The sequence below is a fragment of the Thermobia domestica genome, chromosome 10, assembly GCF_964235325.1.
Source record: "Thermobia domestica chromosome 10, izTheDome1.hap1.1, whole genome shotgun sequence".
NCBI classification, from domain to species: Eukaryota; Metazoa; Arthropoda; class Insecta; order Zygentoma; family Lepismatidae; genus Thermobia; species Thermobia domestica.
Window position 1 is genome coordinate 92,310,903 of NC_137463.1, and position 72,089 is coordinate 92,382,991.

At 35.7% G+C, this 72,089-nt stretch overlaps 1 protein-coding gene across 1 annotated transcript; it reads left to right on the forward strand.

The window, feature by feature from the left end:
- Positions 1-724: 724 nt before the first annotated feature.
- On the forward strand, positions 725-27,567 carry LOC145662567 (enhancer of rudimentary homolog). The gene is made up of 4 exons (XM_081728253.1): positions 725-868; positions 15,101-15,188; positions 22,093-22,213; positions 26,802-27,567. Exons 1-4 carry the CDS (start codon positions 866-868, stop codon positions 26,899-26,901), a joined length of 312 nt encoding a protein of 103 aa, XP_081584379.1. The 5' UTR covers positions 725-865; the 3' UTR covers positions 26,902-27,567.
- The last annotated feature ends 44,522 nt before the right edge of the window (positions 27,568-72,089 follow it).

A 72,089-nucleotide genomic window follows, 5' to 3' on the forward strand; every position in this document is an offset into this window, starting at 1 on the left:
TATGTAGTAAATTACAGACACTTAAGTTTGATTCTGCATGCAAGCAAAAAAGGGATTTTACTATGTAACGTTAATTCAGTATAGAACTTCTCACGCGAAGACCCTCTTCCTTATTCTTAAGTGGGAAAAAAGCAGACGACAATTTTTTTGCGAGTTTCACGGGTCTATAACTGACGTCATTCCGGGACAGCCTATGGCCGTGCAGCATGGTTAAGAGGCAACCTGTTCTCTAGTAACCTTGCTTCATAAGTGAATACAATATTCCGGGGATCGTGTAGATTATTGGGCCCAAGTCATAAAATTATTTTACGTTTAATTATCTTGATCTAAATACTACTTCAATAAATCCTAGACTGTTAGTTTTTTGATGCATGTCCAAATAATTGTCTACAGTTCAATAATATGCAGATAAATTGTTATTCCAAAAATCGCAACGGGCGTAAATTAAGAGATAAATTTTGCAAGACAATGTGATCGCAAAGGTTCGGAAGAATTATATTTAATCAGTCTTGTTGTCTGTCGTAAATTCATAGCAAAGAAGCTTTGCGATCACATAAGTCAATGTATATTCGGTTCGAATGACATTCAAAATTTGCGATGATCAGCAGAGCAGTTCTTGTGATTTTTTTTTTTTTTTTTTTTTCGTTTCTTGGTGCCCACTGGTATGGAATGAACTTCCTAGTTCTGTATTTATAAAGGGTTTTCTAACTTTGTGAGGAACTAAACTTGCGTAACGTAGGTCTGGCAACACTTCTTGCAGCTGTGTTTTTGTTTATCGTTCTAGAACTTTGCACAAACAGTTGTCGAAGTGAACAAATCTTTGTGAGATTTGGTTTGATTATTTGGGAAGATAGATCTTTCAGATATGGTAATTTGTATGATAGAAATAATATCCTTTCTTTTTCTTAAGTATCAGTTTTATTGGTCTATTTTAATGTTATGGTTATAAACAAGGAAACAGACAGTGCATCGAACAGTTTAAAACTCTCCATCAAACTTGATTTAAATTGAACGAAATATTTTTACGTCGATATATCTAATTGTATAATCAAATATTACAATATAATCTTATTTTATGAAAGTGCAGTAGCGGAGCTTCGTGTCAGTAAATTGTAATGGTGCAGGAATTTTCCTGTGATATTTTACTATGGTATTAACAAGGAACAACCTATAATTCAGTCAAATCGAAGGGTAAGGGGAAAAAACAAGTAATGTCCATATGTGTCCTTTATCGGGTGCGTTGTCCTATCTGTTGGTGACCCTTGGTACTATTTGACTATATACTATCCATGGGTAGATGTCGAAATGTCCATGTAAAAAGGAGCAAAAGATTTGACTACCGTATTCTTTTTTACGCGGTTTAAAACAGGGTTGGCTGGTTTAAACCAGCCTTTTTTTTTTTTTCAAAAAAACCAACTGGTTTAAACCAAAAAACGAAATATGTTCGTAAAAGTGTAACTATTCGCAAAATCTTCATGAACACACATTTGTGGGTTATCACGTTTCACTCCCATATATTATTCGTACTATATTCAGACCCAAATTCCCCATTCTTTACTCAAAGAGATTATATTACAGAAGCAACTTTTTTTATGTAACTTTATGGATGTTTCTTTTGTAATTTTTTTATAGTTTGTTATTATTGTTATGCAACCAAAGGAAAATTCTAAACATTGTTTCGTTTTAATAATGTTTACTATTGATAAAATACATTGAAATGCCGTACTTTTTTTGGGAGGGGGTCATACAAACTCCACGAGAGGCAACTGATGAGGCAAGAATCTTTGGTAACTACTCAAATTATTTAACCCTGGTTGAGAGCCAAAGCGGACTCAAATAATTCGTATCTTTATTCACTTTTCTTACTGATATGCAAAGTAAGTCGTTATGTTTCTTTAACTTGGACTAATAAAAGTCGTAGTGAACTGACTTAGACTAAATTAGTTCTTCTGTACTCTGTAGTACTTTGAAATTGTCCATATGTAATTCTGTTTCTACTTGTGCAATTGTTTATCTTTTTGTCCTTTTGTCCTAATGGGCAAATTTTTACTTTGACTCCAACTGTGACTTCAACCGATTCATGTGATCCGGTTGCCGGAGCAGTTTAGGAATCATTCCTAAACTGCTCCCGGAACCGGATCACATGAATCGATTACAATTACTAACACAGTGAAAGTAATGTACGATGTTAAGAATTATACTATAAGTACAAGGGCCACAATGTTACTATACGATGTTAAGAATTATACTATAAGTACAAGGGCCACAATGTTACTATACGAAGTTAAGAATTATACTATAAGTACAAGGGCCACAATGTTACTAAACATCAATTCAGGTGAAGCGGTGACTATGAATTTTGAGATCTAAATGGGAGGCTACCGCCCCCCAACCCCCAGCTCAAGTACCATAAAAACATCCAAAATAATAATAAATAATCACACCACTACTATAAAGCTAAGATAAGAAGGGAAAAATTAAAAAAAAAGGCAAATTTTTACTTTGACTCCAACTGTGACTTCAACCGATTCATGTGATCCGGTTCCCGGAGCAGTTTAGGAATCATTCCTAAACTGCTCCCGGAACCGGATCACATGAATCGATTACAATTACTAACACAGTGAAAGTAATGTACGATGTTAAGAATTATACTATAAGTACAAGGGCCACAATGTTACTATACGATGTTAAGAATTATACTATAAGTACAAGGGCCACAATTTTACTATACGAAGTTAAGAATTATACTATAAGTACAAGGGCCACAATGTTACTAAACATCAATTCAGGTGAAGCGGTGACTATGAATTTTAAGATCTAAATGGGGGGCGGTCCCCCCGCTCAAGTACCATAAAAACATCCAAAATAATAATAAATAATCACACCACTACTATAAAGCTAAGATAAGAAGGGAAAAATTAAAAAAAAAAAAAAAACACTCGTCTCTAATCATAAATCAGTGCATGACAAAGAAAAAAAAAATTACATCTCAACAAGACAATAGGACAAGCAGCAGCAAACCAAATACTTTGCCTAATACTCAAATGCAAAACAAATCAAGAATAAAAATAATATGAATTAAAAAAAGAAAACACTCACCATTTCGCCATAGGAGAAATCTCATGAATAATGAACTCATAACTGCTGATTCCACACACGAAAAAATAAGATACCAAGAACACATGCACAATACTCAACGTTACTGAAAAATGTTCCTTTCCGCACACACGTCGTTTTATTAAACCGAGCACACTTGCTATTATTACAAACAAGAAAGCAATAAACGTCCACTTTTAGAATACGTCGAAAATATCTTCAGTTTAGACCACAACTATGATAGGTTTTCTCTAACTCAATTCAACCAATTCAATTACGCGCTCCCGCATGCCACAAACAGCAGCACACACATACATGCACACAGAACATGTGACTACTAACCAACTACCATATGACTACACAGACACCTAGTGGGAAAAATATGAACTAAGCCGTCACACCAAAGGCACGAACAGTTCTAACAAGTGACTCACGCACAAACAGTTCCGGGAAGTAACTCAACCTATAAGAACCGATTAAAGTCACAGTTGGAGTCAAAGTAAAGACTTACCAAAAAAAAAAAAAAAAAAAAAAAACACTCGTCTCTAATCATAAATCAGTGCATGACAAAGAAAAAAAAATTACATCTCAACAAGACAATAGGACAAGCAGCAGCAAACCAAATACTTTGCCTAATACTCAAATGCAAAACAAATCAAGAATAAAAATAATATGAATTAACAGTGAAAGAAAACACTCACCATTTCGCCATAGGAGAAATCTCATGAATAATGAACTCATAACTGCTGATTCCACACACGAAAAAATAAGATACCAAGAACACATGCACAATACTCAACATTACTGAAAAATGTTCCTTTCCGCACACACGTCGTTTTATTAAACCGAGCACACTTGCTATTATTACAAACAAGAAACCAATAAACGTCCACTTTTAGAATACGTCGAAAATATCTTCAGTTTAGACCACAACTATGATAGGTTTTCTCTAACTCAATTCAACCAATTCAATTACGCGCTTCTCGAATGCCACAAACAGCAGCACACATACATGCACACAGAACATGTGACTACTAACCAACTACCATATGACTACACAGACACCTAGTGGGAAAAATATGAACTAAGACGTCACACCAAAGGCATGAACAGTTCTAACAAGTGACTCACGCACAAACAGTTCCAGGAAGTAACTGAACCTATAAGAACCGATTAAAGTCACAGTTGGAGTCAAAGTAAAGACTTACCGTCCTAATGACTCTTGACGATTATATTAACAAATAGGGTTAAGTTCCAAAGTTGGGCGTCCTTTTCCAGCAAAATTTTAAATATTTACAGGAAAGATATGGATAATTTGATCGTTTGTGTGCTTGATAATATATAAGAGTCTCGAAAAATCTGTTTATGTGTTACATATAAGCGGTTATAAACATGGGACTATACGGCGAGCGGAGGGAACTACTTGGCGCAAGGTAACCGAACATTTTCATTGTGGGAAAGAAACGAGCATTTATTTTATCAACATGGCGAATGTACAAGAGCAATGAAGTAACCATTTTAACATTTGTGAAGCAATACGTTGATAACGAGCAAAAACTTTTTAAAGTTTGTGAAGAGCACGGATTAATGAACCTAATAACAAATTGCAGAAAGTGTGCAAAGGAGATAACAGAAGAAAAAAAAAAGTGGGGAAAGCGGACGCCCAACTTCGGAATAAATGCCAACAAATATGTAAAGATCAGTCAACGTATTTTTATCAGGAGTCCTTCGTGAGTGAGTTGACAGACGTATCGCATTTGTGGCCAATTAGTTCCGGTTTCGAGTTCAAATGGAAGACAATTTCTCTTGGATTACGATTTAAGCTTATGTGACCCCTTCCAGCATAACCCGGTTGTTACATACTAACACCAAGGCGAAACAAGCTTATTTCTGTCCATATGTGATATAAATACATAGAGCAAATTATTTAAACCAAAAAAAACTGTTTTTTTTTTTTTTTTTTTTTTTCAATTAAAACCATGGTTTTTACCAACCCTGGTTTAAAATATAAAAACGTCTTTTTCTCGAAAATGCAGTTTTGTGACATTCCTCCTCCCCCCTAACCTTCAATTGTGTTTTTACCAGGAAAGTTGTGGGGTAGTTTTGATTTTTTTTTCATTCTATGTTTTTTTGGTGTGCTGAATCCGAATCAGGTTTGCTGACAAAATTTCGTAACGCAACATCGAAAAAATGCAAAAACAAGTGGAAAATATCAGTTTTGGCGGTTACCAAAACCTCCCTATTAAAACTGAAAGTACATAAAATTTCCTACAAATTATACTATTTTGTTTTTCTTTTACCGTTGACATTATTTAGATCGTATATGTGTGAATGTACAGAGTATTTTATTAAAAATTATGATTATTATATATTGTAAAAAATACAGTTACATATTATTCAACTTATTAAATGAGCTCCAAAATTGTTGAAATTCAGTTACAAAAAAGTTGAAATTCCAGCGAAAAATTATTACATATTGTTATTTTACACATGATTATAACTAACTAACTAACTCTATGGCCTATGGAACCCGGAGGTTCAGTGCCGCGTTCACAAAAGCTCTCCACTGACTTCTATCCTTAGCTAATTGGAACCAGTTTCTACTTTGTATTCCTATCTCTGCGAGATCCATCTTAATATTGTCCTCCCATCTGCGCCTAGGTCTTCCTAATGGTCGTTTTCCTATGGGTCTACCAGTCAAGACTTTGAAAGCGTTTCTACTTTCTTCCATTCTAGCTACATGACCTGCCCACCTAAGCCTCCTAGACTTGACGACCCTAACAATGTTGGGTAAACCGTATAAACTATGTACTTCCTCGTTATGAAGCTTCCGCCATTCCCCATTCTCGTTCCTCTTGGGTCCGAATATTCTTCTCAGGATCCTGTTCTCAAATACTTTCAGTCTATGTTCTTCCCTCAGAGTAAGTGACCATGTTTCACAGCCATACAGAACAACAGGCATAATTATCGTTTTGTATATTTTAAGCTTCAAATTCCTCGACAGAATTCGCGACGACAAGAGATTTTGAACCGAATAGTAACACGAATTCCCTGCTTTTAGTCGACATTTAATTTCTTCGTGAATATGATTTTCGTCTGTTAATATTGATCCTAAATATTTGAAAGTATCCACTTTATCAAAAGTATTATTTAATATTTTAACGCCTCCACAATTTGCCGTATTACGGTCCCGACGCACTTCCATGTATTTAGTTTTCTCTGCATTTACTTCTAAACCCATGTCCCTGCAAGCGTTTAATAATATCTCTGCATTTATTTCTACTGTTCTCCTATCATCCCCTATTAAATTTACATCATCAGCATATGCCATAACCTGGTGAATACCGTTCAACTCTAGGCCCTGGTTGCTATCTTTGATTTTCCTTATGGCGTATTCCAGCACAAAGTTAAATAATAATGGCGACAACGCATCTCCTTGTTTCAGGCCATTTTCGACGTGGAAGCTCGTGGACAAAAATTTTCCTACCCGGACTTTACTTTGGGATTCACTTAAACATATCTTAATTAATCTAATTAGCTTTCTCGGTGTTCCAAGCTCTGTAAGAACGTTGTATAATGTTTCTCTCCTAACCGAGTCGTAAGCCTTTCTAAAATTTTACACATGATTATACATTACATTATTATATGAACAGAAATTATGAGCCTGGCTTAGATTCTTCGAAGGTGGCTGGTCTTGGCACACGTTCAGGTTCTGTAGTCAGCGTCTGGGCTGCTTCGTTTGGAAAATGAAAGAGGTATTGAGTCTATTCTCGGTCTCTTCTTTGTCTATGTCAATGCTGCCTTCTGGGTGCTCGACGTTTTCACACAGCCCTTCGCACGATGTGCAAATTGGGGAGCAATGGAGGCCTGATTTCCTGCAAGTATAATTGCGTTGGCATCCTTTTTTTACATTACAAGAAATGTGCCGGAGTATCGAGTCCGGTGCAGAGTTCAAAGTGATTAGCACTGGCACGAGACCACGTCTTGTCTTTTTCCACCCCCATTTGTTCGGGTCTCTGTTGCTCATCGAATGTGGTTTGACCGGATAACCACTGCTGCACCTAAAATGTACTCTGAATAAATGTTGTCGTGCAGCAGCTTCGGTGGGGGTGGGGGGTAGTGAGGCAATGTCGGCCTTTTGTACGATGAAGATACGTATTGCCTGTATCTCAATTCGTTCAGGCTAGTCTCGTGTATTTTCCCATACAAAGCCATGAGAAACACGTTTCCCGCTTCGGCAATCTCGTCTTGATGTGCATGAGGGTCTTTGAAAATATCAATGACTGGTTGCAAGTTATTTTTCTTCTTCAAGACCTTGAGAAACTTCAGTTTCTCCTGATTGTAGAAAGCAGAAGTGGTGTCACAACTACTCATCGCGTGCAGGAACAATATGTAGTCTGATACGGTTTTGTCAGCGGCAAGATGAGAATTGTAGAGGGTTTCGGGCGCCTTTCCTTTTCCTGGTTTCAAAAAGAAAAACATTCTTTACATCAGGGCTACCCAAGCCAATCAAAATCACCAAAAGGTGCCCAAAATAAATAAATAAAAGATGATGTAATCATGCATCTGACTTGGTATTGTATGACGTTCACTTCCCTTGATTGAAGTGTGCCCAAATGCATTGCTAGTTTAACCAGTCACAAACCTGTTTGGGCCCCCACAGAAGTGCACCTGGCAACCCACAAAACATTCGTGCACTCCACTATCATGTGGGAACGCTAAACTCAAACGGGGTTGTGTGTGAAAAATTCTTCATAATTCTGCGCAACGACCGAAAGAAAAAAATAAATAAATAAATATAAAGAATTTGGAAAGGTTATGTCTACTTTTGGGTTCTTCTCAAACGCTATCTGCACCGTTTCACTTTCTGTTGATCTTTTTCTCTGTAATTATTACAAACCATTGTTACTGAAACTACCCTTGTACCACTTTTGTGTAAACGTATGTAGATTTCCCTAAATTATTGGGTTTTCTCTGTATTTATTTGAAATAAAAATTAGGTTTCAAATTTTATCTAATTAATTGGTATCTCAAGAAAGAAAATGAAATAATAATAATAATACAATGTAATGTGAACATTATGCTACATTTCTCTAGTTATTCTGCACAGCATGTCACCTTCTCTATCTGCGTTACATTTACTGCATTGAACATTACTACGTATTCTTTTACCGCAGAAAATCAAAATATTCATTCCACAAAAGTTCGCTTAAAATCTTACAAATCAATCTTGCCATTACATCGTCCCTGTTACTTATGTTAAATAGGAATCATTATGCATCATCAACAAGCTTTCAGTTTTATATATTTATAATGCAGGGAATTAAACATCCTGCACCTTCATGTTTTGTGTGCTATATTACTTATTTTACACAAATTATTATTATTCATTACCAATTAATTGAGCAGGAATATTCAACTGCTATGCAAATATTTATTACATATCCGCACACATCAGCATTACATCCTTACCCTAACTTAACCTACACACAAATACATACATAAACAAAACACAAAATATCACATTATATGTATCGGCACATATTAAGCGTAGGGACGTGTAAGAAAGCGAAACGGGTATCTTTACATTAGTCTGTCTTCCATCACTTTTCTCTAATGTAGCGTTAAAAAAAAAAAAAAAAAAAAAAAAAAAAAAAAAAAAAAAAAAAAAAAAAAAAAAAAAACTTCCAAGGTGAATAGCAAAACTTTGATTTAAAAAAAAATATCGAACACGGGATACGAACTCCGTACCATCAGTGACGTGGTGCAACTGTACACACAAATATGTATATTTTCCATTTCTTTTGAAAATGTATAAAATAATAATAAACTATAGGTATTTCAGAACGCGTCACTACCGAATTCTCATTTTTTTTTACTTTGTATGTATCATTACGGTACTACCTAGTTAATTTGGTACATGTTCATATTTAAAAAGAAAAAACAAATGTTATGCAAGCCTAAAGAGAGATATCGAAATTCCTATATGGGTGATTCCACGAAAAAGGGAAATTTTCACTTGGAAAATTTTTGTTCCGTTGATGGTCGCCTATTTCGATAAAAATATCACATGCACTTACTACTACTAAGTACATGTTAATTAGGTGTTCAGCAGAGCTGAATCGTTATTGGTGTAGTAAATAAAAAATAATAAACTTTTCAGCACCCACGGAGTTGAGACCATGGGTCACGGAGTTGAGATTAGTTAACACGGAGTTGAAAATTGCTGTGGAGTTGAGAAACGTGATACATCTGGGTGATAAGTTTTGGTTTATAAGTGATTAAGCTTATAATTTACATAAAAATTGAAATAATTTTCCAATAGTTTTTGTAAGTTAGAATTATTCTCCTTACGTTGAATAAAATTCTAACAAACTAGATGACACGTAATTTGTTATACAAAAATACTCCAGAAAATACTGAAAAACATATGAAAATATATCTAATGAAGGTTCCAAAATTGAGTATATATATATATATATGAATATGTGACGTAAATAAGAAAAAAAGAAATACACATACACTTATCGAATATTGAAAAATTATTGCGCTTTCAATATGTTGACTATCATATGGAGAGGACAAACTTTTCACATAAGCTTACGAAACAGATGAAGTAGTCACTAAACCTGTCTATTGTCTACTTCATTTGTTTTCTGAGATTATGTAAACCGTCTGTCTTCTCTGTGTGATCAAGTCAATATGTCGAAAGTGCAATACTTTTTCAACATTTGGTAAGTGTATTTGTATATTTGCTATATATACAAGGTGTTTCAAAACAATACACACATCGTTTGGGAGCTGATTCCTGACATCAAGATAAGACGAAAAGTATAGACAACTGGGTGCACAAATGCTTTCTTTCGGAGTTATAGGCTGCCGAAAACATGAAAAAAAAATGAACTTTAAAGGTCCATAGCTCCAAAACTATGAGACCTGCCGTAGTCGGGCCACGACTTCACTTAGGAACTAATATGTGCAATATCCAAAAATATGTTTCAGAATCCTGAGGTACTCACGAAGCAATTTTTATAGAGGGAGAAGTACTCACCAACTACTTCTATAAAAGTTGTTGTGGAAGTACCGCAAGATTCTGAAACATGGATATTTGGATAGCGCACATACTAATTCCTAAGTGAAGTCTGACCCGACTACGGTAGGTCCCATAGTTTTATGCTATGGACCTTTAAAGATCATTTTTTCATGTTTTCGGCAGCCTATAACTGCGAAAGGAAGCATTTGTGCACCCAGATTGGTCTATACTTTTTATCTTATCTTGGTGTTAGGAATCAACCCCCAAACGTTGTCGGTATTGTTTCGAAACGCCCTGTATAATGCACAATAAATGACAGTGTAAGGCACTCATCATTTCTGTTTTCTTTGAATAATTTGATGTTCTTTGTTAAGTAGCCCTCATTTTCCACTCCAATGAAGGAAATGTCTTGAGGAAACAGGGAAGGGCTGTTCTAGTCTACACAGAATGACAACTGCCAACGCTTTTTAAACGTCAGGTTTAGTAGGCCAGGAGAAATTCCTCCCGATCCGCGTCATAAAATTGACTGTCCGTATGTTACCCTCAGACTCTTCGACAATCCCTGAAAAGAAAACAATTAGTTGATCATAAGATTGAGACTTCAATAGGTTAAAAACAGATATCATCCATCTTGACTTGACTGAAGTTTTACCTCCGGCTACCTGACAGCCCCAAATCTGAACTTCCGCGAAACACTCCCTAAATGGGCTAGGACCCACCAGCCGGCCTTTGAGTGTGAATGACACGTGGTCAGCGTGTCGGCTCCTACGACTGTTGCGATGTTCTGCGCGATCAGGTTTCAGTACATCTCTACTCAAATGAGTTTTTCAATTGCCTCACTGTGCGAAGTAAACACCATTAATTTTTGAGCTTCCACCGGGAAACAAACCCAGAACCACGCACGAAAGGCGAGCATACTAGTCACTAGATTATAAATGAGCTTTATTTCTATCAATATATTGACAGAACAAATATTTGGAAGAGCATGAGCATAACAAATACTATAGGATTATCAACTCCGTGAACTTGTCTCAACACCGTGGATTCCTTAGTTTTCAAATGGACATGGAGTTGAGAACCATGGAGTTGAGAAAATCGAATATAATTTATCTTTACCGGCCCACTTTTTAACCAGTACATGTGAGTAATTGTGTACGAATTTTCTACGTTAAGGCGTAGGTTCCTCAAGGGAAAGAAGGTATATACCATACAAATACATTCAGTAATAAATACCATGGTGTTGAGAATCAATTAATATACGCACCTGCTTTCCACACACAAAAATATTTTTCCTATAGCTTTTAACACATGCACACAACTTTTTCTGTTCTTCAGTCAAACATGTCTGCCTTGTCTTCTTGTGGGTGTTGCCAATGTGGACGACCATGCTATCTGTTGAGAGCAATGATAATTTTTTCTATTGCCATGGAGTTGAGACGAAATAGAGGTGACAGAAACGAAGCATAGTCAAGCTTTCGAAAATAATCGTTATAAAGGTTTACTTTCCACAAAACCGAAACATTGAAGTGTTCTCTTCCATTTAATTACCATTACATGATGTTTGATTTGCGACTTCAGTTGTAATTTATTCATTAAAATCAGTCAACTGTAGTCTGTGACAGCCCACGGTGTTGAGAAATTGGGTAATAGTTAATTTTTTACGTATGTTTCGTGTTATATTTGCAAACTGTTATACATGGCATACCTACTTTGTGACGGTTACTACCAAACAAAATAAAAATGAGGTGATTCTTTCTAGTAGTAGTTTGAAGAAATGCCCGTGACAGAAAATTTCCCTTTTTCGTGGAATCACCCATATGTATTTATTTACCTTCTACATTTCATACTGAAATAAGAGACACTGTACAGGATATGTAAATTTGGATAAAGCCCCCTTTTTCAAAGAGAAACTGTTGGTTTACATGCAAATGCTCGAAAAGTAGCTCTACAGGGAACGAGGTTATTACTCACACATCGTGCAAATGGTTGCTATCACTAACATAATCATTACTTGATCGTCAAACTGTACTATGGAGTAGAATGATTTTGGTTTACTAACCTGGTTTTCTGTTTTACACTTTCAAAACAATCACTATACTCACGACCTTGAATAAAAGATTTCGGGACCAATTGCACACCAAAAGGAAGGTCTAGGTTCCATTCTTTCCGCCGGACATCGAACCTAGAAAATAGGACTACTGGGCTTCACTTCCACTTACAGGCATTAACATTTTTTCTCCACCATATTTCTGCATTCCACGCACGGTTCCTTCTTTAGATACTTGAATATATGTATATATATAAAACTTATTCGTTCTCTACTGTTCGCTTCATCACGAACGAATATAGTAGTCTCAAAATAAAATTTATAACCGAGGATACTAATGTTATCACAACGAAATTATTCCACCATCATGCCTACAGCATCGAAGCACCAACTTTCTTATTTTGTCCTCGTTTCGTTCCGTCACTCGGTCTTTTCATGTTTTTTTATGACCACTTTTACCCATTATATCCTAGGAGTAATAACGATAGCAGAAAATATGGACTTAGTGTTCTATTTCCTTTTCTTCTTTGTTTTGTGTAAATCATACTCTACTCGTAGCCAAGCAGATTATGTATCGTTTTAGTAGTTATATCAGGTGAAATGGTAAAGTTATTATTTACGTTAAAAATGTCAAGTGAACATAAACAAGGGATCGTTTAGGAATATAAAAAGGTATTTCCTTAGATTTTACACTCCCGAGGTAGGTAGTGTGGAAAAGGAATCAGATAATAGACTTTTTTGTTAAAATACACATTTGCCGTCTCAGTTAAAACGTGAAAAGATTTAATATTAATTTTGATTAGGGTTTTGGAGATTCAGTGTTCTCATCCGTGTAAAAACTAAGCGTCTTGTATTTAAAATGGAAGATAAAACTTAGTTTTCTTACGATGTGAAGTTCCTTTCTAAATTTGTTAAATTTTTCACCTATCTTTGTATTTACAAAACTACCGTAATAAAAATATTAGATTGGTGCGAATGAATTGTCCGCTTGTGAGAAACTCATCTCAGCAACAAGGCACAGGGATGGACTGTCGCACGTCTAACGTCACAAACTCTGTACAGGCTGGGATACTCAGTCAGGAGGCAGTGCATTGTTGAATAGGTCGTATGAAAGTGTATTATGGAAAACAGACAATTGCAAGTGATTTTTCTTTACGAAAACAAACTGTTACGTTTTCCACATAAAGCTGAAAGAAACATTAACAGTGCATTTGAACCAGGAATGGCAAATGAACGCACCATTCGCCGTGGTTTGTCAAATTCTGTTCCGGCGACAGCATTGTAAAATGTGCTCCGTGGCCACCAACCAGCATCATGTTCGGATGAGTCCCTCAGGAACACCGTGAAAACTGAACCTCTAAAAAGTGTTTGTGTCGTTGCAAGAAGTGAGACTTACACCATATCACTGTCGTTCGACGGCTGAGTGCAGTCGGTAAGATAAAGCAAAAAATTGAACACACAGGTGCCACGTGAGCTGACACCGGCCAAGAACAATCGCCATCTAGACATGTGCAGTTCTCTGGATATAAGGAAATAACAACAGAGTTTCGTACCTTAGTTATCATTTCAGATGAAAAATGGATTATGATTTGACAATTATAGATGGTCAGGACAATGCTTGGATCTTGATGAAAGTTCAGGACAGTTCCCGAAACCTCCTCTCCACCCGCAGAAGGTTTTGTTGCTAGTATGGTAGTCTATGGTAAGTGATACATCATGTCTTTCTCAGCCGAGGTGAAATTTCAATGCAGATAGTTCTGTTGCTGAACAACATGAAATTGCAGACTTGTTTGCAAGCATGTAGAAATGGTCAACAAATATGACATTCTTATGTTACACGTAAATGCCTACATGTCACGCAAAGAACGGCGCAGGTTCACCTTGCAGTATGATCCTTCCTCACCCACCATATTCCCCGATAAATATCCTACTGACTAACAACTCTTCTGGTCCCTCGATCACTTCTTGAGAGAGTAGATCTTCCTTGATGATCTGGGATGAAAGGTGCGGTTGAGGACTTCATTTTCCAGCTTGCAGACTTATTTCGCCAGGGAATTCAGTCGTTGGGAGAACAATAGCAAACTCGTATACTTGCACAGAACAACTATTTTGATTAACCAGATATTGTATTTCTTTTTAGGATAGGGCTGTCATTCGTCCCGGAAAGTCCGGGACCGTCACAGAATCAAGATTCCGTCCCGAAAATATTTCTCGGAACGCTGAAATATCCTGGATTTCAGCGAAGAAGAAAGGAAGGGAATATTGTAGTTTGCTTTTTTCACAGGATTAGGTATATAATTATTCTCTTAACAGAAATAAAGTAAAAATTCAACGAAAGAAGTTCTTTGATGATAACAAATGCCGCCAGAACATATTGCCAATGAATTAACTGTTCTTTAAAAAAGGATACGGCACAGACAGACATAACGTCTGAAAGGAAACATCATACCTTGAATGAACTAAAACAGACTCGGAAAGCCACGAAACAACAGATCCTGAGAAAAAAATGCTTACCAGAGGAGAGGAGGTAAATCATTTGCTTACGTTTGCTTAACTAGGGAGGAGAAGGTCTACCAAAATGACTAAAAATGTGATTACGTAATACTTGAATAACTCTATCTAATGGAAGAATGTAAATTAGTATAAACACTTCTTTTCATTTTAAGTATTTCAAAGATTCTTGTAATTTAGTAGTGTCCCGGATTTTCATTTTTGAAATATGGCAATTCTGTTTTAGGATCAAGGGGGGATCAGTTACACCCCTGAGGCAAACATGTAATTTGCACCAACCATTCATATTTGAAACAGGTGTTACTGAAATGCATAGCAGTAAACAACATATAACTTACCGGCGGTTGTTTAAGAATGTTATGTTGCTAGAACTGTTGACTAGTGTTAATACTTTTTTTTCTTGCTATTTACAGTCACACACCATCCTGCTTTTTCAACCAGGACAGAGACCAGAAACTCGGACCTATTCTGATTATGATTCGGTGAATGAGTGTATGGAAGGTAAGAGGTTTCAGTAGAATTCTGAATTATGTGGGTAATATACGGGGTGAGTCAAAAATGACTTTACAACTTTGAAAGCATATAAAAATGTATTGAAATAACTTAGAGAATCGATATAGGTGTTAATTTGTAGCAAAACACTTCAAGTTTGTCTCGCATAGTGCCGTAGTACTACATACCGTCATCGCGAGTGCCACTGTAGTGCATTCTCAAAATGGCGACTTTCACTGGTGCGGATCGTGCTCGGTGCGTGTTGTTATTTCATGAAACGAACTCTGCAACAACTGTTCAGCGTCGATTTCGTACGGAACAAGGTAAGAAACCTCCAGTCAGGTCTACAATTTACAGTTCACACAAGAACTTCGTTGAGACTGGTCGTTCTATTTGTTATGTAAAATCAGTAGGTCGCCCGTCCTTGCTGGTACTGCTGTTGTCAAATAGGTTAAGGAAAGCTTTGCCCGTAGTCCGAAAAATCAACGCGGCGTGCGTCTCGCGAGACAGGCATTCCGCAGGAAAAAAAAAAAGTTTAGCGAGTGCTATGTGAACGTTTACACTTGAAACCATACAGATTTACAATGGTATAACAAATTACTGACGTAGATAAAAATGCTCGTGGGGAATTCTGTGTGGAAATGTTGGATTGAATAGAGGAAGGCGAGACATTCCTTAACACAGTTATCTTCAGCGATGAGAATATATTTCATAGTGGCATGGTGAACATCCACAACTGTAGAATATGGGACAGCGAAAACCCATGTCCGTGACAGTCCGAAGGTAAATGTGTTTTGTGCACTTAGCTAATTACAGTGTGCGGTCCTTTTTTCTTCATGAAGAATATTGTCACTAGCAAGGATGTTATAAAATAAAGGATCTGCCCATATGTATCTTCATCCTATTAACTCACTGAAGCCAAAAAACAACCAACCATCAGTCAGAGCACCGAATCTGATTGGGTACTCTCGTTTCCGCTATGAATGTTGCTTCAGAACATTGCTATCGTATTGGGCGGAGCGGGCAGAGTAGGGGTGGCGAAACTGACGTATGGAAAAATGAAATCTTTAAGTTTTACGTCCCACGGTTATGCCGGTTAGGCTAAAGGAGACTGTGATGATGAGAGATGAGCAAAATGGTGGAATGAAGAAAGTGGGAGGAAACGGGAGAACCCCGAGAAAACCCACGAGCACGATGTTTGTCCACCACATAGTTCACTTGGCGGGGCTGGGATCGAACCCGGGACCCCAAGCATCAGAGGTGAACGCTCTACCACTGAGCCACCGCGCCCCCTGAAACTGATGTATGGCTTCACGATTTTGTTGTATAGGCAGATCCTCTATTTTATAACATCCGTGGTCACTGGCATCTTGTATGTTGATATGTTGCAAAATTTTTAATTCCTCAGATAGATGAAGAGAAACGACAAGACGTGACCCATTACTACCAGCAAGACGACGCACCTCCGCATTTCCTCAAGGAAGTTCGAGATTTCCTTGATATTCGTTTCCCACGTCAGTGGATTGGCCGTGTATGGCCACCTCGCTCCCCAGAATTTGCATCTATGGATTTCTTCCTGTGGGGTTGTGTTAAAGATTGAGTTTGTTCCAGCCCTCCCAGACAGTCTTGCAGACCCGAGAAATCGCATCTACGTTGCTGTTGTAGAAGTTACGCCGGAGCAGCTGGAACGAGTGTGGGTAGAAATTGAGTTCCGGTGGGATGTTTGTCGCGTCACCAACGGCAGTCACATCGAACCAAAATGAGACTTGACATCTTGACATCTCTTTCGTTCCCGTAAGTAATCTCAATAAATTTCCGTATGCTTTCAAAGTTACAAAGTCCTTTTTGACTCACCGGGTGTATACAGGGCGGATCAGGCTCTTGTTAGTTTTAAACTAACAGAACGAAAACGTCTGACATACTCTGCAGTACTACCAGATTAACAGTGTTTGCCAACCCAACTATTATTCAGTGTTGTAAATTAAAGACGTTACAGTATGTTGATCATACAAATTATGGAGTCCTCTACAACAGTTGATAGCAAAGGTGAAACGGACGTAGCAATCCATATGGAAAGTACAGTGTTGCCCACATAAAAGTAGCATGACCGGGTAATACCAGAAGTGGGCAAATAATTGTGTATAATTCTCTGAGTAATTCTGGCTGTTACTGATGTGCTGCTGAATGCACAGTTCTTTAACATGAAAATAAGCTAGTATTTACATTTTCCTACTCTTTCGTCCGGTGTAAACACACCGAACTACTTTTATGTGACTACTCTCTACCTTTAATTAATGGGAACATCTTAACAAGGGATTAAAGATTTTTTTCCAAAATGTTTTATTTTGAGTAAATGCGTAGTTAAGTATCAAATCAACCACGATAGATAGTTTTCAGTTAACGTAAAGATCATAATACAGTTTACATCAATTGAATATCTTAAACCGTTTTAAAGATATGATATATATTGTAGAAGCTTGCAACACAGCTTAGAATTATGTAATTTTGATAACTTGTTACAACCACAACCAACTATAGCTGTAATGTTATGGAATCAAAGGAAAACAATAATAATTTTTAAAAAATCCCAAAAATACGCAAGTTTAAGTAGTGTAGTAATCTGTGCCCATGTTTTTCATATCTCGTAATGGTTTAAGATATCAAATTGATGCACGCGACGTTATAATTTTTACACAATTGAAAACCATCTATGTAATTGAAAGTGGTATAAAGCCCTTTGGAAAAATCAAATTTTCAATCCTCCTCTAACTTTTTTCGCATTTATTCGAATCATGTTGAATCATGGCCGTAGTATTCGACAATAAGATACTTCGGATGTGCATTACCCCGTCTTTTTTAAAAGTTCGAAGCTAACTTTAAAAATTAATATATCATTTCGTCTTTTTTTTTTTTTTTTAATTTTATTTGAGTTTAGCATCCCTTTTAGCAACAAGCCTATGTGAGACGTTGAACTGCTTAACGTGGGATCCGAACCGCATGAGCTCCCGCTGGGAATCGAATCCGGGTCTCCCGTGCCAGCATTGCGTTTGTGATGCAAATGCCAGTACTAATGGAAAGTAATCGAAATAGTCTTCTGATGAATACTAACTATGACATGTTCGATTCCTTGTTGGGATTGTCTTTTTTTGACTAATCCCTTGTTCTACTTTATGGATCCTATTGTCTAATTTCGTGACTCCTTCTGGGCATTTTTTCTAAATCTCTCTATTGTTCTTATCTTGTTCCGTAATCTCTGCATCGTTAAAATTTTCTTGTTGCAATTCTCAATATTCTGATTTATTTTTTGTTCTAGCTTAGAATTCCCTTTTTTTGGATTACTTTTAGTCCTTGTTTATTTCTTCTCGCATTAACTAAATTTCTCGGTTTTTATTTTAATTATTTGTGCCAAATAAGTACGCAAATCTAGTTTGAGTGCGGCCATTTTGAAATATCAAATTAATATGCTGGTTAATATACAGTATTGTATTGTATATGCAACTTACAATTATTTTTAAAATAACTGTAGGACAATTTATAAATTGACAGCTCAAAACTGGATTTTTTTTCTTTTTTTCTTTCAAGCCAACTGGAACAATGTTATTTCACAACTTTAACTTACATTCAAACAACAATTCTATGTAACTTTCAAATCATGGCAAATTGTTAAAATAAATAAATACATAAAAATTAAACAAAACGGATTAGTTAATATATCATATCCAGCGATACAGTGGTTTGTATTCTGTTTTGTTCGGTGACGCCATTTATCTTTGCTAGAGATGTAGCCAAGTCCCTACACGTGGCAGAAATGATTCCGTACTCACCTGTTGCTGTGAATGACTAAGTATATTGTTAACAAGCAATAAGATAATGTAGCTTCAAAACTGATGTAAACACTGAATGGCCTTCAAGTAACAGATTATTATAGATCTAGTTTAGGGTACTGTCTATTCGGGGGCTTTCAGTATTAAAATAACAAATTATTAAAACATGTCGTGAGTGGTTTGGAAATCAAATATTTTCGAAGCTATGACACACTGAAGATTAATATATAATAAACATACAGATGTGGAGAGGGTAAAACTCGACTTCCCTCCATAAAATAATTCATATGCGTTACGCGGTAAAATGTTGAATATCAACATCAAAACAAAACAGAAATACCACCTGTATATGGTGTTTCTTGAATAGTTAAAAAAAAAAAAAAAAAAAAAAGGTAACTATGTAAACACAAAAATAACATCACGTTCCACATGCGATGTATGCACTCATAAACGGCGTGATAACTTGATGGCTTTCTCTTACTTCACTATTAAAAATACACAACATTATATTTCACTGGGGAGAAGTGGAGAACAAGCAATTAAGATTATCGTATGGTGTGTTGCTTCAACAAAGATGATATTTCAGTACTAGAAATGCCAATAATAGATTCTAGTAATGTTGTTGATCGCTCCATGCAGAGATAAGTAATTGGTGCCTTATGCTATGCATAACTACAATTAATTACGTAGCACAAGAGAAAATGTCTGTATCGATTTCACATCCCACTTTATTTTTAAAAATCTTCAATCCATTGCTTTAGCGCTTTCTTGCTTTAGAAACTATATTCATTGTAAAACATCCTTCTAATAATATACACTATTAAAACGTAGAAAACAGCATGTTCCGAAGCGCGAGTAACTAGAACGAGTTACTTCAACCTAGTACAGATATGCACTCCACCAAGAACTAAATATATTCTCAGCGTTGATATGACTTTACTGGCAAAAATGTGAATGTCTCGGATCGTTAAAGGAATTGCCAGCCAGTTCATGAAATGGCATTATAAATTTAGATGAATATTCATGTATATCAATATAAGACAATTGCATCCGGTTAACTTAAAATCATACCAGCATCAATTGAAATAATTATTCAGTCTTTCTTGGGATAACTTGAATAGCATAGTCACAGGGTCTAAAATAAAAGTTTTAAACCAAATGTACTATAAAGCAAAACAAATTATTTTAAGTCCATATGTTCGTGTAAGAAAGAAAACAGTCTTTATCTATCTATCTTCACACTATAAAAGCGTTATTTGCTCTCTTATCAGGTTCGGTCTGTGGAACGCCTGCGACGTTCCCAAATGATAATCGAGCAGTTTGTAAAAATAAAATTCACTCTCTTTAATCTTCTTGAGTTTTAGTCTTTATTTAATAAAGAAAAATTACTAAAAGTAAATGTTCACTAAAGTGTTCTGTGCACTCGTGATAAAAAATATCGTAGAGCCAAGAATTAGTTATAGTGTATATCTTGTGTCTCGTTTGTGGTTTGTAGTCTGGCAATAAATCAGTAAGCACAGAAACTTCCCGATTTTTCCTCGTACCTTTTTTATAGCTCTCGAAGCAGTTGCTTATGAAAAAGACACACGTCTCTGTATACATCTTCCAGCACTATATACGGTACGTTTCTGTATTTTTTTTTCCTTAAAGAATTACTAGGTGTTTCATATTGACATTTTCCAGTTGAATCATTCGTGTACATTGTTTGCTTGGTGCGCTGGTAACCAATCACTGTTGACCTTATGTAGATGAAATTTTAGAGTTAAAAGGACAAAAGACCACTGATGGATTGCCTGTCCTACTTCTTCTTATTCAGTCACATTCAGTCTTTCATTAAGGCATATACCTTATTGAATAGAATTTCATTTAAGTAAATAAAATACATCTTAATGTTTCATTTCGTACTCCTTTAGTCTAAAGTATACGATGAGCTCAAATGAGTTGTAACTAACTAATTGATTGAATGATAAAAAGGAAAGAATCGCGGGATTCATGCCCTATTTTCAATTCACAAAGTTCATTTAAAGCATGTTACGATGGAATACTGTGGTAAGTTAGTCAGGAAGATGAGTGTACTTTCGAAGCAATTTATTTTATAAACTTCAAGTCACCTTTTTTCAGTATAAGCACTCACCTGTTCGTCTAGTATATTTTGTTCCAGTTTCTTGCAAGCATTTTATGACTTAAATATCTATGATAGAGTATAACCAATGACGCAATGTATTTGAACTTTCGGCTCCTTAGTTCAAGTAGACAAATAGATTAAAAATAAGCATAAATTTAATGCATTGACTTTCAACATGTTAATTTAAACTAGAATTTTTTCAAGTGTTGTTCTTCGATTGATCATTTAAGGTATCTTTTCCCTGAACTTCGGCAATCATTTCTGAAAATTTTCACTGTTTACATATTTTTTTTTCTTTTTTGGTAATTTGTCTCCATATTTTGCAAACATTGTATGATAATCTGTATGTAGTTCAACTCTTTCTGATCGTAAAGATCGAATGACAACTCGCGGTTCAGTTAGATGCAATCTGAAATCGATCCCGCTACTTTGAAAGATAAAAGTTGGCAACATTGCTGCCATTCGTTTATGGAACTATACTTAAGAGAACTGTGTGATATGCGATAACTCGAGTATATGATAGTGGTTACATAAGTTGGTATAAAAAATTGTAGAAATGCATTCACTTTATTGTTGGCTTTTTCTCATTGCATTGTATTATGCAAGATCAAATCAGTCTGTTACAGCTTTAATATTTATTTTATATAATAAATGAATTCAGCATAGGTTTGCATTTTAAAGAATATTAAATATTAATGGGAGTTGAATTATAACTGGTGCAAAATAAAATGCTGCAAGAATACATAAACGTTGTTGACTTCAAACATTAAGATATCAATAAATGTGATGAACATACAACTGATACAAATTTTGAATTCTAAAGAATATGAGGACACGATAAGAAATGCACCAAAGAACAGGATAAACATGACAATATTTTGTATTTAATATTATAAGTATAATAAAATAATTGTATAGGTTGTTTATAATATTACAACTTACACATTGTTTTCTGTTTCCACAGGAGTGTGTAGAACTTACGAAGAGCATCTGAAACGTCAGAATCCAAATACGCCAAATATTACATATGACATCAGTCAGTTGTTTGATTTCATAGATGAGTTAGCTGATCTATCTTGTTTGGTGTAAGTTTTTATTACATTCCATTTCTAGTAGTCTTTGTTTTTCGTATATATTTGTAAACATAATTCCGGATAGAGTATTGAAGGCATTTTACAGTGGAGACAATAATCGGAAAAAAAGTTTGCCAGGACCTGTATTTAACGGTTCAACCCAGTATTCTCCGAGACAGTTGAGGAAAAACACTTAGAAAGCATTAGGATGACTGCCTGCGGACTTGAACCTGGATCTCTTGATTATGAATTGAGAACAGTAGCTTTGATTTACACCCACTTGTGTTTTTTTTTATTATTTTTTTTATTTTATATTTTAATTTAAACATTTTAAAATTTGTATGAAATGCAGAACTCACGAAAATTGTACGAAAGTTATAGACTTTCATATACAAGAATGGCGAAACATATTTTATTATTTAATTTTAGTAATGGTTGTAATGTTTCGTAGATAATACGCATAAATCTAGAAAATAGTTTCTTGTTGAAGAAAAGAAATGGGATTACAATTAGTATTCAAATTATTACATCTTAAAAATTGGTTTTAATCAATCCATCTAGTCAGTTAACAAACCGCTAAGAGATTAATGCGTCACGTCTTACTAGTTGTATTTCAGAGTAGATATCTTAGCCCATTTCTATCAAATGTAGTTACTTTTGTGTGATCTTCCAAACATAGGATGTATAGCGCTTCAAAACTAAGCTCGTGCAGAAGTTCAAATTGTCTTGATACATGTGATGGGGTTGGGTGCTGCAATACTTTGCTGAATATAGACCTTCACCTCCTACAACCTCCGTTATAAAATAGGAACAAATCGGAAATTACTTGCTTTTTTAAAAATCTTCCTTGCGTTGTGGTAGGTAAAATAATTTTATAGTTACATGTTCTTTTACATTTTTTGCGGATTCACAGCACTACAATATGTGCATAAAAAACTCTTCTTAATTATTTAGTAGTTTTCTAATGATAGGGATAGTTACTCAAGTTTTGTTTTTATCTTCCTTGTAACAGTTCTTATACTTGTCTGGTTTAAGTATTGAAACTCTTAACTTAGTTTATTTATATATACACACAGATATTGAATTTTCTTTTGTTTAATAAATATATAGCCTTCAATCTGAGATAATTTAATCAAAGGAGAGAGGATGCACTTGAGATATAAATATCTTGAAATTTCCATAAGGTTTGGGTATTATGTGTGATTTGTGTTTTGAATTCTAGAGTTGACCCGAGTTCCGTTAATGCATAATCCTCATCATTTAAATCGAAGAATTACTGAATCTTTGAAGTGGTGTCTGAATTTTGAGATGAATTTTCCAGACGCAGATTAACTATGGGAGACCCCTTATTCCCATTTTTAGCAAGTAGAGTGCTGTATTATTGTGAAAACAAAATTTCAAAATCTTCACAATTACAATACAGAAGGAGCTGGCTATACATAGGAAACAAATTCCACACCAAAGTATTCCACAAACATACAGCAGGCACCCAATTCTGTATTCTACTTCATAATTGAGTAACTGAAATCAATTTTTATTAGGCATCGGAAAGAAAAATGGCTACAATATTGATACTTTGAGATGATTATATCAGGTTGTAACAATGTTTAAAACGGAGGACACCAGGACTCAGTGGTAGAGCGCTTACCTCTGGTATGTGGGATCCCTGACTCTATCCCCAACCAAGTAAGTTTGTGAAAAAATGAAATGAAATGAAATCTTTAAGTTTAACGTCTCACGGTTATGCCGATTAGGCTAAAGGAGACGGTGATAATGAGAAATGAGTGAAATGGTAGAATGAAGAAAGTGGGAGGAAACGGGAGAACCCCGAGAAAACCCACGAGCACGGTGTTTGTCCACCACAAAGTCCACACGGCGCGAGCTGGGATCGAACCAGGGACCACAAGCACCGGAGGTGAACGCTCTACCACTAAGCCACCGCGCCCCCGTAAGTAAGTTTGTGGTGGAGAACATCATGTTCGTAGGTTTGCTCGGGTATTCCCATTTCCTCCCACATTTACATTCCACTGATTCTTATCTCATCATTCACTTGCCTTAATTATTCGTCTCCCTTAGCTTAAAGAGCAGAATCGTTAGACATTAAACAGAAATATTTCTTTTCATTTCTTGCTCTAAACGGATACTATCAAAACTGAGGAAGATATTAAAAATAGACTTTTCTTTCGCTTTTCTTTCTTTCGGTTCCAAACAATTTAACAGTTCTCAGAAAGCATAAATTAACATAAAAGTGTCTTCAATGAATATAGAGAAAAGTTTCAAGATACAAAAAATTTCTTTGCTAATCCACTGGATTTCGCATGTGTCTATCAAGTCTCATTAATATGTTGACATACATACATACAGTGTATATATATATATATATATATATATATATATATATATATATATATATATATATATATATATATATAACAAGGAGACTACATACGCCAGGCTGAAAGAATGTATTTGTGATGATAAATACAACGATGCTCCTGTATCACGTCTTCATAAAATCGAAAAGATACGAAACAAAATCGAAAAGATACGAAACACGACATTAATAAAGGGTAACTGGACAAAATACTTATCATTCATAGAAAACAAGCATACGAAATCTGTTTCATTCGAGAAAAGAAATCAAAATTAAATTCTAAGTTTGGCGCTCTCGAAAAAAAAAAAAAAAAAAAAAAAAAAAACTTTTTGGCTCTTTACCGTCGTCACTAACCAAAAAGAACAATGACTTAGATTAATGCACTGTAAAAACCTGCAGTAGAAATCTCAAGATGTTTGTGTTTAAAGTGTTAAATATATATATATATTATTACTTATGTAATTAAATAATTCCCATAATCCAATCCACACTAAACTCTTCTTTTCTAGCAGTCAGCGAAAATTCGAAGGATGAGTTCATAATCCTAACCCGTAGTCTGGAAAATTATTTTATAGCGTATGGCCATTAGTCAATACTTTAGAAGATATTTGTGGAGAATCATATAAAATGCTTTAATCTCAGATTTACCTATATACTTTCCGCTTGACTTTACAGTTCTGGTCAAACCTTGGCCTCCTCAACCAGCATTCTCCACTCTTTTCTATTGTTGACGTATTTTAGCCAAATCTGCAGATATTTCTTCCATCCATTGATTCCGTGATCTTCCTTTCGTTCTTGGAGCGCAATCAGTATTTTTTTTTCTCAAATGTTCATGCATTCTTTCTACATTCCTCATCCAGCTTATTCTACGTGCTCTAATGAATCTATGTTTTCTATCCCTATCATCTTTTAAATTTCGTGATTAGTCTCCAATTCCCGTTTCCTATGACTGGACCATACATTTTTCTTATTAATTTCTTTTCAGACACTACTGAGTGTTTCTTCGTCCTTAGTTATAAGGGTCCACGTTTCTGCGCCATGTGTTACGATTAGTGTTAAGTGTCCTATATTATCACGTCTTCGAATTTCGTAATGTAAGTCTTCTCTTGAGTAAGACATTCTCTTTGATATGTTTTATTTCGAACTTGGATCCTTTCCTCTATGCATGTCTTTCCTCCTTTCCTGTTTTCGTTGTCTATTAAAATTTCCAAAATACTCAAAGGAAGATACTCCTTCGAGTGTTTAATCTCCTACCTCTGAATTTCATGTCTTCCTTTGCATCTGATATTGAAATTTACATATATTTGGTTGTTCCTTCGTTTATTTTCAGTCCAATTTTCGTTACGAGCTCTTTCAACTCTTCATATATTTATTTGGTTTTTGTTGTATAATGATACATTTCATCGGCTATTTCTTTCATTTTCCCAGTTCTAACATAGTTCTCACGTTCCATGTCGCCATCATTATATCCTTTCTATTTGCCCTTCTACATTGCGGTATTGGTTCTCAGTTATCTCTAGCTGTTATCTGGGGTTACTGGTTGGCTTCGCGGTGAAATAAGTCTCACGCCTAACTCTCAACCTGGAGGGCCAGATTATTTTTTGTCGAGGTTGTCTCCCCTTAAACTGTTGATCTCTAGACTAACTGTAAGGTAACAGTGCTAGTTTTGGCCTACTCCAGCCCTCTCTCGTACCTAGTATATTTAGTAGACCTTCCCTTATCCACCAGCTGAAAAGGCGACTGGTGGGAGTCTAGCAGTTACCTTTGTCCAAGTCATCTCAGATTTACTCAAATTAGTTGTGTTGTTGTTACAAAGGATAAAATAAGTGCTAAAAGAGCAAGTTAAGAATTAGGAAATATTGATAGAATTATAACAAATAGCATATACTTTAATTAATTACATAGCAACTGTGCTAATATCTTAGTTATGGGTTAATGACAATGGGTAGATATAATCACGTATTTTTGCATATATACATGTATATCTTCTTACGCAATGTAGATTGATCATTAAACTTCAATTTCGTACTTACTTAGTAAATATGTATAATTACATTGATTTTTTCATTCGTGATATACTGGAAAGTCTGTATTATACTGACTAATGATGTAATCATGGTGTAAGAAATGTAATAACACTTAATAATTTTTATGTACAGTAATACCTTTTTGATGATAATTGTATGTTGTAAGTCCTAAGAATATATTTTCATATGTTCGTTTCAGTTATCAGAAGAGTACAAATACTTACGTGCCATACAATAAGGATTGGATCAAAGAGAAGATCTACATCTTACTACGAAAGCAAGCAGCACGTGCTCAATGATATTCTAACTTTCCATTGTGTTTGACTGTGTGAACTTTTTTGTTTTGGACTATGGACCATTTGAAAATAAAAGTATTTTTTTTTTTTAATTAAAAAAAAAGATTTAGATAAAATTATTAAAACAGTGTGAATTGGTTTCGTTAGTGTATGTCTTGCATTTGTGAACTTGATGCATCAGTTTATCATTGTCTGTGTAAACTCCCTCCTTCTCTGTAGATTGTCATGTCATTATTTTATCATACTTTCAGAAACAGTTATTGACTAAGATGAAAGGGCAGACCATTTCTTTCTATTTTCTTTGTCTTCCATAAGATTAGATTGTAAAAACAACTGCCGTGTTTCCTTTCATTTAAATAAATATGAAGGATATATGTGTGTGTGTGGTGTGAGTGTGATATTTCTGTGTATTTTGAGAGTGCAAATCATCGTGATTGTACGATGATGATGACTGATATGTCTGAAGTTAAGCATAATAAGGATATTTGCAGAATTTGGCAACAGAACTAAGTAAACAATCTGTTTCTTTCTTTTTTTTCCATTTTTAATGTTTAAAAGTAATATATACAAATTTTTGTTTGCATTTGTGACTATTTGTGAACATATACATTGTGTCGAAAATTGTATATGTCGAGGAGTAATTGATTTAATAAACTTGTTAATTTTTTATTTATTTGTTTGTTTGTTGATTAGTCTATTGAATAACAACTAATTCCAGGATGATATATACATAAGATTAATTACAGATAGATTTTGTTAGACGTTTCAAAGAATCAAACAATTTATTTGTATAAATGTTCAATAAGCATACATTACTGCAGAACAATACCATTATTACAATAGAAACGTGTGCAGTATTATTGAACATAAGTGAGTTGATCAAAAGTCCTAGAAGGGAATATAGAACATGGAATGGATCGGCGGTTGAAAAATGGTTGCAGATGTTAAAACCGTGTTTTGCTAATGTGAACAATTAATGAATATAGTTATATACGTGATTTAAATGATTTAAAAAGTTAAACAATGAAGTGCTAGTGTTTTGTAAACTATATGTGTAGAGTTTAAGGGGCAAATAATCAACAAAAAGTTTAAAAAATAGATGACAGGACCACTTGTTAATTAAAACAATATCAGTTTTGATTTTATATAATTCTCGTGTGAGATAGCAACTCAATTAGTGATAAGTTATATTTTAAGATATATTCTTGCTTAAATAGCCACCTTTTATAAGGTAAGATTAGTATTTTCTTTTAGTTATTTTCCAACAAAGTGCAGGGATAAAATGTCAATGAACAATGAAGTTAATAATCTCAAGATCACGACGGATGACATGATAGTATCTAGTAATCATAATGTAAATGAATCAGATGGTGACTCAATGGAAGTAACAGAACAACTTTCAAAAGCAAATCAAAGTAAGTCTACTTCTGATACACAAGGGAAAAATAAAAATATCATATATAACAAAGTAGGAGACAAGGGGTCAGAAGGACATTCGTCTACGGCACACATTAATAATGAACCGTCAGTAGCTAACAAATATAATGACATTCACAAACCCCCATACATTGTTTTTCTAAAAGTCAAAGAAACAGGACCCACTCACCCGATGGCGATTAGTCGCATATTATACCTTGCCGATATCCCGGGCATTAGTAAATTCAAAAAAATTGGTCGATATCTCATGAAAATCCAATTCATAACCGCACACGATGCAAATGCTTTTCTTGGTAATGACGTACTAACTTCTAACAAATGGCAAGCGTATATCCCAAACCATGCCGTCTCTAGCGTAGGTGTAGTAAAGGGGGTCCAAGAAGACATCCCATTTCAGGACTTGACAAGAGACATAGAATCGGAAAAATAAATCATATCAGTCAGACGAATTCACCGTACATTACCTGATGGTACCAAAAAACCTACCCAAACGTTAGTAATTACCTTTGGTTCACAAACCTTACCACTTGATATTGCCTTATATTATCAAAAATTACCGGTCGAGTCTTACATCCCGGCAATCAGACAATGCACACAATGCTGGCGATATGAACATTTGACCTCCCAGTGTAAGGATAAACATATTAAATGTAGAAAATGTGGTGAAGCACATAATAGGGAGCATTGCTCAACTTACCTAGATGTCTACATTGTTTCCAACCACATGAAGCTAATGCACAAAACTGTGCGGAACGATTGAGACAAAAACAAATCATGAACCTTATGGCAACAAAAAACTTAACATATATAACGAAGCTTCACAACTACTCCCAAAATCAACGTCTCGACCAATACAATATAGTACCGCTGTGTCATCCAAAATGAGTTCATCTTTTGTTGGTACATCTCTTTTAATTAACAATATCCAATCTATACCTTCATCCTCATTCCAGGATAATACGGAAACAACCTTCCCTTCCACAACATTAGAAACAAATAACTTAGATGGTCCTCCAGGGGAAAAAAAAAAAAAGAAAAGAAGCCTACCCTAACATAAACTCAAAACGACCTCAAATACAAACGACTAAAAAACCATACAGTAACTTATTCAAAAGCAACACGGAATTGGTTAGAGATCCCTCCTATTCCACTAACATCAATAGTAACGGGATAAACAAGCCAACAAACTCCTTCTCAAACAAAAGATAAAATGCATGCACCATTACAATTGGACAACACTCAATAATTGATACTCAGCCTGATGCTTATAATCAAACAACAAAATCTAATTCTTTATATAAATCTCAACAATTTTTTATGAAAAAAATAGCAGCTATACAACAAATACTGCAACTTTCACTTGGTATTGATTCCCCAAATGACATCGTTAATTCAATCATTAAACAAATTTCCCAAATTTTTTATTAACCGCTATGGATATAACAGATTCTAATGTATTCACTGTTTTTCAATGGAATATGCAAAGTTTTCGGGGAAAGTGGTATGCTTTATAATTTCTTCTATATCTTTTCCAACCTCACATTATACTACTTCAAGAAACTTGGTCCAAACCAGAATATCCTATAAACATACCTGATTATAATATTTATTGGACAAGTAAGAGCTGATGGATATGGACGGATAACTGTGGGGGTTCACAAAAGTCTCTCATACAAAAATATTCCTATTTCTCTCCCCCATATACATTATGCAACTCAAATTTTAGCTATCGAACTTTCCAATTATAAAATAGTAAATATATACAGTCCTCCCGATAAAATATTAAACACACAAAACTGGCAAACTTTACTTCTACTAATAATTTTGACTTAATTGGAGCAGATGCAAGTTCTAAATCTAAATTGTGGGGTAATACTCGAACTAATACTGCGGGGTCAGAACTAAAAAAACTCAAATTATTTAATTCTAAATGATGGAACTCCGACTAGACTCACAAAGGAAAACTTTTCAGCACCGGATGTAACTATCATTAAGAAAGATACATATATACATTCTGATTGGATAGTATTTTATGACACCTTTGGAAGTGATCACTATCCCATCATTACCACAATCACAAATAACAAAAATTTATCATTACCAGTCACCAACAATAAAAGAACTTTTTGTACAATTTACTCACCTCCTCTTTCAATCAAATTAAATTGGCAACAATATACAAATTAAACCGATAATGTCATCCCAGAGGGAAAAAATACAGACATAGAACCTTTCATATCACAGATTTTGCATGCTTCGGATGTTTCACAACTTAACAACCAAAAACCACGAAGTCCAAGAAAAAGTGCATTTACAAATCCCCACTCCCGGCCTGGTGGAATCTAACCTGCCAAAAATGGGTTAATAAACGTACAATTGCTTTAAGTATATTTAGAAGATCTAATTCAAAAACAGATTTTCTGTATTATAGAAAGATAAATGCTGAGACAAAAAAAAAAAAAAAAAAAAAAAAAAAAAAAAAAAAAAAAAAAAAAAAAACCTTAAATACAGAAAGACGTCAATATTGGAAAGAATTTTGTAATAGCCTAAGTTTTCGTACTTCATCTCATGTTTGGCGTTTTTTCCGAAATAGAAAACCTCTTGATTCCCTATCCTCATACGGTACCTTGAAGAATGTAGATAAATGGGGACCTCTATTTCATACAAAATTACTCCTCCATATACTAATAATTCCCGGAATGTCCTTACATTAGATGAATTAGATGAATCCTGTATTAGGAACTTTGAAGAAAAAATCTATACCAGGTTTAGACTAAATACGGTACACACACTTAATATACGTATCTCATAAAGGAAAAAGTCGTCTATGTGAAATTTTTAATTATATTTGGAATACGTCTAATATACCTAATATTTGGAAAAATTATGCCATTGTCCCTATAAAAAAGCCTATAGGTTCTGCAGTGGTGCCCACGTCCCCTTATGTCCATGACGCACCCCCCAATTGTCTATCCATAGGTGTTCTTCCATGAAAAAAAATCTTTTCGATTAATTTTTACACCCCCTCAAACATATTTTCATAGATTTTTACCCCCCCCCAAATATTTCAATGACGCAGTTTGCGCCATAGCCCCCCTTTCTGGACACCCCTGGGTTCTGCAGATAGTTATCGCCCCATCGCATTAGCGTCATGCGTTCAAAAAGTGTTTGAACAGCTACTTTTAAACAGATTAACTTGGTTCATGAACACTATCAACTATTTCCTAAAACCATATGTGGTTTTAGAAAAAAATTATCAACATTAGATGCACTTGGAAATTTAATAATAGATATTTGGTCTGCCCTTCAAACGCGTCAATATCTAATACTATTATCAATAGATTTTTCGGCTGCATATGATACTATTATACTTAAAAATTTAGTTTTTTATATGAATAAATTCAACATCCCCCAAAAATTCATTCGTATAGTCCATAATCTCCTCATAAACAGGATTTCCATAAAAATTGGAAACTGTATTAGTACTCCCAGAGAAACTTCACGGGGGATTCCACAGGGCAGTAAATTAAGCCCTACGCTATTTAATATATACATTCTAGATTTAATTAACACTCTAAGTCAAGAAAATCATCTCCAATTCAATATCTTTGCAGATGACCTGATTCTTTTCGTCAAAACACATGACATCCAATCAGGTCTCCAATACCTGCAAAAGGGGCTTAAAATTTTAACTAATTGGAGTGATCAAAGTGGTCTTTCGATAAATTGGCAGAAATCCAATCTCATTAATTTTACACGAAAAAAAAAAAAAAAAAAAACATAATCCTCCCATTCACCTTCAATTTAATGATACTATTATTAAACAAACACATCATATCAAATATTTAGGTTTACATTTACATGAAAAGCTGAAATGGCAACTACATATAGAACACCTTAACAATGAAGCTTCAAAATTCTTTAAACTATTTATTGGCCTAAATTTAAGAAAATGGGGTGTCCAACCATCAATTTTGTACAGAATATATAAGCAATGTTTAGAAACGAAATTAATGTATGGTTCGATTTTTTTTATCCCCCATACTAGAAGATAATATTAACTCGTTAACTGACATTCAGTACAAAGGTCTAAAATTAATGTTCTCGCAACCGAGTTTCTGTCCAAAAAATGCATTACTAGAAGAAGCCAAAACCATCCCAATAGATTTACAAATAAGGCAACAAGCCTATAAGTTTATTCTTTCACGACTTGCAGTAACAGGATTACCGCTCATAGAAAAGCTACAATAGATGGTAAATGATAATGAATTATATAGCATATTATAAAAGATGGTATATAATGAATTATATACCATCAACTTACCATATTATAAAAGACTCCCGTGGATTTATGAGTCCTATTTGGATTTAAGGCATCTACAAGATCAAATATCAAAAGTACCGTTATTACTCCCCTGCTTCTGTGTTTCATACAACACTGTCTCATCAAGAATAGTACCCATTATCCCATGGTATCCTACCAAATTATCGCATGATCTTTCCTCCAAGATAGTACCAGCATTTGGCGAGCATACATTGACAGACCCAGCAAATACTGTGATAATCTGTACTGACGGTTCAGAAACTCAGAACATGGTGCAGCTATTTACATACCTCAAGAACAAAAAACTATAAAATATAAACTTCCGGCATACACTTGTAACCGTCTGGAGGTCGGGTCACTGTTCGGGCGAACATTTATTTGTAACCACTCCGTGTAATCTGGTCGCTGTCCGTGGCTCGTGGTACTACCAATAAGTATCTTCCTGATACTTTAACTTACCTGGACAGGACGATGAAGGACCTCTCCAAGAAAAGGTTACAAACTGTTTCCCAAATCGCTCGTCGGTCTCAATAATGAGATGAGCATTAGGCGCCGAGAGGCTCGGGTGTCTCGTCTCGAAAACCTCACGGACGATCAGACGGTTATCAGACCATAACGCACACAAACATCACTTATACAAACAACGAAAACACACTGGATTAAATGACACCATACTTATTTATTAGAGCACTATTATATAAAAAAAAATAACGAAGAGAAATGAACACAACACTGAACACTGAGGATGTATAACAATTTTAGTCGCTGAAATCACGCTTTGCCCCTTTCGGGCAATATAGCCCCTTTTATATATATGATTATGATTCAGATATCACTACAAATGCTTCTCTCACACCATTGACACACTTGGGGAATTAGCACTGGGGAAAAGTTGTCTGGATCGTCCCACGATGAATCCAGTTGTTACGCTGAACAGTCCTGCAGCGTAAAGGTGAATCTTCAGCAAATAAACAAAAAGAAGATCTCCACAGTGGAATACTGATATTGGAGGGCGCGTGTATAACATTTTAAACGCACAAGGTCTGCGGACCTGGGGCTTCACTAGTTGGGGCTAGCCGTAAGCAAACGTCCTTCACCGGCTAATAACTTGTGCCCCTTAACACAACTTAATGATTGATTCCCAACGCAACGTGCGTGGTGGCTGCGTACAACACCGGAGTCGAACTCCTCGAGCACCCAAGCTCAAGGTACGGGTTGCGATGATCAACTAAAAAAGGTTGGCAGTTCATTTCAAAAATCACTCAGTTAACTCACCTGTATGCACATACAAACAGAATACGGAAAACAATTTATGTTAATTTTAGCCAACTGCCTATAATGCACTAGACACGGCGATAACACTGGCGTGAGAAAGTACAGATAACGAACTGCAAAAATTGTGAGGCTGGTGCCACTTTGGCCACTGGGACATCTGGTCAGCCCGTATTTCTCTAATCTATTGTAATGTTTCCATAAGTGATTAAAGAAAGCACTTAATTCAGTTTCCGATAACTATAGAATATATACTGTGCATATAATGAGTCAGGGAGAAACACTGAAATGGTTCGTCACTAACTGAAATGTTCTCACCAAAAGCAACGTTTTAAATATATATATGAAAAAGCGATGAAAGACTTCTTTGTCCAATTGTTTGGGAAAGAAGCAATTCCCACCGAAGAAAGAACTTATGTGCGTTGCAGAATAAAGTATAAATCGAAAATAATAATCACTGTCTTCACGAAATATACAGGGCGTCCACAAAAAATACTTCTATAACCTGGTGGCGGTTATACACTTCTATTTATGAAGCTGAAACATTTGCTATCAGGCAAGCATTACTTTACGTAAAAGCAAACCGATTTAATAAAGCTTGTATTTGCTCTGATGCTCTAAGTGTTTTGCACAGCTTAGAAGGGAACGACCTGTTAAGTGCACACGTAGACAGGTTGAGAACCCTTGGCCGTATGATGAAGTATGAATAAAATTAGGTTTTTCACCTGAGATTTAAAATTAGTTGGCAACACTGCCATATGGTGTGAGACTTACGTGCATAGACGATGAATGGTTTTTCACCTGAAGAAGGGTATTTAAAATAGTTAAAGAACTTGTTCACTCACTACAACATGATGAGGTTCCTGCATGAGCAATGTCCAATCCAAGTGTTCCATGAAGTAATAAGATCCTCTTGAACAATTGGTGCAATCGGGTTTCCTTATCTTCCGTTTCTTCACATGTTGAAACCATGCTGTCTTCCTGTGTGAGTATGCTCCATGGTTCTCCAATGATGAGTTGATGAGGGGAGAAGGGGAGAATTTTTTTTTTAACACTGGGGTGAGAAGCGAAGTACGGTTATAACACCTGTATGATAACTTCACTAAAAATGCGCAAAAAGCGTTTGTAGGGCTATTAAAATTCTTTTTTTTAAACTGTAATATATATATATATATATATATATATATATATATATATATATATATATATATATATATATATATATATATATATATATATTTAAACACTTGTAAATACTTTTCGTAAAATGTTTAAGTGTTCCGTTTTGATCACTATATTTTGTGTAATATGGAGTAAATATATAGGGCTATTTAATTTTTTTTTACACATAAATACTTTTCGTAAAATGTTTAAGTGTTCCGTTTCGATCACTTTATTTTGTGTAATATGAAGTCAATATACGCACTCAATAACTATTCAAGAAAACATCAACTTAAAGAATTATCAAACATTTCAATAAAAATTAGTAAATGTCTTCTTTTAAATATACTGATATCTATATTAGAATATGAATGAATATGCAAATAGCAAACATGTTAAACGTACTAAAATATTAAAATTATTAAAATAATTTTACTATAATTTTACTAAAATATTATTAAAATATGAAAATCATTGAAAAATTAAAATGAATGGAAATGTAAACACATGACAAACTGATAATATACAAACAAAATAAGGTTTTCACTGTATGTCCTTTTTTTAACTGTGCCTCGTGTTGTTTGGCAGAAAAGAACGAAAAATCGTTTTTCGAAATAAAAAAAAAATAAACTTAAGGGTCAAAGATGACGTTCATAGTAATTCCAAGAAACAAGCATGATCCTATATATCAAGAAAAAGATCGTGATTTCGTTGACATGTATGAACAAAATTCGGCACGCCATAAGGTCAAATGCCATCTGCTCGTCGAGATTTTAATTCAATAATGCTCAATACAACTAATGGTTTCATTCTGAAACAAAGTTATTATTAGCTTAGGCCTAGAATAATGGTTGTTGTTTACTTCCAAAAACGTAAACATTGTAGGGTTACCAGAATATGTGGCTACTATCTGCAAAAAATTTGTTAATAAAGCGTTGAAAACTATACGGTGTTGATCCAAGTTTTTCAAAGGTCTGAATCAAGGAAGTTGACTCACTAGTCCAAACATTCCTGAAAATAAATGGTCATTACGTCATGAATTGACCAAAACCATAGGTGGGAAAAATGTGTAATACTACACGTACTTACACACAAAATATGCCATCGACACCTGCGAGGCAAAACTAGAAACGTGAATAGTCCTGCAACCATAGGCACTTACAAAATGTTTCTATACATAACTGAAATATAAACATTAATATTCAGTAAACTACGTGTATGTTCCCTGGAACATAACATACGTCTTCCACCTAGAAAAAATGTGTAAACACACAAAATACAAATGCTTTCGTAGCATCGTAAAGATATGTCTCTATAAGACAAATAACATGAGACCTACTAAAAGAAAAACATGAGATACAAACAAGAATATAGTCAACGACATTACAAATTTCTGGTCAGTCTGAAATATCCAGATTAAATTCCCTACGAAACAGCTGTAACAAGCTTCCTTAGGCACCTTCGCTACAAATATTCAAAATGGTTTTATTAACGCATTAAAATTCAGTCATCGAGCATACGAAATAATCGACCAAGTAATTTTCATAAAACATTATGGCTTCATGCTGTTGGAAAGAAAGAAAATAAGTTTATTTTTCGGGATCTATATCGAATTGGAATAGTTTCTATGACATACTAGAACTAAAATATACTTTTCTCAAAATGAATAGAAAACATTACAACACATTAGCATACAAATCCACTTAATAGAATTACGGTTCATAAACATTAAAATATTCACTGAAATGTTACTAAACATCAAAATATACTCAAAAAATCTAACCTAAGAATATGCATGCTTAGTTACGGGTTACTATAAGGGAAGAAAAGAAATGAAAAACTATATTTTGCGATTGATGGTGAAAATACAGTTAGCTATGGAATATCCAATGGATTAGCCACATCCAGTTTTGCAAGAGATCTGTAATTCCAGGAAATATTGCCTCCCTCAAAAAAATATTTATCCCCATAAAATATCCTACCCGAAGAAGTTTCCCTACGGTCGTTCAGTGGTCTAAAGAAGAAGAAAAGAATGTTAATTAGAAATTACAAGAAAGTATAGAAGTTAAACATATTTCCGCATACATATCAATATGCGAGAAAAACGACCGTTTACCATCAGAATATCTGTTCATATAGCTCCTTCTTGAATAAAAAGATTACTGCTTTCGTTCGGAGAATATACTATTCACACGACATTCCTGCACATACTATTGACCAACAAGGAAATGCCTGTTATCACTTGTTTAAGACTTAGCCTACTTTCCGTTCTAAACTTTTCTCTTCGAACAAAATATTTCATGTCACATCCTGGAAATTCAAATAAAGTCAAAATCGGGTAAATGACGTAAATGAGGTTCAACAAAATTACAGTAAACACTTCAAAATGAAAACGAAAATCTAAGATTAACACTACAAAAGAAATTTATCATTGATAATTGGTTCTACGCATGGGACTACATACTGAGTTTTAATCACAAATGTAAAAATGTATATATAATTAACAACCAAAAGTTTTCTTATCCTGGGCATCTCGATACATTCCCTTTTTTTAATACTAAAAAGAAAATCAAACATTAGTTTAGAGTCATGCGTATGATAACATGTTTAAGAATTTGGAAAGTGGGAAGGAATCCTAAAAAGGAATTTAAAATTTAAAACATTTAATAAAAATATGTCATAAGCCCAAAATATCTTCCCACTAGCTGGGTTACGGAGCTGCGCTACTATCTCGAATTGCTTTTGAAAATGCAATTCCCCTACGTATGTGATTACATACTAAATTTTAATTATAAATGTATAACTATATATATAAGTAACAACTAAAATTTTCTGATCCTGCGCATCTGGATACATTCTTCTTTTTTTCTAAAAGAAAATCAAACATTAATTGTAAATAACATGTAATAGCATATTTAAGAATTTCGAAAGTGGGAAGGGATCCTAAAAGAATTTTTAAAATTTTAAAACACAATAAAAATATATATTATAACGCCAAAACATCTTCCCACTAGCTGGGGGTACGGAAATCGCGCCAAGATTTCAAACCGTTTTCAGATAAGTACGGTTCCCCTACGTATGTGATACGTTAATTATTTACTAAAAAATCTAAATTCAAACATCTGAAATGAAATCAAGAAAAAATTAATGACATTAAACTAATAGTAAGTCAGTGATAAGGTTTGCAACACTCATACACAGCTGGTTGAAGTATGAAGTACTATGTTGAGCAAAGACACACACATACACACACACAAAAAGAATCAATCAGCTGTGTGTCGTCCGTCATTCGTAACCATAAACACAAGTGGTTCTAGAGTCTGACGACTGCCTTACCAAAACGAAAAAGAAAGAAAAACGTGTCATCTGCTCTTTGCTGAACTGTTAAAAGCTAGAAGCAAAAGAAGTTTAAAAACAATGCGTAGTTCTTCTTTTCGTATCCAAGTGTTCCGATCTAAAACTAAAAGCAAAAAGGAAGAAAAATGAATGAATGTTTACCACTTAAAAATGCGTCGCTCTCCTAGGAGAAAAAAATGTATCAACACACAAAGTCTTGGTTTCTTTTTTTTCTATGATTACTGTTTCTACTTTGATAATTACGGTTTGTTCGTCTATTCCTACAGCGGTTACCTCTATGTACAAATCTATGCTTAATGTCACACAAATTGCGGTTCCTGTCTAGTATGTGATAACTCAGGTTACGTGGCCGTGATTTACGACTCCTTCTGTTTCTGTTACTAACTTTTCGAGTGCGGTCTTGGTTCTGATTCCCTTTAAATTTCGTATTGTTTACGCTCCAGTCTGCGTATCTTTGCCTATTGCTATAACTGTAACCTCGTTTGTGCTTTTTTACTCTGTGGTTTGTGACAGCTGTTGTTGTGCGCTTATGACCTCTGTCGTCTACAATCATATGTTCGCAATTGTCACTACTACTACTATTAGGGATGTTATTAGATTCTGAAAGAATAAAATCATTGTCAGATTTGTTACGAGGTTGGTTGAGAATACCTGTCTCTGGTTGGAATTCAGATGTCTGCGTTTCCTTTCCATTAGGAATATCAGTCTCTAGCTCAGGTTTCAATTCCAATGTTTTGTTTACACTAGGAATATCAATCGCTAACTGAGGTTCAATTTCCGGTGTTTCGTATCCAGTAGGAACATCTGACTGTAACTGGGGTTCACATTCCGGTGTTTTGCTTTCGGCGCTTTCTGTTCCTTGGTTGTTTTCACGAAACACATCTCGTAAACCGTCTATCTTTTGCCCTAATTCGCTCTTTACCTCAGCAAAAGTGTCTTTAAAATCAACTTTACTTTCCTTTATGTATCTCTCATTTTTTTCATTATTTTTTATCTAGTTTTCGTTCTAACCTAGCAAAGTTCTCTTTAAATTGAGTAAAATTCTTTTCGAGAAATGCATTCATCTTAGTAATCATATCTACTTCCTGTGCCATCTTGGACAAAGATAAAACTTAAAACATATGATTAGGATAAAATATACTATCACAAAACGATATGATTAGAATCACCTGAAAGGATTTTTTTTTCAGATTACTGGTTCTAAGCTGGAAAAGAAGTTATATATTAAAATATTTATCTTATAAATATTCGAGCACCAACGGTCTCGATTCGGGTCGGTAGTTCGGGCGTCATTTATATGTAACCGCCTGGAGTGCAGGTCCCTGTTCGGGCGCCATTTTATTTGTAACCGTCTGGAGGTCGGGTCACTGTTCGGGCGAACATTTATTTGTAACCACTCCGTGTAATCTGGTCGCTGTCCGTGGCTCGTGGTACTACCAATAAGTATCTTCCTGATACTTTAAGTTACCTGGACAGGACGATGAAGGACCTCTCCAAACAAAGGTTACAAACTGTTTCCCAAATCGCTCGTCGGTCTCAATAATGAGATGAGCATTAGGCGCCGAGAGGCTCGGGTGTCTCGTCTCGAAAACCTCACGGACGATCAGACGGTCATCAGACCATAACGCACACAAACATCACTCATACAAACAACGAAAACACACTGGATTAAATGACACCATACTTATTTATTAGAGCACTATTATATAAAAAAAAATAACGAAGAGAAATGAACACAACACTGAACTCTGAGGATGTATAACAATTTTAGTCGCTGAAATCACGCTTTGCCCCTTTCGGGCAATATAGCCCCTTTTATATATATGATTATGATTCAGATATCACTACAAATGCTTCTCTCACACCATTGACACACTTGGGGAATTAGCACTGGGGAAAAGTTGTCTGGATCGTCCCACGATGAATCCAGTTGTTACGCTGAACAGTCCTGCAGCGTAAAGGTGAATCTTCAGCAAATAAACAAAAAGAAGATCTCCACAGTGGAATACTGATATTGGAGGGCGCGTGTATAACATTTTAAACGCACAAGGTCTGCGGACCTGGGGCTTCACTAGTTGGGGCTAGCCGTAAGCAAACGTCCTTCACCGGCTAATAACTTGTGCCCCTTAACACAACTTAATGATTGATTCCCAACGCAACGTGCGTGGTGGCTGCGTACAACACCGGAGTCGAACTCCTCGAGCACCCAAGCTCAAGGTACGGGTTGCGATGATCAACTAAAAAAGGTTGGCAGTTCATTTCAAAAATCACTCAGTTAACTCACCTGTATGCACATACAAACAGAATACGGAAAACAATTTATGTTAATTTTAGCCAACTGCCTATAATGCACTAGACACGGCGATAACACTGGCGTGAGAAAGTACAGATAACGAACTGCAAAAATTGTGAGGCTGGTGCCACTTTGGCCACTGGGACATCTGGTCAGCCCGTATTTCTCTAATCTATTGTAATGTTTCCATAAGTGATTAAAGAAAGCACTTAATTCAGTTTCCGATAACTATAGAATATATACTGTGCATATAATGAGTCAGGGAGAAACACTGAAATGGTTCGTCACTAACTGAAATGTTCTCACCAAAAGCAACGTTTTAAATATATATATGAAAAAGCGATGAAAGACTTCTTTGTCCAATTGTTTGGGAAAGAAGCAATTCCCACCGAAGAAAGAACTTATGTGCGTTGCAGAATAAAGTATAAATCGAAAATAATAATCACTGTCTTCACGAAATATACAGGGCGTCCACAAAAAATACTTCTATAACCTGGTGGCGGTTATACACTTCTATTTATGAAGCTGAAACATTTGCTATCAGGCAAGCATTACTTTACGTAAAAGCAAACCGATTTAATAAAGCTTGTATTTGCTCTGATGCTCTAAGTGTTTTGCACAGCTTAGAAGGGAACGACCTGTTAAGTGCACACGTAGACAGGTTGAGAACCCTTGGCCGTATGATGAAGTATGAATAAAATTAGGTTTTTCACCTGAGATTTAAAATTAGTTGGCAACACTGCCATATGGTGTGAGACTTACGTGCATAGACGATGAATGGTTTTTCACCTGAAGAAGGGTATTTAAAATAGTTAAAGAACTTGTTCACTCACTACAACATGATGAGGTTCCTGCATGAGCAATGTCCAATCCAAGTGTTCCATGAAGTAATAAGATCCTCTTGAACAATTGGTGCAATCGGGTTTCCTTATCTTCCGTTTCTTCACATGTTGAAACCATGCTGTCTTCCTGTGTGAGTATGCTCCATGGTTCTCCAATGATGAGTTGATGAGGGGAGAAGGGGAGAATTTTTTTTTAACACTGGGGTGAGAAGCGAAGTACGGTTATAACACCTGTATGATAACTTCACTAAAAATGCGCAAAAAGCGTTTGTAGGGCTATTAAAATTCTTTTTTTTAAAACTGTAATATATATACTTTACGTAAAAGCAAACCGATTTAATAAAGCTTGCATTTGCTCTGATGCTCTAAGTGTTTTGCACAGCTTATCCTCCATACATTGGAATGAACAATCAACTTGGCTTCAATTACAAATTAAAAGTACCATACTCTCCCTCAACTCTAATGGAGTAGAAATTCAATTTATATACACGAAAGCCCATAATAACATCATTTTTAATGAACTAACTGACACAGCATCCAAACTGACAGCTCGAGATGGCTTATCTCCAAACATAAAACTCCCATACCACAATTTTATGCCTATTATCAAAGAAAAATTTAAAATGTACTTAGATCAATATAGCCAAAAACAAATCAGGATGGGCCCCGGTATATATTATTAGAACATCACAGATGTACAAATTACTAAACCGTGGGATCAAATTAAACACTGGAAACGCTCAGAAATAATAAATCTTTTTAAGCTTCGACTACATATGGAACTAACCCCAGCTCAATTATATAAAATCAATCAAAAGACCCCTGGATCTTTTTATTGGGATGAAAAGGCCGATATAGATCTTATTATGTTTAACTGCTCTTCCACCAATAAAAAAAGAAACATTCTAATTGATGTAATCACGAAATATCAAGGCATTGGCCCTCATAAGATTCAAAATCTTTTGTCATTAAATAATGCAAAAATCAATAAAGCTATACTATCTTTCTTACAAATTAACAATGTCAATATATTAAAAAAAAGATTAGAAAGACTGGAAACTACAATAATGACATGTAAACTTCATCTTTATGTACATTATACTTGCTGTAAATTTCAATCCAGTGGGAAAAAAGTAATAATATTAAAATATATATACCGTATATATATATATATATATATATATATATATATATATATATATATATATATATATATATATATATATATATATATATATACAGATGATGATCAGAAAAATGGAAACACCTGAACGAAATTGCAACTTACCAGATTAATATGGTGTCGGGCCACCTTTCGCCTTCAGAACAGCCTTGATGCGACGTGGGATGGAGGCATAGAGGTCGTGAATGGTAGCAAGTGGAATTTTACACCATTCCTCGTGCAGGACATCGGCCAATTCTGTGAGAGAGGATGAAGGTGGAAATCGTCGCCGGAGTCGTGTTTCCAAGATGGACCACAGATGTTCAATTATGTTGAGATCTGGGGATTGGGCGGGTCAGGGAGGTGTTAAACTTCATCCCGATGTTCCTCAAACCACGCTGCAACAACGCCAGCTGTGTGAATGGGTGCATTATCATCCTGGAAGATCGCGTCATTGTCCGGGAACAACATCGGACCATAGGATGCAAATGGTCTCCTAAAATTGCGACATAATCGTTGGTAGTGATTCGTCCGCTAAGTGTGACCGCAGGACCCAATGAAAACCATGATATGGCGGCCCACAGGATCACCGAGCCGCCGCCATGTTTCACAGTTGGGCGGAGACACTGCAGGTCATAAGCTTCTTTAGGCGTTCTCCACACATAAACACGGCCCGTGGTTGGGAATAGGGTGTAGGATGACTCATCCGACCATATCACACGTTTCCAGTCCTCAACGGTCCACGTTGCATGGTCGCGGCACCATTTGCGGCGTGCGAAAGCGTTATGGTCCCTGATGAGCGGTTTGGCCCGTGCAACACGACCCCGTAAGTTCATGTCATATAATTCTCGGCGGACTGTGATTGTCGAAACAGGGTGGGGGAGGTGCTGATTGAGTTCCTCCGTCACTTGCTCCGCAGTGGAACGACGGTTCTGCGTAACAATGCGCTTTAATACCCGGCGTGAATTTTCTTCAGCCCACTCTTCCGCTTCCCCGATGTGGTTTTCCCGTGTATTGTGTAGGCCGTGATCACCTTCGACACTGTCCCACGCGACACACCTAACACAGCAGCCACTGCCGTCATACTCACTCCACATAACCGCACACCAACAATTTGCCCTCTTTGAAAATCTGAGAGGTCTCCCATTTTATTTAAATACACTACCTCCGTCTGCTGCAGGCACTGGACACTGCTGTTCCACTGCGCCTGACGTATTATGGAGACCGACCTAACACACCACCACCAGCGGTTAGGCGATGCGGGCGCCACGACACCACTACCAATCCATACATCTGACGTGTTGCCAACTACAGGTGTTTCCATTTTTCTGATCACCATCTGTATATATATATATATATATATATATATATATATATATATATATATATATAAGATATAATATTTCAATCACAAAATCTATGGTAACAATCCTATATATATTATTTCACTGGATACTCAACGAGTATATAGTAAGCACCTATCTAGTGTTGTTGGCGAGATGGATTTTAACATCTGCGCCAGTATAAAACACCTCTTTGGAGGTGAACTTCAAAACAAGTTCTAGGAATACTATAGAATATTTTGAATCTGATATAGTAAAACCAGTTAACTTGTTCTCAAGAATGCATTTTCCCCATAAGACTGCATTACTTAGTTGATTACTTGTCTGCCTTTTAACTTTGCCGCTTTAAACCAATGTTATTCATATGATGTTAATGTTCAGTTTACCTCTGCATGTTGGACACTTGAATATTGGCAGGACGCGTATATACAATATCCTTCATTTCGTAGAAATTCTTGCAAACATATTTTACTGTTATGTTTGGAAGGTTGTAGTAGTTCTCAATCTGGGGGCGCAAGCTACTGACAAGTAAAGTATGTTCGTAATTACAAATATTACGAATGTTGCAAACAAGGAGGCGTTAAATTGAATACCGTACAGATACAAAATAACTAGTAAGAACTGTGGTTCCATTAAGAACAAGACTGGTAAATAATAATACTGCACTACAATTGTATGCAGAAATTTTGCTGGAAATAAAAGTAAATCGTTAATAATAATAATAATAACTTATATTGTTGGGTAAGATCAATTGAAATCAATTGAAAGTAATTGCTCTGGAAATTAATTACAATTGATTTGAATTGCAAATTATTTCAATTTGTCCATTGAGGAATTCAATCATAAAATTTGCAATTAAATTTTCGTCAATTGTTAGTTGTTAATTGTTTATCAGACAATTGAAACTTGTAACAGTTAATTGTCAATCGCAAAGGGTGCAATTGAAACATTTAATTGTTAATTGCAATTGACAATTGAAACTTGTAATTGTTAATTGTAATTATTAATTGCAATTGAGGTCAGCAATTAAAAGTGAAGATAAGAAAATGTGTGTGTATTGTGTTGTTCACTTGTTTTACATATTTCAAATAAGATACTTATATGAAATGCTAGATAATTACCATTCCTTCGCCCCCTGGGAAGAAAGCCGTGAAACTCAGTATTTTTAAAATATATTATGTTTATGGTTCTATGACTCTCGAAAGAACTCTATATGCCTCTCATGTATATAATTTACGGACAAAACCTTGACTGCTGAAACAACGGGCGAGAAAAACAGCGACTGCCAACAAAGTCAGCGATTAGGAAAACAGGTCCTACCATTATGAAAAGTCTCAAAATTACGGGGTAGTTGGGAATAATACAGTTTTCTGGATTGGAGTATTTCCAATCATTACACACATGTAACATATATATCAATCAACTTGACTTACCAAAAGAAAGCGATCGGTACCAGAATTGGTTACTTGCAGTCAACCACTTCTGGTACACGGTACTTAATACAGTATCAGGAGGTAGGGTGTTTCTAGCTTTCGCACACGTGCAACGTATCAATTAACTGCCGACGAAGGAAAACGGTCGGTACTTGAGCTGCTCACTTCCGGGTAACTACTTCCGGTACACAGTACCTAACACATTTTGCGAGGGTGAGGTATTTTCAACGAATGCAAATATGCAACATAATTATTAATCAATTTACCTTGACGAAAGAAAACGAACGGTATCAAATTGTTTACTTTCGGTACATGGCATCTAATACAGTTTCCAGGGGTGGAATATTTCTAACATTCGCACATATACAACATTTATATTAATAAACTCGACGAAGGAAAGCCGTCGGTAACAAAATAGGTCACTTCCGGTACACAGTACTTAATACGCTGGTGAAGTAAACGTCATTTCCGCTTCTGTTCAGCTAGCTGGTTACAAACAAACCAGCTTTGAGCGGGTTATATGAAGAAGTTTACATGGTACTCGCCTATGAAAATGATTTGTTTCGTTTTCGGATATAACCATAACAGTTTAAGAGGTACATCTAATGTTTTTTTTTGTTTTGTTTTGTTTTGTTTTGTTTTCCCAAGAATAAAATTAGAAATATTGTACTATATAACATATTAAAGAGAAACAAAAACAAAGCCATACTGTACAACAAACGATATAATGATTGATTACTTATTGGGCGAATAGATATATCTCAATCTTTTTGAAGAACACTTTCTCTCTCTGCATATTCTGCCAGAAAGAAATTAAAATACACATATTCCTACCAAAGCTCCCTTGCTCTCTCTCTCTCTCTCTTTTTTTTTTTTTTTTTTTAATTTTTAGGCTAATTTCGCTGTTTAGTATATATTAATACTCAGAACACTGTAAAATCGTTTTTCAGTAAACTGATAATTGAATCACACGTTTAAAGGCATACTATAATCATCGAACAGTGCCTGCCCAGCATGGAGTGTGATATTCGCCTGCCTCCGCTCTTTCCGATCCTCACCAGCGAAAGTTCGATAACAATTTCACCTTTGTGATTACATATATGTGTAAAAATTTGAAACTCTTGATACAATTGAAATTTGCAGGCAATGGATGATTTTAAAATTGGTAAATCGGCATTACACATATATGTAACGCAATCGCATTTAAGTAATCACAAGCTAACCTAACCGTACCTTACCGCATATGAATTTTGGTAAGAGGCAATATAGCAAAGTTTAAACCGGACTTGTTAATTTGTCTCATCCCGTTTGACATAAAATATAATTGCTCCATCCTATCGATCTACGCTAAGTACGCATGAAAAATACGGGATCATTATGTGAAAATTTATGTGTAAAATTAGTCTAATCTACGAAAATACTTCTGTGCAAGAAAATTAATTATTAGAGGGAGAACACAGAAACAGATGCTAAGTTTCTGAAATTATGTATTCGTAATTGTACGTTTTAAAAAGCATTGGTTATTCTAGCGCTGTACTCCTTTGTTCCGAATATCTGATCACTAATTTTATAAAAATCAAGTTTCTTCCATATTAAACATTTTCACTGAAGCTAAACAAACAATATAACAGAAGTATATAGCATAAAAAGTTTCAATAATTTTAATTAAACTCAATTTAAAATTATTATTAACGGGCACTCATGTACATGCTTGAGATTCTCACTCACTTGTCCATCAAGTTATTGGCGATTGAAGGAATTAAAATGTAATTTTGTTTCATATTATGATAAATATAGCCTTCCTATACGTATAAAGTAAATATATTCACTGCTATTCGTGAAAATGTAGCCTTTTATTCATAATTTTAAGATCGTCTTTCACAAGACTCACAGCTGCCACATACAACATCATTGAAACTGCCTTAACAACTAGGGGTGTTCCAAGAACCGGTTTCGGTTCGGTTTGTAGTCTAAACCGAATCAATTGGTTTGGACTTCAAACCGGTCCGGTTCGGTTTGGTAACTGTTCGGTTCGGTTCGGTTTGGGAACGGTTCGGTTCGGTTTGGAAACGGTTCGGTTCGGTTTGGAAACGGTTCGGTTTGTAAAGTGTTCGGTTCGGTTTGTAGAATGGTTCGGTTCGGTTTAAGAACTGTTGGGCCCTTTTTGAGGACTGTTTTGTTCGGTTTCAGTTCAATATTTGAAATCAACAGAAATGCAGTTTGCATTATTAGCAACCGTCCACCCAGACATTATAATAAAGGTGAATGTTACGTTTTTCGGTATAACTTTATTCAGATTAAAATTATTTCGATGTTACTGAAACAATTTAGGGGTCGTACTTGTGTGGGTACTTTTACTGATGCTTTGGATTTTGGAATAAAACTCTTAATATCAGTTGGAAGACAACCTTACGGCATGGGTGGATTTAGGAGACACCGTGCTAGGGCACGACCTTCTCGGGGGTTTTCCGAGGGTAGTGGCTAGGGGTGGCAGTTACTTGAAGGGTGGATGCTATTCCAGGAGAAGCTACGTTTAGAATGAAACATTAAATTCATCTTGAAATGACATAGGGGGGAGGGCATGATTTACACTTGTATGTGGAATATATCGTGGTGTAATATTATCAGGTAACCAAGAAAATTTATGCTGTTTTTAAGAACAGTTACTTTTGTCGCGTTAGTGTAGTCAAATTGATTCTGATGACGCAAAACAGTATGGCGCTAAATTCGTTGTACAAAAACAGAGGGGTGATTCCTGAGTGCAAAACAAACAAACAAACAAACAAAAAAAAAAGTTCCAGTACACATAGGACGAAAAGTGTGTTGTTTACGTGTTATAGGCTGCCGAAAGCATGGAGTTAAATATTGCACAAACTACTGATTGTAGACGTGATGCGGCATGATATCGACAAAATATCCTAACCTGCTCTATCCAAATTTGGAGTTTTCAGATTTGTGCAATGGCGGCACAGGGAATTCCCTGATATTTTATGACGTAAATTGAGTGGACAACAACATGTAAAGGACATTTCATTGCCTGGAAATAATATTACGTGGCAGGTCAGTACTCATACACGAAGATAAAAGATGGCGGATGAAGTAAAAATTACTGTGTGTGGTTGCGTACCTCCTCAAAAAGTACTAGTTAAGTTGTTGTACAAGAACTCACTGGAAACTTTACTTTTCTAGAATGTAAAAATACGTACGGCACAAGCCGATAAGTAACAGAAAATAAAGAAATTCTGATTGCTGATCTGCTCATATTAATGATATCGCAACGCTTTTGAGAACGCATCTGCCTTTACAACTACAGTAATTGAACAAGAACTATAGACAAATAAAGAACGCGTAATAATAATAATAATAATAATAATAATAATAATAATAATAATAATAATAATAATAATAATAATAATAATATACATAACTGTTTTAGCACATTCATTTCGATCAGTACATTTCGATCAGTACAAACTGACGGGTGTGAAACAAAATATTCCTTCCATTCACGATATTTGTACGTACTGTAACAAGGGCCGGTATTTCTGGATCCAAATCGTATAACGGAACTGCATACAGAAGGTAGTTGTAGGGAGCAAGGTACAGAGGGGAGTTTTTGTTTACATGGAAAGAGGATGGTTGTCAGAACGGATACTGCAAAAGGTGTTCAAAGTTTCAACCCACCACTTCAATGCAAAGGTTACAGCGGCGTCGAAGGGAAAGACGCTGCGAACGCGTTGAAACACTCCTGGCGTTTCCTGAATGGTCCACGCTGCAGCAACAATTTGAGCAACCAAATCCTCCTCTGATTGCACAGGCGTCGCGCAGATTAGTTGTTTCATATGGCCCCAGGAAAAGAAATCTAAGTGGTTAAGATCGGATGAGCGAGGTGGCCAAGATACCGGTCCTTCTCTGCCGTCCATTTGTTCGGAAAGGATGTGTTGCGACAATTTCGCACCTCCACAGCAAATGTGCTGGAGCACCGTTGTGCATAAACCACATGTTTCGATGAACAGCCAGTGGCACAGTCTCTAGTAGTTCAGGCAGAATCTCTTTCAAAAATATCTAATACTCCCACCCGGTTAGTCATTGTGGTAGTAGGTACGGTCTGATGAGAATTATCAACGATTCATGCCCATACATTCACAGAACACCGTTCCTGATGGGCACGAGTTAACATTCCATATGGGTTTGCCTTAGACCACAAATGTTGAGTGTGAGTGTTCATCACTCCATCATAGGAAAACATAACTTTATCTTTGAAGAGAATACGAGACATGAAGCGGGATATATTAGGATGGCGTGTAATGCATGCACCCTTTGGACATGGAAAGAGTACATCTGATTTTCGTGAAGTATGTTCCAAACCTGCCGATGATAGGTGTTAATTTCAGCAGTTACTACCCGTGTGCTGGTGGACGGTTTTCTCTGATCTCAAGCAAGAATTTCCTCCTCAAAAGCCACAGTCCATACGGTTCTGTTTCGTCCAGCATTGGGCCTGTGTGCTTCCAGCAATCCTGTTTCTTGTAATCTTCGATCTACACCTGAAAAAGGTTGAGTGGTGTGGAATTCTAAGATTAGGAAACTGTTGTCTGTACACCGTTGTGCCACACGGCCATTACCGTCCGCTTTCCCGTATGCCAGATCAATGTCTGCCAATTTGAATTGAATTGGATTGAATTCCTCTTTATTTCAGCGGTCGAGGTTCAGCCGGAGGCTGCTCTGCCACCTAACCCCTGTCATCATTACAAAAAAAAAAAAAAAAAAAAAAAAGAAAGAAAGAAAGAAAGAAGGAAAAAGAAAGAAAGAAAAAACAAAGACACAAATAAGATACAAGATACAAATAACAACATAACATGGTACATTCAATAATACTAAGGATAAACAAAACACTCAAATGTAAATGTAAAAAAAAAAAAAAAAAAAAAAAAAAACTAATACTGTTAGTCCAATTTCACACCAATTTCAGTCCAATTCCATACTGTAGTAAACCTTTCATGTGTGCCAATGGTTTGTCTCTGATCTCTAAATAATAATGTTTGGAGTGATGATTTAAATGAATTGTATGGTTTGTCAGTGATTGACTTTGGTAGGGAGTTCCAGATTCTTACTGCCGAAATTGAAAATGCCTTCTCTATTATTTTTCAAGAATGCCGGGTCATATTCAGTTTATTACTTCCTCGGGTATTGTAACGGTGAATTTCTGATCTACATGTTAATTTATGATGCAAGTAAGGTGGTGTTTTATGTGAATTTATTTTGTATAGTAAACAACAGTATCGGAGATATCGTCTTCGGGACATGGTTAGGATATTGTTTTCATTAAGTACCGACAGCATATGCTAAGACTTTCTGTAATTGAGAGAGAAGCGTAAAGAGTAATTCTGTATTTTCTGAATTGCCCTAGTATTTTGAGTGGAGAGAGAGCTACCATATATTGAATCGCAGTAATCGAACAGACGCAAATTGTTTCTTGCGGCAAATAGCCTTTTAATTTATAAAGCTGTCGTAAGATGAGCTTAGCTTTAATACACTGTTCAGAAATGTGTTTATTCCAGCTAAGCCTAGACCTTCTACAATTTTTCACGTGTGTACTCCTTTATTACCTCTGTAATCACACTCGTTGGCCGTATGGTGATGAAATAAAGAGAAATTAAAGTGGGAAATGGTAGATGTTTCCTCGCCATTGTGTTCACTGTCCAGAATCGAAGATAGCGAGATTCCAACTTAGTGCAACTCTTCTGTCAGAGAATGATATTTATGTATACGATTAGCAAATGTACAAAACATACATCGTGACGGAGAAGATAACCACACCCAGAGCCGTAGCTACGGGGGGGGGAGCTGGTAGCAAGAGGGCGCCGAACAAGCAATAAGAAAAAAGAAGTGTTGAAAATGAGTAAACGATGTGGTGCCCCGTAAAAGTATTGGCGCCCTATTAAATTAATATTGTTGTCGGTTTGCAAAGAAATAGATTTGTTAAAAAATTTCTTGCTCGCTACGCTCGCAATCCAAACGTTTCAGTAAAACTCACAAGAAGATTTTACTTATTATTTACAGAAAGTAATTATATAATGATTTGTTAACGATGTGATATACAAGGTGCCGAGTATTCACTTACATTGTACGTGGGAGCACGGTCAAAGTCTGAAATATGTGTTCGGCGTTTTGATGATGATGAGTCTTGTTAGTTAAGCACGCTTTTCTTATAATATTAATCACGACGGTGAGAATGAAAGTATGAAAAATTAGAGAAATGAAGACACACATGCAAGCTGCTATTTGAGTAGGAATATTAAAACTCAAGGTAAACAAGAATAATAATAACATTTTCGAATTTGAAGCAGTTGTAGAATGGGGGCTTAACAGGTCAGAACTTAACCCAACGAATTTCATCTCTTTCAGACTGATCACTACCAGTGATCTTTTTTTTATTCCGTTGACATATGAAATGCTTCTAAGTTGAAAGAATTTATTGGGATCATTTCTCCATAAAATACTTGTATTGCCACGATTTTTTTTTGTGCATACGTGGTATCTAGTTGTGTGATATTCTTTTTATCTATCTACATACATACAAAAGATATACAAACATTATATATATATATATATATATATATATATATATATATATATATATATAGATAGATAGATAGATAGATAGATAGAAAGAAAGAAAGAAAGAAAGATAGATAGATAGATAGATAGATAGATAGATAGATAGATAGATATCTCCAACCGGTCTAACTGTAACGAAAACGTTACACAGAGACCTGTCAGGAAATCTATTCTGGGGTCGACAGGTCTCTTTGTAACGAAAGAGGTCTATTTGTAACAGAAGAGGGGTCTCTTAGTAACAGCGATAATAAGAACCAGATTCTGTGCACGATGAATGGTCTCTTCGTAACATTCAGTGCTACCACCACACCTAAAATCATAATTTGTAATTCCGCATTTAAAAGTCAAGTTGGCTTACTTTTGACGGTGTACTGAGATGCACTTATGATATGGTGTCCGTTAAGTTTATTTCCTTCTCTTCAGCTTTCTTCGTTCAAGATATTTCTCAGTAAACTTCTTTTTCTCATTCTTTATATTTCTTTGTCGTCTCTGTATAAAGACAACATATAATATTCACTCGAACTATCACATGGTCGAATTGCAAGCACTTCTCATACAGGTCGGTCAGTATGGGAAAGATAACATGCTATCGAATGTTTCCTCTCGTAGCCGGCTAGTAGTTAAACGAGGACATTAGTGAGATCAGATCAATCACGGGATGTCCGAACTGTTTCATACGAGTCTGTATACTGTACGAGTTTCAACTGGAAGCAAAAAGGAAAAAATCTAAATATATCTTATATTCGCCAAAATACAAGTATTTTTTCTCCATACTTATGTGCAACACTACTCTGTACAAACCAAAAGTAAGAAGACATATCGTTATGTTTGTATTGTTGCACTAACATGAGAAACAATGCCTCAAAATCACTTACCGTTTTTCGATATTTATTACCAAGGAGTTGATATTGTTATTCTTATGTAGGAGAAAGTAGCATAGAAATGGCACTTAACGTTTGTTGGCTTATCAAAGCCAAAGTGTTTGGAAAATTGATTGAAATTCGAGTCAAGTTGGAGGAAATTTTTCGAGTTGAGTTCTTGAGTCGAGCTCAAAGATATATGTTTCGAGTCGACTCGAGTTTCAATGAAAACTCGCTCGAACTCACTCGTGCCCGACCCTAGAGTTTTAGTTGTCTAGTAGCCTTAAAAATTAAATTAACATTCAAATTCAAATTTATAATCGTATTTTTTTAGCTTTCAATTTCTAATATAAACCCCAAACTAATAATGTAACAAACTGCTGTATGTTAATATCTTATTAATGGTCTTGATCTTCTACTGAGACCACAAAGCCTGCGTACCCATTCTAAAAGAGTCAGAGGACGGCAACTTCTAACAAGTGCATTAGCTGAGCCTGCGCCGTCTACACAGCGCATCACTTTAATGTGAACAGTGTTAGAAGCATCACTGAAAAATAGTTCAGGGAATACTTTTACGTACAGGTTAGAGTTTTTTTAGCCTGACATGTTAAATACATTTCATACATTTGAACAGACTATTACAATTACAAGAATAAATATTGTAGTTTGACCAGTAAACAAAATTATAAATCTCTGCACTACCTGCAATACGAAATGTAAAAATAATGAAGTATATTTGGTGGGAGCGAAGATCGAACCTGAGTCCTCATGCCCCATATATAAGTGATCTTTATTCAACCAGACTTTATTACCATTGAACCACTGAACACATATGTAGGTGAGAAGGGAACATAACACTGTAAGTCGTTACACTGTTAAATTCATTTAATTTCCTACATTTGTACAGGCTGTTACTCGTACACACGAAAAAAAAAAAGTATTCTTCAGTTGAAAAATTTTCTTTTTCCCAATAATTCGGGAACAAATGAATTAATCTGGATCTTTATAATTTGACAACTTGCCAAAATCGGTACTCTAATAAATTAATTTATTGTTGAGTAATTAGGAAGTGAAATTTTGTCAACTGAAGAATACTTTCTTTTGTGACTGTACAAGAATAAACATAAATTGATCATTAAACAAAATTACAAGTATGTAAACTGCCTGGCGTATGAAATCTTATATTTCAAAAAAAAAAAAAAAAAAAATCTGACTTGGTGGAAACAAGGATCGATTCATAGACCACACTCTCCAAAGGTAAGCGCTATACAATATTTTATTTTGGTTATTAAAAAAACTTTCTAACCTTTTTCTCCATTTTTACCACTTATCAGGACTACTGGATATGACAAGCAAACGAACACAGAAACATCGAGGACAGTTAAAATCACAAAATTTCACCCACCGGAAATCAAACCCGGTATCTCCTTCCCACATAAGGAGCACGTGCTAGTCACTACACCAGTAGGGAAGGATATCATTTAGTCACTGAATGCATATGTAAAAAGGAAAAGAGTATAACACCTTAAGTCTATTGCACGTCTTGATACAATTCAAGGAATTCCAAATTACCTCTACCACTTTTCCTCCTTCCAAAGTAGAAGTTAGGCTGAATAAGATTTGTAACCTAATATCTCGTCTAATCGTACTGAAATGTTTTAAGGACTAAACATCAACTGTCTAATGCAAAATAAAATAATAATAATAATAATAATAATAATAATAATAATAATAATAATAATAATAATAATAATAATAATAATAATAATAATAATAATAATATGCCTTGGTAACATTATTCAGGGAACACTACCCGTTGTCATTTATTTTTATTGTGCCTTGATAAAATTATGTAGGAAATTCTGTCCTTTATCATCGTTTGTTATTCTTTACCAAGAAATTATTTCCCTTTTATCCTTGTTACTGCGTGTTTATATTGCTTCCTCGTTTTTACTCCAATTCTTTGGATGTAGGATAGACTTCTCAGACATTGAACAATATCTTTCAGCGAACTTGTTTTATATCTGTGCTGTTTTTTTTTTTTTTTCAACTCAGTTGTCTAGTCCTCCTACATATACTTTTTTCTCTCCCCCCCCCCCCTCTAAATCGAGAAAAATTCTATCATAATGCAAAGCACTGTGTTCAGCTTCCTGTTTCAGTGATTTTGAAAGCACAAAGAAATTCGGATGCAAGTTAATCCTGCTCTTGAGCTTGTTGTTCCACCCTTCAATGGCATTATTTGCTCGATGCCATTCACCTTCGCAGTTCTAAACATCGATCAGCACATTCACATTTTGTATCCATTCGTTCACAAAGTAGTCTATAAATGCTGTAACTTAATCTTCTATTGGCATAGTACTCGACATTGCTAGCCAATCATCTTCAATGTATTGCCGGGAAACAATAACTAAAGTGTTTCACATGCAGATAACTCTTCATTTTCATTTTCTTTGTATATACATAGATGCCAAATCTAGTTCTTGCACTTTACTCCCCACAAGCATTGGCTCAAATGAAATTTGCAACCCTTAATCGTACAATCCGGAAAGTTGGAAACAAACGCAAAAATACACGTCTCTTCAAAGTCAAGCATGATCTTTTGAGCAGTTCAACCCTGTAAACACTCCTTTAATTTATTGAAAAGGAAGTCGTAAGTTCTCTTTTATTGTCCAGCAGGAAGACAAAAGCTACGGAGATGATATGATATTTATTTCATTCTCCATACTGCCACCATCTGCGTATAACGTATACAGTTGGGCTAACTGCTTGCTGCACAATTTGAAAGTTCCATCAAAAAAGAAGTTTTTTTTTTTTTTTTTTTTTCATGTAATATTTCCTGACCTTTCCTACTTGAGAAAACAAGAATTCTCTGTTCGTGTCTTTCATCCAGCAAAAGAAAGCTTGAGTTATGGTTTATCCTCAGGTTTTTCTCGGTTAACACGATCTTTCATCTTGAATCCGGAATTATGATTAAGAATTAGATTTCTGGGCTGTCGGCATCTGAGGCCACTAAGCCCGTCACGTACATGAGGGATGATGTCCCTCGGCGAGCACACTACCCGATGAAAGAGAAGGAAGGAAACGGCCTGGGACCATTATGTTAGGCATCATCCCGGCATTTGCCTGGTGTAAATGAAGAAAAGCCAGGAAAAACCTCACTCAAGATGGTTGGCCTGAAAAATCTGTTACACTTTTTCGACCGAGTGTCCCCACCGAGAATCGAGCCCAGGATCGCTCGCACCAAAGGCGAGAGCGTTAGCGACTACGCCACGCGGGACTACAATCTTGAATTTGGGTCTCGAAGATCTCCTCGCTCTTGTCGCCTCACATATAATTCATGTTTCTTTTGAAGCTGTTGTAATCGGGAACTTCCGTCACAAAATCCAGTCCACGATTAAACAGTGTACTCATTTCTTCGTGGTAGATCTTCGATAGAGGCTCGTCACTTTCTCTGGCTCTCTTCTTTGCTGCCATCCGTTGAACTCGAACTTCTGTTTTAGCGACGTCTGGTTGACATTTATGTTCCGTTGACTTCTTATTTTTCCCTTTGTTACTAACTGTTTCCTGCACTTGTCTTTCTTCTCTCTAACACGCAGCCAAGTTATTGTCTTAGTACACTGCTTCTTCACATGATACACCGCACAGGGCTTGCCTTTCGTTATCTCAGAAGTTGTCACTTCATCTATTATAAATTCCCGAACTAAACGAAAATAATAATAATAATTAATAATTAATTTCAATTTTAGTTCACTAAAGAGCAGTCCATACGAATACAGTTTTTCATTATACTGCAATATATACAATAAAAGTGTAAGTTAATGATATATATATATATATATATATATATATATATATATATATATATATATATATATATATATATCATTATCAAGGTGTGCTATAGGGGCTATAGGGGCTATAGCCCACCTTGATGCTCAGATATACATTCGATAAAATGGGCTTCAATCGTGCTTTACACTGAGTAAAACGGCAAACTATGGTTTAGCCCAGCGTTTCCCAACCGGTGTGCCGTGAATGGGCCGCTGGTGTGCCGCGAGGAATCGAAATAAAATTATGAATTTTATAGCAATCAAAACGTAGGGGAAAATGTATATTTGTATTTTACATTACCATGAATCTTCAAATTTAAGTTTCATACCGGTTACTGTTCTGTCCATTTCTAATGTTGAAAAAAGTATGTGTTATTATTGTTATGACCTTTATTGGTTCCTTATTATTGCAGACTATTTCGTAACTTAAAATTTAATACATCATTCAATCCTTCCGACAAATTACCTACATTTGTGTCTTAGAAGTAAAAGAGATTTGTTTGTTCCTTCGTTATTTAGTGATCTTCCTTTTTTGTAAAAGGTTTGACACAGTTTTTAAAAAGAAAGCGTATTTTTATAAAACCTGAGTCCATATTTCATTGCAATTGTTTTCTATTTTAAAATTAGAATGAAAAATAAGCATAATGATTTACGACGGGGAAAACACAGTGATAGAGATCTCTTCTCTGTGAGAAGGAGATCAATAATCACAGAAAAAAAAATACCACTGTGTTTTATATTTACAAATAATAATATCTATAAGTGTGCCGCGAGAATCCAGGTAACACCCGTAGTGTGCCGCAAGTTGAAAAAGGTTGGAAAACGCTGGTTTAGCCTCTCCCTTGACCATATCCTGGATCCGCCACTGCACACACACACACACACACACACACATATATATATATATATATATATATATATATATATATATATATATATATATATATATATATATATATATATATCTACTTAACTAAACTAACCATGTGAGTGTAATTTAATCTACATAAGGATGTTTGGCATTTCCCTGATACCTCTGTCCACAATCCTTGCGAATTGTTTGGCCTTTTAGGACACAAAATATAGAAAAGTAAATGTAAAGTGAATGTAAAATTATTTCAGTAATATTATCAAGAAAATCGACCTATATAGAATATGTTTACTAGCTGGAGGTACTCACTTCAAACACACCGTTGCATTCATCCGTTGTGTTCATTGGGCTTACAATTGAGGTTTATTGTCCTCTTAATATAGTCCCAAGCTATCACAATCAGCCAATGAAAATAAATCACAGGTGTCACGTCCGTGGGGGAGGATTCTTTACTTTGTAATATCCGCCCCCCAGCAATGTGTGAGCTCGAACAGGTTCTTTCATCTCTCGCAGGGCGCAAACTTCCCAGTGCAAGTATATCGCGGGAGCATTTCCCCCTCTTTCTAGGGTAGGGCGCAAATTTCCCGGCGCAAAATTCTTAACATCTTTCCTTGTATGAAGTCACCGTAGTCAGTCTTTCTACTATTGTTAAGAAGTTTGGTTTACCAAAACTCCATTATATATTTACCATGTTCTTGTGTGTGTGTCCACCCGGGAGACAAAAAAAACTCAAGAAATACTTGATTGATCATCATCAATTTTGTCCAAGCTATAGAGGATCAAAAGTTATGAAACTAGTTGGTTTGTTAGAACCATCTGCTCAAACTGGAAGTGGTTCAAATAAACCTTTTCCGGTTTTACCATTGATCGCCATACAGCAATAATGGTAATAGACAGCGATAAGCAGTTTTCTACAATCGATTAGTCTCCTCAAGAACATATTTCAGTTTCATCCGCAACTCTTTACTAAAACCGAAAGTGGTTTATATTCACTATAACTTCCGGTTTCAATAAACATTGATCTACATAAAGCAGAAACGGTAAAATATAGAAAGAATAGAGTTTTTCCAGTCGATTCAGCGTCCCAAGAATAACTTCAATCTCCTTCGTTAATCTTCAAACGAACCGGAAGTGGCAGAAATTAACCACTTCAAGTTTCAATACTTATCTCAACAGAGTAGAAATGGTAACGTATAGCGGGAACCAGTATTTTTTTTTTTTTTTTTTTTTGTAAGGATTGATTCAGTTTTTCAATAACAGGTTCAATATGTTTAGTTAGTACTCTAGAAATTAACCACTTCCGGTTTCAGTATTAATCTCCATACAGCAGGAATGGTAACAGATACAGAAAAATGTTTCTTTATAATCGATTAAGCGTCTCAAGAATACATTCTTTCTCTATTAAAAGCGGAAGTGGTAGAAATATACTAAAATTTCCGGTTTCAGTATTGAGAAAACATCGCACCATACAAACCAAACTGCTTCAAGTGGTGTACACATGGCATTACTATTTGTTATTAAGGAGTTTGGTTTACCAAAACACCTTTGTATATTTACGATGTCCGTGTGTGTGTGTCCATCCGGGAGACAAAAACACTCAAGAACTACTTGATGGAGCATCATCAATGTTGTCCAAAATATAGAGGATCAAAAGTTATAAAACTAGTTGGTTATTAGAACCATTTGCTCAAACTGGAAGTGATTCAAATAAATCTTTTCCGGTTTTACCATTGATCGCCATACAGCAATAATAGTAATAGATAGCGAGAAGATGGACACTTAAGATCAGTGCATCTTTAGTGCTTTACGAAGCAATAAATACTTGGGCCCAAAGTACTCCCGCTGAGCTAAGTTTACATTTTTCAGTCATTTTACTAACTGTCCGAGAGAAGTGGGAGAAACACCAACGCTTAATGCGAGCGATTGTAAATATTAATGTTGATAAGCCTGATGAAGAGTTGAACGTAAGAACTGGTTTTCATAGCTGGAAAACTTTCGTTATCACTGCACGTACATTGAAGTAAATTAAAGTTCTTTTTTTTTTTTTTTTTTTTTAATTCATAACTCGTTAATAAATGTTGGTCTTCTTCTCTTTTGAAATGTGTACCCTTTACAGAAAATGTGAGGTTAATTCTGGTTTTAGAAGTTGATTTTTCAATCATTTATTGTCCATCACTTATGGGTTATCTACTGTTCAAGCTAGTTAATGTAAAACTTACAGAAAGTTGTAATATCTAAAGCTAACCTCGCCCATGTAGATATTTCACTAATTACTGCTAAACTATCATAGCACTAACGTTGGTGTTTAGTGTTTTGCGAAACACTAATGCACTAGCTTTTGCCGTTTGTCTCATCTTCATGGGACAAAAAGCGTAATTTTTTTAAAAAAAATCTATGGCTCCGGTTGGGTATTTCACTAACAACTATACTATGATAGCATTAACTAGCATTTATCGGCTCGTTTGGGGTGTGCCATCATCTCGGTTTGTTTCGGCTCGGTTGGGTGATCTGTTGGCTCGGCTTAATAGTGAATGAGTTGTGAGCCGAGCTAATGCTCTCATATGTATGGGCACAGGTCAAGCTAAAACTCGACTGGACTCAAAACTCAAAGCGAATTCGAGTCGAGTTTCGAGTCGAGTCAAAGGTAATTTTCTCGAGTTGAGATCCGAGCCGAGTCACTGTTTTGAGCTCGAGTATCGAGTCGAGTCGAGTTTGATAAATGGCTCGCTCGTATAGCTCGTTTTAACTCGTTTTGAAATCATGGTCTGATTAGACTGGAAAGCGAAAGCTATGAGAAATGTAAGCAATAATGTGGAATACTTTTAGTGTTGCTCATGAGATGGGACAGTGCTCGACCTCGTCTCATCTCGATTAACAAGACGAAAATGGATTTTTATAACGAGACAGTCTCAAATCTCGTGGGCACCAATATAAGTATGTACTGTAGTTCTTATCACCAAAGCTGAGACCTGTACTTTCGAAGTTTTGAGCCGAAGCTGAAGCCCGACTCGGGTAGTGATTTTAAACGGCTCAGCTCGGTTCAACTGAGTGAACAGCTCAAGCCAGCTCGGTTGAGATGAGGCACCGACTCGGCTCAGGTGAGCAATCGGCTCGTTTGGGGTGTGCCATCATCTCGGCTTGTTTCGGCTCGGTTGGGTGAGCTGTTGGCTCGGTCCAATAGTGAATGAGTTGTGAGCCGAGCCGCTCGAGCCGTTGAGAATCCTAAACTCGGGAAGAGCAGTTTTGAACATGTTTGGCGGGCCCTCTCTAACTTTTAACAATACTTGCCCCTCCGGAACTCAAACCCAGGACCTCGTGAATGATGTCCTTGCTTCCTAAACTTCACGACTACCGAGGTCAGCAGTCAACTAGTTCTTAGTATTCAGACAGAAACCGCCTATCTTTCATGTTTATACACGATAGCAGGGGTAAAAGTGCGGGGGAATGCGGTGGGACGTCGTCCTCCACTTCCGGAAAATGTGTCACGTCCCCCAATTTCTAAAAAAATACAATGCTGAAAGATAGTTACGGGGAACGGCGTGATGTGAAGCTTTCCCCTACCTTTTCAGATCCACTTTTACTCCTGCACGGTAGAGGTCTGCACGCAGGGCCGGATCTAGGGGGAGTCAATTCGGAGCATTTGCCCTGGGGCGCTGCTGGTTAAGAAATGAAATGAAATGAAATCTTTAAGTTTTACGTCCCACGGCTATGCCGGTTAGGCTAAAGGAGACGGTGATGATGAGAGATGAGTGAAATGGTGGAATGAAGAAAGTGGGAGGAAACGGGAGAATCCCGAGAAAACCCAAGAGCAAGGTGTTTGTCCACCACAAAGTCCACACGGCGCGAGCTGGGATCGAACCAGGGACCCAAGCACCGGAGGTGAACGCCCTACCACTGAGTCACCGCGCCCCCCCGGCTGGTTGAGAGTATGTAGGGGGCGCCATTTCGATGCAAAATTGGGAGAAATTAAGACAGATATACGTCTTTGCCCCGGGCGCAAAATTTCTTAGTTCCGGTCCTGTCTGCACGGGCCGGAATTTTTAGCCCGTGCCCGGTCCGTGAATTTATAATGTTACGCCCGACCCGAGTCCGAAATATGTTTGAGCATTTAATCCCGAGCCCGGCTCGAGCTCGCGTGTTATTCAAATGAGACCAAATTACAGAAACTTAATAATGAAAGCAAAATTACATTTCTATTTACAGCAGTTAGAAGTTTAATTTTGAAGCTGTGCTTTAAAAGTTCTCCAGAAAGAACGGTCCAATAAATATCCTTGTACAGTATATTTACAAAGTTTGGCCCAAGAAGGCCCGATAAATATGGTTTATATTTTAAAATTTACGACCCGGACCCGAAGTGATATATGCTTAGTAGACATGAATCTGGCCCGCGGGCCGGGTCGGGCTTGAGCCCGTGCAACCTCTAATACACGGTGTTATAATAATAATAATAATAATAATAATAATAATAATAATAATAATAATAATAATAATAATAATAATAATAATAATATAATATTATAATAATAATAATAATAATATTAATAATAATAATAATAATAATAATAATAATAATAATAATAATAATAATAATAATAATAATAATAATAATAATAATTTGTAGTAGTAGTAAGTATCATTGATAATAATGATATTGCCTATGTAGCATACTTGGAAAAAGTACTTAAAACTACACACAACATTTGGCTCGATTTGGTTCGTTTTGGCTCGACTCGACTCGAAGCTCGAGTCAAATTCGAGTCGAGTTGGAGGAAATTTTTCGAGTCGAGCTCAAAGATGTCTGTTTCGAGTCGAGTCGAGTTTCAATGAGAACTCGCTCCAACTCGCTCGTATCCATCCCTAGCATTAACGCAATTGTTCTCTATAAAATAGTAATGATGCACTAACGCATGGCTTTTGTCCCATCCTCCTGAGATAATTAATGTAAAAGTTAGTAAAGGTTGAAAAGTCTAAAGTTAGCCCACCCAGGTATTTCGGAAATAACCCTTAAACTATATGACAATTAATTTTTAAACTAAAGCTCTAACGTTAGTGTTTAGTGTTTTGGAAATTACTCACGATTAACTTTTGACATCTGGCCCATCTTCGTGGGATGATTAATCTAAAAGTTACTAAGAGTTGAAATTTTTAAAGTTAGCCTTGTATTTCGCAAATAACTCCTTAATTATGATACCACTAACATTAGTGTTTAGTTTTTGGGGAGGCACTAACCTTTTTCGTTTGTCATATTTTCCTGGAACAAGTTGAAAATTTACGTTTGGATCTGCTTGGGTATTTCGTTATTAACCACATAATTTGATAGCACTTACATTAGTGCTTAGTGATTTTAGGATGTGCTAACGATGAACTAACTTTGGCATTTGTCCCATTTTGGCGGGATAAGTCATGTAAAAGTTACAAAAAAGTTGAAAAATCTAAAGTTAGCGCCGCCCAAGTATTTCACAAATAACTCTCTTAACTATGATAACACTAACGTTAAGTGTTCGGTGCACTAACGTGTACTAACGATGCACTAACCATGTGCAAACTTTGAGTAATTTCTGAGAAGTGGGCAGGGTTAATTTTATTTACGTGCTTTTTTTTTCCTCGGTTACACCCGACAAATTCCACATTATTATGTTTTTAGTTGAACAATCGAACATGGTCTATGGAGCTAGTGAAGTTATAGTTCGTATAATCAGTATGTGGCTCATGAAAGCAATCACTTCATTTAAACCACTCGTACTTTTTTTTTTTTGTTTTGTTTTGTTTTGTTTTGTTCGGCAATCTTTCTCTTCCCGCGCAGTATTTAGAGGCTTCGTGGTGTTATAAACTCCGAAATATTTTCCAGGAATTATACATGTATACGACAAAATATTGTTTTTTCTTCGGTATCAAGCGTTGAACGCACAGCTTCAGCTAATTCTTTGTTTGCACTGTCGAAAAAAAAAAAAAATCTGCCTGCTATCTGCTTTGGGGGTTGATTGACGGGTGCATTGTTGGTCTTTCCTTCTGTGGAAAGATTTGCTTGAGCAGGTGGGTGGAGCAGAAATCTTTGATTAGCCTTTTGCGCTAGTGACATCAAACGAAATGTCAGAAAATATCGGTGCGTGTGGACACTTCTTTGTAGAATAGTGTGCTTCAATGGGTTATCAGTTGAAGACACAAAATACGCAAGTATGTGAGGGATAAGAAAATGTGGAAAGTGTTAGACAAATGGGCATTCTTTGTTGGAATTGTGACTAAGTTTTTATTCAGTTCGTAGCCTAGTAACTTAAAGTTCGAAATGAACTCTGTGAACAAGGGTGTATTTAGGGATGAACCCGGATCTCCTTAAAACTCTTGTTTTATGAAAAACTAGCAGCGTTCACCCCGCTTCGCTGCGGTCACCCCAGAACGCAATAAACTTTGTTACTTAGATAATTTTTACTTTTTCGCTTTCAAATTGCAGTAAATGTTAACATTATAGCGCCTGTCATTTATGTTAACCCGCCGAGTGACACGGTCATGCGGGTTGCATATAAATACGTTTATTTTTATACCTATGATGAACTAACAAAGGATTTGTACGTTATGGACACTTGAATGGTCAATTATCTCAAGACACTGGTAATTAAAAATTAAAGTGATATGATAAAAACCATCTAGGGTCCAAATCTTAATAACCCCCCTAAAATGAAAGAAATTGGTTCAGCCGTATTAGCGTGATGAGCTAACAAAGGATTTGTGCGTTCTCTTTTATATAATAGATTAATAAATTTAATCGTAATTATATTTAACACATATTCATTTCATACCTTAGATTTGGACTCATGGAACTGGAAGCCTATGAACCATTCTAAAAGTTAACTTTTAGACCAGTGCTGCCCAAATGGCGGCCTGCCAAACCATTTTGCGCGGCCCACATAGCTTTCACGATTTACAATTCTTATTACTGATACTATTTTCATTTATATTTATTCATTCTTTTAATGTTTCCACTCTTCTTTCGAACTAAGGCATCCATTTAGCGATTATATACAACAAAAAGGCGCGAGAGTCCACGGCAACACCTTTCCCTAAATCTTGAAGCTTGGTCGGGAAAGAGTGTCAGTGTTTGAAAGTACTTATTTGTGTGAAAGTGCATTTTCCACCATGAAAATTATGAAGAATCGCTTCAGAAACTGCCTTCGACATTCTTCTCTTTTGCATTTCCTGCGGCTCACAACGACAGGAATGAATGTAGATATCCAGGGCCTTGTAAACGCTACTAGTCACCTTCATTTCTCACATTGAATTGAATAGGTATATAATATTTCAAATACGTTTTTTTTTAGGTTTTTCTTTTCTAGTGTAATAATAATAATAATAATAATAATAATAATAATAATAATAATAATAATAATAATAATAATAATAATAATAATAATAATAATAATAATAATAATAATAATAATAATAATAATAATAATAATAGAGCTCCTCCTTGGCTAAGCGGTTAGCGTACGCGCCTTTGGCGCGGGAGACCCGGGTTCGATTCCCGGCGGGAGCTCATGTGGTTCGGATTCCACGTTAATCAGTAGGTCCACGTCTCATATAGCCTCGCTGCTGAACGGGACGATAAACTCAAAATCAATCAATAATAATAATTATAACTTTTACATTATTATTATTATTATTATTATTATTATTATTATTATTATTATTATTATTATTAATATTAATATTAGCAGCAGCTGCGGCCCTCCACTTTACTAGTAAAGACGGTTATGGCCCTCAGGCACATTATAATTGTACACCACTGTTCTAGACACATGTCTAGCTAGGTACGTGCAAAGCTGTAGACGACAATCTTGAGCCGCCAAGGATTGGCTTAATTTCTTAAGATAAGCATGTGTCTTTAGGCCTACTGGAATGACAGTTCGAACTCCATTCTCCCTCCGAAACTTTACCAATTGCCAGAATCCTCCATAAAGGATACAATAAACTACGGAAGCAATACTGATTTCGTACTATACTACAAATAATTCTTACAAATAATTCTCCTACGAATAATAGAATACGTATAGACTTTGATCTCAAACCAAAGTCACAGGTGTAGTAACAAAAGTGAAGTATCTTTTTTTCTTATTTGTTATCGTGGAGTTAAGGTTGCTAGATCTTTCCTTTCATTCAATCATAAATATATAGTATATATAGAATATACAAGGTATATTATGTAATAACATAATAACACATAGCAGATAATTGTACTTCAGACAAAACACGCCAATTACATTACAACAAAAAGATTTGACAACATAATATTAGCAATGGCATCAGGCAACATAATAACTAACCGCTGAACTAGTAGTAAACCAAATGCACACATCTCACAATGTGATGCTTTCACTATTCATCCACGGAATAAAGGTAATAAACACTGATTCAGTTTCGGAGCCAAAGGAGCACGGGGGGCATTTCCCTCTCAAATCTAGAATGGACGTCAATTTTGGAGGGCAAACATTAAAGAAGAGAATAAAATCCGAGTGATCTGACAAGAATGAATGTTGAAAGTGGAGTTAAATTTAGTTACGAGGAGTTCGACTGCATCATTTCGACATCACGATCACTCGACCTCATGCTGACATCGCTACTCTGACCTCACTCTAACTTGACCTCATGCTCACATTACCAGTCTGACCTCACGTTTACATCATTTTGACATCACGCTCTCTCGACCCCACACTCACTTCCGCGGTGGCTCAGTGGTAGAGCGTTCACCTCCGGTGCTTGGGGTCCCTGGTTCGATTCCAGCTCGCGCCCTGTGGACTTTGTCGTGGATAAACACCGTGCTCGTGGGTTTTCTCGGGGTTCTCCCGTTTCCTCCCACTTTCTTCATCCACCATTTCATTCATTTCTCATCATCAGCGTCTCCTTTAGCCTAATCGGCATAAGCGTGGGACGTAAAACTTAAAGATTTCATTTCATTTTTCCCACACTCACTTCATACGATTGTAGTTGAGCGAACGTGAGTTATCGAACTCCATCATAACCATTCTTCTCATCACCACAGTCTCGCTTAACCCTGGGGCATAAACGTTGGACGTAAAAAAAGAAGTAAAATAATAATTTTTACCGGCATAGCATAACTTTGTTAAACCACATACTAGTATTTAATATAATTATATTGTAATGTGTAAATAATCTAAATATTTTGACATATATTTCGAAGAGCACATGTATTTAGAAGTGGAACAAATTGAAATTTCTAATTTTAGATCGTGCACGGAGTCCCGGGTTCGAATGCCAATTGGAGAGCCTTGAAATTTGAATGTATTATGGTAGTTAGAAAAAAAGGGCGAAAAATAGTATAAACTAATCTAATATGTAATCTAACATGTGTAGTCTGCCTAATATACAGACTTAAGCATTTACACTCTATTTTCATTTTTGTTTGGCATTAATTTGTCTTGCATTGTTATCTACGTAAAAATAAATGTGTGTGTCTATTTAGCGTGCGAAGTCCCTGTGAAACCATAGAAGAGCAAAAGAGTGCTTGTAAAACTTACGCTGTATTTCACTACACTGCAAAATGTTTTGGACAACGGATTATCTTGCATCTTTGAATTGACTCAAAACACCAAATGAGTCGCGTTTTATACACAGACATAGGGTGATCAAAACTTTCGATGGTAGGAGTGGGCACTATTTCTGTAGAATATTTATCACAAAAGAAAGTAACATTAATTCATATTTGAAGATTAAAAAAAAAAAAAAATGCTCATTTTAATTTAATACAAATCTGAAAGGCTGGAGTACGCTGTTGAAAATGCTACACTGAGTCATCTAGTTCTTAAAATTGAGCTCAGATTCAGAAGTGAGATAAATATAGGAACCAATGCGTCTCATTTTCTTCACAAGTGAGCATACGTCTCTGCCAAGATGTAAAACATCTTCCATTTTTTAAGTAATCTGTTTGGCATTGTTCTTTCATTTGTAATTCTCTTCCTTTCGAAAAACAACCACAGCATTGTTACTTTTGAATAAATTGAGAATATATATGTATATACATTCTACGGACGAGGTGAGAAAACAGTTTTACACACATGTTTATCTTGCGACGATTGGCCCAGAAACCTAGAAATGAATATTTTAAGAGAGAAAATTCGGCACGTGCCCCCTGTGCCCCCTCCTTATGACGCTATGCCACTGGTGATATGCACAAGTGTAAGAAATCGAATAGAACGACTATGTCCATCCGTTCATTTATCCGTTGACAGATATCAGAAGGAAAATTCTAACAGATAGCGAGAAGGTTTTTTTTTTTTTTTTTTTTTTAATCGGTTCTGTGTCCCGAAAATAGGATCCTTCTTCCATAATCCTATATTCAAACCGAAAGTAATAGAAATAAATCATTTCTGGTTTCAAAGTTGATCAACGTACAGTAAAAACGGTAATATGATCTTTCTCCAATTGATTTAGAGTCCCAAGAATAGATTTAGTCTGAAATCTTATCTCTACTAACACCAGAAGTGAAAAATTTCGCACACCTGTGAACTGTTTAATCTTCGGCAAACACTTCAAGTAAATTTATACTGCCAAAGTGATCTTTCCCACCTAACTTTCCACTGTTTGTAGTTTAATTTTTGTGATGACTTCAGTATTTGTGGAGCTTTATGCTGATTATGGAACAAAACAGTCCACTTGGATGTTTAAGTATAGAATATTTCTCGTTCCCACAAAATTTGAAAATAAAAAAATAAAAAAAACTTTTTTTAAAAATTATAACTTCTCATTAACTTTTGGTCGTCTCTATATTGTAACTTTTTAATTTCCTTCACATTTTCCTTCCAAAGCTACTTTTACGATTTAAGAGATGCAGTTGATAACCAAACGAGGATGAAAAATGAAAGTGAATTTTACATATAGTTAATTTAATAGTTGTCCCTGTATGTACTTGGGACGGACAGAGATGAAAAGGAACTGGCTAGGGCGTTAATATTTAGCACCATTCTGGCATTCTCTTGGTAACTTTAAAAGGAGAGCAAAGTAAAACTGCGTAAGTTTACATTATATACGTACAAGTAGCAATGGGGAAGAACACTCAAAACTGCAAAAATCACCAACCAAATATTTGCCTGGCATGATCTTGTGCGTACCATTTTTAATTTTTCATTTTTCAAATGAAAGGTGCGCAGACTATTTTTCTAATCATCTTGTGTGTCGGAAATAGTTATCTTTATGAAAATTGGCACGTGGAATGTGATGTAGTGAATAACGTTGGAACATCGTACAGTATTTGTAAGTAGCGTACGCAGTATATAATATAGTAGAGGTTTATTTTTTCATAATATTTTGCTCAAGGTTAAAACACCGAACTTTATGCTCACGCCACTAATATCACGTGACCGACAAAACTGAATAGATACTTTTACCATGCCATTCCTTCACTTTTATTACAGGGAATACCGGAATAGTAGCAAATAATAAGGCCGTAACCGCTCCTTTCCCATCAATGGCCGTCTGAAATGGAGACACCTCATGAATTTATAAGAAGCACTATCATCATTGTTTGTTTTTTCAACTGTATTTGTCGTTACATAATTACAGAAATTGCTTTGAACGAGGAAATTAGGAAATTAAAAAGTTAAAACATAATGAAGTAACAAAAGATAGTGAAAGGTGACAACCAATCAAGAAAGTAGTAAACTTTCAATTTATAAATTTTGTGAAAAAGAAAAATGTATCGTACTGAAACATCTAAGTGGAATATTTGATAGATAATCATGATAGCGATCCATGGAAATTGATACTTAATACCACCACAAAAATCAGATTACAAAAAGTGGAAAGCGAGATACGCAAAATAGCTTTCTAAGCATAAATTTCTTTAAACAAATTTTTATCGAAGATGGAAAACTGTTCAGGTGTGCAATAATTAGGGCTTAAATCATTCGGCGAAAGAGGAATAAACCAAAAATTCACTATCAGTTCCCGTTTCAGCACTGATCTCCATAGGACAAAAACGATCAGAGACGGCGTCAAGTTGCATTTTGTGAAATAGTGAAAAATAGCCAGGACAAAATGACCCTGATGAAAAATATTTTAAAAAATGGTACCGGAAAAAATATCCCTAGCTCTGAACTGTAGTGAAAAAATAACAGCCCAGCAGGGGAAGTTCCACAACTAAGGAATAGTTATTATACATTATACATTCCAAAGTATTTTGTTTTACCGAAATGAACGTATTTGCTCGAGGCATAAGAAAAAAAACACATTATTCAGCATCATACTTTCTTTGTCTTGTAGATCATAGATTATATAATAAAGTACAATTATGATACAAAAGATGTCACATGTTTAATAATAAAATAGTATAATATAATAATAATAACAAAAACTACATCTCACTGATTACATAAATGGATACATATTCATATTTTGAACTTAGCAGACAGGTCTGCACACACACTGATTTCTAATCTCATTATGTACAGTCATATAATGTAAAGTTAGGTGCGAATCTAGGGCAGGCCAACGGAGAGATCGCTTCTCCCGGAATAGGATACTTTTTTATATTTAAAAAGAAAATAAAAATACAGCTCATCCCAGAGTTGTAACTCTAGATTTTCCAACTTCGTATTATAAATGTAAAGTAAACCCTATAATAGGTAGGCCTTATTTTTTCTTTATTTATTTTTCTTTTTCTTTTTTCTTTTACGTTTCGGAAGTCAAATGAAGCAATATATCGCAAGAAATTACTTGCTTGACATGTTTGCTCAGAAAATGTCCACCTTCGAAACAGTCTGTCAGAAGGGCTCGGCAAAAAGAACCCGGACAGAAAGGTCTCAGTCAAAAGGGCCCGAGTACAAAATGGACCGGGTCAAAAGGGCTTGATGCTAAAACGAACCCGGTCAAAATGGCCTGATGCCAAAAGGCCCGGTTGAAAAGGGTTCAAGGCCGAAAGACCCAGGATCAAAAAGGCCCGAGTCCTGGTCAAAAATGACAAAGGCAAACCAAAAATGACCTCGCAAATAGCTCGAACACAAAAGACTCTAAGAAACTCCGGGTTGGGAATCACTGTTCTAAAGGGTCTAGGGGTTCTGCAACTCTTTAGTATATCTCTACGGAAGACTGTCTGAAAAACAAATATCTTTAACGATAATCTTTATACGTAGGCCTACTATCACTAATATGTCTAAGTTTAAGTAACGAAAGTGCAAATTTTGTACAAGGTAGTTAGTGTACAAAGTATTCATACACTTAGAAAAAGTATATCTGTTCATTCTTTCATGTATATTTTCATGAAAAAAAAGGAAATTAATAACCTTCCAACTAGCCATACGATATTTTTCCTAATATAGATGACAAATTGCAAAGATAAACAACAACATAGAGAGATGGCTCGGAAGATTTAGTTTCATGATTGGAACTCACCGTAGTACTATCTTCACGTTCATCTATGCCAGCGTTTCCCAACCTTTTTCAACTTGCGGCACACTACGTGTGTAACTTGAATTCTCGCGGCACACTCATAGATATTATTATTATTATTTGCAAATATAAAATACCATGGTATTTTTTTTCTGTGATTACTGATCTCCTGCTCACAGATATAAAAGCTCGATCACTGGCTTTCCCCCATGCTAATTCATTATGCTTATTTTTTATTCTAATTTTAAAATACAAAACAATTGCAATGAACTATAGTACTCAGATTTTTAAAAATACGCTTTCTTTTTCGAAAACTGTATCCAATCTTTCACTCAGAACGAAGATCACTAAATAACGAACGAACAAACGTCTTGTACTTTGCTGTTTTAACCCAAACCGGTGCATATTATTGCAATCACACAGCTTGCGATGGGTCGAAGTCAAAACACAACTGTTGAACATATTGTTCTGTCATTCACATGCGAATGAGTGTTCTACGAACATTCACTTGACGCGTATCGTACAAGTGCTTCCATTTCTCGGTGTTAGTATGACTCTCAATTGAAGCGTAACATAGCAGCTAACCGTAGAAATGTGTACGAGCTGAAATACTGTCTGCTACAAAGTAATAGATGTGGAATAGTATATTACAATTACAATAATTTTTTCCATGGTAGAAATTCATAGTAATGTGAAATACAAAAATATACATTTTTTTCCTATGTTTTGCAATTTGGTTGCTATAGAATTAATAATTTTGTTTCGATTTCCTCGCGGCACACCAGCGGTCCATTCGTGGCACATCAGTGTGTCGCGGCATGCCGGTTGGGAAACGCTGATCTATGCATTTAAGAAAGATCAGCATATGAATCAGATCCATCTTGAGAAAGAAGTTGCCGGAAACTCTGTACGGATTGGACATAAGAAATACAGGTTAACGGCGAACAGAGATTATAGTATTGTGCAAGAATATGGACTGTGCCTTTGGAAAACTAT

What these genes read in the sequence shown, in the direction of transcription:
- LOC145662567 (XM_081728253.1), top strand. An exon ending in GGTGAATGAGTGTATGGAAG is followed by an intron (nt 15,189 to 22,092) that starts GTAAGAGGTTTC and finishes CTGTTTCCACAG; the next exon opens with GAGTGTGTAGAACTTACGAA. An exon ending in GCTGATCTATCTTGTTTGGT is followed by an intron (nt 22,214 to 26,801) that starts GTAAGTTTTTAT and finishes TGTTCGTTTCAG; the next exon opens with TTATCAGAAGAGTACAAATA.